Source organism: Triticum urartu, chromosome 4 (assembly GCF_003073215.2).
Source record: "Triticum urartu cultivar G1812 chromosome 4, Tu2.1, whole genome shotgun sequence".
NCBI lineage: Eukaryota > Viridiplantae > Streptophyta > Magnoliopsida > Poales > Poaceae > Triticum > Triticum urartu.
The window spans coordinates 20,293,178-20,364,697 of NC_053025.1; the positions used below are offsets into that span (position 1 = coordinate 20,293,178).

General features: G+C 44.2%; 5 protein-coding genes across 7 annotated transcripts in view; 1 reads left to right on the plus strand and 4 right to left on the minus strand.

Annotated features, from left to right (window-relative positions):
* LOC125550346 (serine/threonine-protein kinase MPS1-like) overlaps positions 1-751 on the minus strand; it is a 5,836-nt gene extending 5,085 nt beyond the window's left edge. For 2 of the 3 annotated variants that reach the window (XM_048713325.1, XM_048713324.1), the window contains exon 1: positions 300-750. In XM_048713325.1, coding sequence (XP_048569282.1) covers positions 300-507 — 208 coding nt within the window. In that variant the 5' untranslated portion in view covers positions 508-750. Of the gene's footprint in view, positions 1-299 lie in introns of all 3 variants that reach the window. The other variant, XM_048713323.1, reaches the window with a different exon arrangement.
* A 212-nt stretch (positions 752-963) lies between these two features.
* LOC125550347 (histone-lysine N-methyltransferase ASHR1-like) lies at positions 964-7,240 on the plus strand. The gene is made up of 14 exons (XM_048713326.1): positions 964-1,155; positions 1,360-1,505; positions 1,643-1,777; positions 1,892-1,946; positions 2,031-2,149; positions 3,940-4,028; positions 4,126-4,207; positions 4,330-4,428; positions 4,661-4,739; positions 4,849-4,968; positions 5,063-5,169; positions 5,312-5,381; positions 6,188-6,251; positions 6,765-7,240. Exons 1-14 carry the CDS (start codon positions 990-992, stop codon positions 6,934-6,936), a joined length of 1,503 nt encoding a protein of 500 aa, XP_048569283.1. The 5' UTR covers positions 964-989; the 3' UTR covers positions 6,937-7,240.
* A 31,057-nt stretch (positions 7,241-38,297) lies between these two features.
* LOC125550348 (probable plastid-lipid-associated protein 4, chloroplastic) lies at positions 38,298-40,911 on the minus strand. The gene is made up of 6 exons (XM_048713327.1): positions 40,482-40,911; positions 40,282-40,395; positions 39,822-39,920; positions 39,166-39,240; positions 39,005-39,072; positions 38,298-38,575 (listed from the first exon to the last, which is right to left on the minus strand). The coding sequence occupies exons 1-6, from the start codon at positions 40,836-40,838 to the stop codon at positions 38,503-38,505; spliced, it is 786 nt and encodes a 261-aa protein (XP_048569284.1). The 5' UTR covers positions 40,839-40,911; the 3' UTR covers positions 38,298-38,502.
* A 526-nt stretch (positions 40,912-41,437) lies between these two features.
* Positions 41,438-43,010, minus strand: LOC125550349 (30S ribosomal protein S13, chloroplastic). Its single transcript, XM_048713328.1, has 3 exons — positions 42,820-43,010; positions 42,159-42,398; positions 41,438-41,785 (listed from the first exon to the last, which is right to left on the minus strand). Exons 1-3 carry the CDS (start codon positions 42,916-42,918, stop codon positions 41,609-41,611), a joined length of 516 nt encoding a protein of 171 aa, XP_048569285.1. The 5' UTR covers positions 42,919-43,010; the 3' UTR covers positions 41,438-41,608.
* A 788-nt stretch (positions 43,011-43,798) lies between these two features.
* On the minus strand, positions 43,799-47,360 carry LOC125550350 (uncharacterized membrane protein At4g09580-like). The gene is made up of 4 exons (XM_048713329.1): positions 46,889-47,360; positions 45,905-46,175; positions 45,599-45,769; positions 43,799-44,116 (listed from the first exon to the last, which is right to left on the minus strand). Exons 1-4 carry the CDS (start codon positions 47,155-47,157, stop codon positions 43,985-43,987), a joined length of 843 nt encoding a protein of 280 aa, XP_048569286.1. The 5' UTR covers positions 47,158-47,360; the 3' UTR covers positions 43,799-43,984.
* Positions 47,361-71,520: the final 24,160 nt, after the last annotated feature.

Sequence of the window (71,520 nt, forward strand, 5' to 3'; positions counted from 1 at the left end):
ATTACAACCCTCGGATAACAAACAATATCTCGCTTCAATCTAATTTGCCACACCGATTGATAGACTTTCTAGAACGTCTTTTTGACATAGCCTTACAAAATAAGCACATCACAGCTCACCATCCGCAAACAAAAGTAGAGCTAGCACTAACAGTCAGGATCTACTTGCAGGTTCATTTCCCGTGTCCTGAAGCTACTGCGTGTTAACTTGGTTCGATTTGCAGGTGACAAACGTTGAACTAGATGCATAACCCTAGATGGAAGCAGCAACGCTTAGGCCTAGGGTGTGGCTGAGCTCACCGAGAGGCCTCTGGCGCTTGCAGGCCGCATGGATCTGGCCCAGGAAGTCGAGAGGGTCGCCCGTGACGGTGGAGGAGGAGGAGGAGCCCGAGGAGGAGGTGAGGTTGGTGTGGCCCGTGTCCCCGGCGGCGGGGAACGTGTTGCTCCTGCCGGCGGCCGCGGCGTCGTCGGGGGCCGGGGGGCGGAGGAAGTTACCCCTCCTCTCCATCGGCTGCGTCGGGGCAGGCGGTGGGGCCCAGCGGCATCTCGCCGGAGAGGCGGACCGGGTGGGGGAGAGGCCCTAGGGTTCCGGAGCTCGAGGCGGCCGCTCCGGGGGTCGCGGAGGGGGACGCTCGGAGCCGGCGGATTCCCGGCGCTGTACGCGCGCGGTGGTGCGGCGCGGGCGCGGCGGCGGCCGTGGGACGGGGAGCCGGAGCGAATCGGAGGGGTGGGGGGTGGGGTTGGGGCAGGAGGGAATGGCGACGGAGCCCCCAAATTTTGAAATGGAAGCCGAGCGAGCAGGACGACGGAGCAAAACCTTTTTTTTTTGCCACAAATGCCGCCGCCGTGCTGGTTGGGCTAGCAGGGCCTCCTGGCCGAAGCCCAGTTTTAGTACTCGGTATGGGCTTTAATCAGTCAGGTAGCCCGTCTGGCCCGGTTAAGTCGGCCTCACTACTTCCAGCGCGGTGGGGCTCAACTGTTTCTGCTCTGATGATTTCTCAAGCGTCCGGTGAAGCAAGCGGCGGAGCGTCCCCGCGGCAAGGGATGGCGGCGTGGGCGGAGCAGCTGCAGCGCGAGCTCGCCGGCCGCGGCCTCGCCGTCGCCTCCGTTCCAGGGAAGGGCCGCGGCCTCGTCGCCTCCCGCAGCTTCTTCCCCGGTAACCCCGCCCTCCCTTCCCTCGGTCGCAGCCGTTCTTTGCCCCTATACGCTGACCTGCCCGCGAACCGCTCGGTGAAATGCCCAGATGAATGGCACACGTAGTTGTTGCCGGGATGGACGATACTGGTCCTTGAGTCGAGCTTGGCCCGCTGGTTTATGTATAATCAAGCTCATGTGGTGGGATTCTCCGGCGGTTTTGCAGGGGAGGTCATTATTTGCCAAGAACCCTATGCTTCTACGCCCAACAGGATTTCGGTTGGATCGAGCTGCGACCACTGCTTCGCCTCCGGCAACCTGAGGAAGTGCTCGGTTTGTCGAGTAGCTTGGTACTGTGGGAGCGTGTGCCAGGTGCTGACTCTGCCCTTCAATTGTTTCACGTTGTTGATGGACAGATACATACTTCTGTGGCCATGCGTAAATATTCTTTGTACTGATTGTTATGCGTTCAGTGATGTCACTTCTTTCAGTGAAATTTTGTTACGCAGAAAGAAGAATGGAAGCTGCATCAACTTGAGTGTCAAGCCATCTCAGCGCTGACAGAGGAAAGGAAGAAGATGCTTACTCCTACAATCTGTTTGATGGTGAAGCTTATACTAAGAAGAAAACTGCAAAGCGAGAAGGTATTGGGCTGGTTTGGTCTATTCCTGACAAAAACTTTCTGTACAGTACCTCTGTATTTTCAGTGCATCAGTGTTAGCTGCATCCTGTTAGCTTGATACTACTTGTATTTCCAGGCCATTCCATCTTCAGCAACAGATAACTACGATCTAGTGGATGCGTTGGAGTCCCGTATCCTGCCCACTTGACACATTGATTCATGATAAATTATAAAGATTATGCTTTGTGAGTGTTGGATTGACTTCGCATGAATAGACATCTCGAAGGTTGATGATAATCAATTGGTCCTCTATGCTCAGATGGCCAATCTTGTGCAGCTGATTCTCCCTTCAATTGAACTTGATCTTAAGGAAATTGCACATACTTTTTCTAAGGTAATGCCCAATTGCCCATAATATGTTTTTGTCCTTAGGATCTTAAATGTTTTAACTGCTATGGTAGACAGAGATTCAAATTAATTATGCGATGCATTATGCTGATGAAAACAGCTGGTTTCAGGTGTTATTGTGAGTGTTTGATGCCTTTGTGTTTCTCTACTCTGATAGCTTTTTAATTTCTGAACGTTGAGATCGAGTGTTTGGTCTGAACCCCTCAGAGATGTCCTAGAACTTGCTAATCCTGACAGATCTCGAAAAGGGTGGTGGCACTAGAACCAAATCTACATGCACATCAAAACTTTCTATCTTAGCCAAGCTAGCACCTCTGCCCCGCCTTTTCCTCCCTTGTTAAGTCCTAATTTCCTGATATCTCAAGTAACCAAGGACTCATATGGTCTTGTTTGAGTAGAGTAAAATCAGGTCTATATACTTCCTGTGTAGATAAACCAGCATGCTACTGGAGAAAAGACGTGTGTTCTCCAAATATTGTGAAATGAGCCCTTTTTGTAAATCGAAAAGCACACTTTACAGTTAAAAAAAATGTAGTTCTTTATGCAAGTACATATACATTCTTACTAACCTGTAAAATTTGATAATATGTTTATTTAAGGGCTACACAAAAAAAGAAATGTATGTGGATCTATAATAGACGCTGTTCGGTATTATAGATCCACATATTTGTTGTTTCTGCACCCCACAAATGAAAACAGTTATTATCGTTTTTTTACATCATGTAGAACACATCTATAGGTACACGTGGAATTGTTTTCAATTTTTTATGAAACTTTGAAATATGATTTTTTTTAAAAAAAAATTGGACACAGGGGACCTGGGAGCTAAAACACCTCTCTCATGTTGTCGTAATACTTATTCTACCCCAGTTATACAATTTGCTGTGTTCTTCGGTCATTGCTATCAATAGTTTGGATCATTTTCCAATGAAGAGTATAGAAACACAAGGGCATCAAACACTCAATATTTTGAACTTGATCTGAAGGAAATTGCACATACTTTTTCTAAGGTAATGCCCAATGTTCTGATAGCAAAGCACTAAATTAAAGTGTGTCTCCGCCTAGACCATGGCCATGTTGAGATCGAGTGAATGCTCGGATGGTAGCTATGCCTCACAAGGTGTGGACTCCGACCTTTCGTTGTCGCATTTCTAGGTGCCTGACTCTTCTTTATTATAAGGACACCGAGGGGCATCTTCCCCTTGAATGATTGGAGTTTGTTTTAGAGCATAGTCATTTTCTGTAATTCTAGTCCTTTGTGTAAACAGAAGTTGGCATTGTGTATTGTCACGTGCTTGAGATCTTAGCTGTAATTGGAAGCCTTAGACCCAACCCCCTGGGCTTGGGCAGTGCCGTGATTGCAGTGCAGCCGACCCAAGTACAGGTGTGCAACTGTGGGAAGGGCTGGGTTCGGAGACAAATCTCCCTTTTCTTGTTAATTATTTCTTGCTTGATAATAAAACTGTGCCCAAGTCCTTTTAAAGACTGGCCCTAACAAAGTGATATAATCAAACCTCAAATGTAACTGGAAGTAAATATATTAACTTGGAAGGAAGCAAATAAAAGATAGCTCTATGTCGGCCTGCAACATCCACCTGGCTTTCCCATCACCTGCAGTTTTGTTTCCTGTCCCTACCGACAGTAACTGATCAACTTACTGTCGGAGCTCTAGCCTTGTCGTGCCGGTGGTAGTGGTAGCACCACATGACACCTTATGATACATAACTTATTTATGAAATAAGTGTGATTGGTTTATTGTCTTCTACATGTGTGCAGTTCGCCTGCAATGCTCATACCATATGTGATCCTGAACTGAGGCCCCTTGGGACTGGACTGTTTCCTGCTATATCAATTATTAACCACAGGTAGTATCTGAGCTTTTGTTCACCTGTTTAGCATTTCTCTCAGATTTGATCATTTGTTAAATCATTGTATTTGTATTTACCCTTTTTTGGTATAAAGTTGTGTACCAAATGCAGTTTTGCTTTTTGAGGGTCGGACTGCATATGTACGCGCGTTGCAACCCTTGAGTAGCTATACTGAGGTAAGGAATCTATTTTTTGGTCTTCTGCCTTCGTCATTCATTTGTTAATATGCATGCTATGCTTTCTTTTTCTTTACATTTCCTCTCATTCTGGAGAATGTTGGATGAATATGCTTTGTCAGGTATCAATAAGTTACATCGAAACTGCAGCAACCACTTTGAAGAGACACAATGATCTCAAGCAGTACTTCTTCACCTGCACATGTACCCGATGTATTAAGGTTTTCCATTCTGGTTCCCCGCTTTTTTATTTTCCCCAGGAAATTAACATCTGACGGGGGCATATAATATGCACTAGCACCTTTGAGGTTCTGCTAGTGTACTAGGCCACTAACAAGCACATTTATAACATGTGAAAAATACAGAAAAAAATCATGACATATATATGATATATATGTACCTTGCTACAAAATTTCAAGTCAGAGCTCTGTTACATTTTCGTCAATGTTACAGGATTCTGAGGAAGATGCTCTCCTGGAGGGATACAGATGCAAGGACCAAAAGTGTGATGGCTTTCTGCTGCCTGACTCGGGTTGGTTGGAAATTAGGAAAATAATAAATGAAGAGATGCAACAAAGAAAATACTAAACCATAAGCAATTGTTCTTTATCTTACATTCTATCTCTATTCAACATCTCCAGGAAAGAAGGCTTATGCATGCCAGAAATGTAGCATTTCTAGAGATGAAGAAGAGGTAAAGAAGGTGTCAAGTGAAATATTACTGTTGTCTGACAAAGCTTCTTCGTTTCTTTCATCTGGAAGTATCCTTCGCTATCATTTTTTTCTGAAATAAATATATCTAATAAGCTTATGTTTTGTATTTCACAAAATTTGCTACCTTAATAAGCAATATAGATAATAGTGAAGCAGGTTCAGTGTACAAGATCATTGAGCAGTTAGAACAGCAGCATTACCATTCTTTCTCGATCACTTTGCTTCACACACGTGAAACACTCCTGAAGGTATATTTCTAGCTTGTGTAGGAAAAACAACTATTTAAGGATGCACAACACATTTACTAGAATGACTGTATGAGTAACTACTGCCACTCACCCATGCAACTTCACTAGGTCTACTATCTCACCAGGCATACCATTGCTGCAGATATATATGGAGTTGCAAGATTGGCAGACTGCATTGATGTATTGCAGAATGACTATTCCAGTTTATGAAAGTAAGTCAACCTTGATCCTATTGTATTTAACTGGGAATATCTTATGCTATACAATTATATAATATATATTTTACACCATCGTGGTTCTGAATTAAAGGGTTTGAATTCTATCAAATCATATTCTAACGTCCGAGGTTAACTTCAGGAAAAACTTTGCATGTTTGTGAGAAAATTGTCTCAGTCTCATGCCAGGAAGTGCATTCCATCTGTTATCCCTATTCCTGTTTGATCTTGTTTTTTGGGCCACTCTTTTTTTGTCTTAAAGTTTGATAGGCAGCAACCTGTAGGGTTAACCCACAAAGAAAGATACAGTGAAGAGTGAACTTAGGATGATCTGTTTTTGTCTCGTAAAGAAACAATTCATAGGTTGAAACCTGCTATTATGCTTCTTTTCATTGAAATCCCAAAACTACACTTATTGATAGCACTTGCTAAAAATATCATCTTGAATAGTGCGCGATAAAGTTATCAGTGAACAAAAAGTGAGAACCCTGCAGTGATCATGATCAGTACAATAAGTATCTATAATGCCAGGACTGCTGCAGCATGATAACATTGATATTTTTTGCCACAACCCACAGGCCACATAGTAGCTGGTAGAACATTATATCAGCAAGGAAGGGCAAGGGCAAAAGTTTATATATGATCTTAACAGTTTGAAAGGACATTTGCAAGCGATACAATAAAAGCTGCTGTTTCTTTTCATTGAAAAGAATGTTTTCTCAATTTTTCATTGCTCTTCCTTATGTTAGCTCACTGTTTATGGCAAAACTTGATGTTCGCTAATGTTGTTGCACTTTCATCAGGAGTTTACCCACCTTTTCATCCAATGGTCGGACTGCAATTCTATACTTGCGGAAAGCTCGAATGGTACGGATACTTTTACCTATCCACACACTTCCATGCATGTGTCATCTATGATTTGATAGCTTTCCCTGCCAGGATATGCCTTGTCTGTTAATCATTTATGCGATTATCTGTAGCTAACTTTGGCACTGTTAGGATATGGACATGCCCTTCCATAGCACATCTTGACACAAGGTTTTAAGTTGTGATTGTCTTTCATATACTCCCCCCACTTCTAAATATAAGCCTTTTTTTTTGCTGCTATATAAGCCTTTTTAGAGATTTCAATACGGACTACATACGGATGTATATAGACGTATTTTAGAGTGTAGATTCACTCATTTTGCTACATATGTAGTCCATATTGGAATCTCTAAAAGGGCTTATATTTAGGAACGGAGGGAGTAGTAATTAAAATTCGCAAGTAGTCCCTATGTTTGTCTTCTGTCTAACACTGGCTCTCTGTTTTCTTCTTTCCTGACTGTTCCTTCTTTGCACCGCTGAACAGTGCTAACTAAAAGCTCCCCCATGCCATAGGTTGCTTGAGTACACGGAGGACGCTCTGAAATCATTAACTAGGGCAGCAGATGTACTTCGGATAACACACGGCACACAATCCCAGTTCATGAAAGAGCTATTTGGTAAGCTGGAGGAGGCGAGGGCTGAAGTTTCATTTAGGCTATCGTCTGGAGACGAGCAAATTTTATGAGAAGACGCAACTCACCGTGATGACAAATAGGGATTGTCGATCATGCCTGAAGATAATACAGAGGATGCTGTGGTCACGATGAGATTGAAATCTGAGGTTTCGTCGAGGGAGGGTGATGGGGACAAGGGTGGTTAAACGGATCGCATAGACACGCTCTACAAACAGCATGCCTTTGTCTGATGTAACGTTGATGATGTGTTGAGTTCAATGATGTAGCATTATTAGTTCCGTGGTTTCTTCTTTGGGCATTTCTCCTATCCAGAAGCTTGACTTTTTGTCCATAAGACCATAACTAAATCCGTCACATGGAGATTGCCTCATCAATCATCTTGCTAAAACAAGGTGGAGTAGTATGGGGGGAAAGACTCTAGGAGTTGCAATCGAAATGCATTTACTGAACTTCAACAGCGAAGAAGAATTATGACCAAGCGGCAAATGAATATACGTTTCGTCGTCGTCTACACATGTGATTTTTGTCGGTTCAAACGCGCTATCTGCTATAGGGGCTAAGCTCAAACATTACTATTTACACGTCCTGTGTTGCCTCAGGATGGGAAAAAGGAACATTTTGGATAGTTGGCACCTGATTCTTCGTAGCGGTAGAGACTAGCATTTAGCTAGTATTATTACAACGGAACTCGGACCATCTTCAGCACAAACAAATTCGGAATTACCTTACATACGATCTTTTCTCATCCGATTTTGTACGACAAGAGAGAAGCCTGGTTCAATCTGATGTGGCCCATGAGCCCAGATCAGTCTTATCGTACACAACTTCGGATGAATGTCATCGTACGTGTAGCAACACTAAATTTTTTTTTCCCTTGTAGCCTCTTGAAACCCTACAAATCCAGCAAGAAGATTTTTCGCAGCATCAGTGAATGTTACACCTGATAAAACAATCCCCCCCCCCCCCCCCCCGCGCCCGCCCCGCAAACACTTGATTATATTTATTATCATTCTGAAGTGATTAAGTTTGATCGTCTCACAGTCTATAAATCAGTACAAGTTGCTTTTACTTAGCTAATAGATGTCTACTATCTGGATATCAGGGCTCTTAATTAACTTACTGTACTAGTAACAAATATATTATGTACATCAAATGTGTATAGCAGGTAAATATCAGCTCTGAAGTTTATTTATTTTTTATGCAAATATTAAATCTTCTAACAGAAATAACAAGAACCAAAACAATCTACCTGTTTTTTCATATGGCATGAATCAGGTAGGAGCATTGCGTATATAAAATTAGGGCTTTCTCTGTACCTCTATTCAGTGACGGAGACAGGAGGTTACTGGTTATTTGCTGCTAAAAGATCATTTTCCTAAGGTTTGGCCCTCCCCAATATGTTTTACCATCACTCGGCCCCCCTGATCATACTTTCCTGGCTCCACCACTGCCTGGATTAATTGGTGCCAAAGGTCGTCCCATTGGTTGGCATGCTTGATTTCCTCCTGAAAACGACCCTTGAAAAAGGAGAGTAGATTTAACATTGACTATGCATCCACTCCTATTCACCAGCGTTTCAAATTAAATTAAGAATCAAAGTAATGTTGTTAAGCTCATTTTCAGCAAAATAGAGTGGAAATTATTGTACTTTTTTCTTTATGGCAGCGAAACCAATTTGGCTAATTTATAGGAAACATGGAAGAAATGATTACGTGATAGATGTATTCCTTTAGATCTGGAATGCTGCTGCGATGGCATGTCCGGTGCACCACACAAAGCACCACACTATGCTGTAAATGAAAACAAACTTGAAATATCGACGTTGATAACTGGATTCCTGTGTAGCCACCATAGCATTTGTGATTAAAACACGATCAAGAAAAAGAGTAATCCCCCTCCGTGAGCAAATTGTAACAGAGGGCAAGGGTGTAGTGTAAGGGGCTATAGCCCCCCCCCCCCTCCCCCTCCACGCGCAAATTGTAAATTTTCAATAATTGTTTATTTACCGAAAAAGGCTTTCGCCCCGCTTTATATATAAAGCAAACCAGCAGAGCAACAAGGTTCGACAAATGTTCACACCGCACACAAGTAGCCATGGTTCTGCCAAGGGCACAGCTATAACAAACCCTAAAACAACGACGAAAAGACAAGAGCAGCGGCAGCACATGTATCCTATAATTGTTTATTTAGGGGTACATATATCCTATAATCATTATTTTTATCTATAATCACATATATGTTGTACTAATTCCTTATTTTTTTGATGAAAATGATCTTTTCGATGTTTGTATCTTATGACTAGCCAAGAAATGTACCAGAGGGTTGATCAGCTAATTCTCATAGTGCAGATAAAAAAACACCAATATTCTTATGACTAGGCAAGAAATGTACCAGAGGATTGATCACTTAATTATATTTTTTGTCATTCTGAAGTGATTAAGTTTGATCATCACACGGTCTATAAATTAGTACAAGTTCATTTTACTTAGCTAATAGATGTCTCTACTATCTAGATATCAGGGCTCAGGGCTCTTAATTAACTTACTGTACTACTAACAAATAAATGTAGATCAAATGTGTATATAGCAGATAAATATCAGCTCTGAAGTTTATTTACATTGTATGCAAATATTAAATCTTCTACCAGAAATTACAAGAACCTAAAACTATTTGTATATGGAGTCAATCCATAAGGCAATAACATCAATCTACCTCTTTTTTTCATATGGCATGAGTAAGGTAGGAGCATTACGTATATAAATTTAGGGTTTTCTGTGTACCTAGATTAATTGGTGCCGAAGGTTGTCCCATTGATTGGCATGCTTGATTTCCTCCTGAAAACGACCATTGAAAAAAGAGAGTAGATTTAACATTGACTATGCATCCATTCAGCAGCGTTTCAAGGGCAAAAGTTCTCATCATATTCAAAAGCTTTCCCTGCTAGTACATGCCTTGTTTATTAATCATTTGTGCAATTGGTTGATACTAACTTTGGCATTGCTAGGATATGGACATGCCTTTTCAGAAACTGTAGCACATTTTTACACAAGGTTTTATGTTGTGATGGTCCTTCATATATTAATTAAAATTCTCTTTGTCTTCTGTCTAACAATGGCTCTCTATTTTCATCTTTCCTGACTGATCCTTCTTTGTACCGCTGAACAGAGCTAACTAAAAGCTCCTCCATGCCATAGGTTGCTTGAGTACACATATGACGCTCTGAAATCGTTAACTAGGGCAGCAGATGTACTTCGGATAGCACATGGCACGCAATCCCAGTTCATGAAAGAGCTACTCCTTCCATCCGGAATTAACTGTCGTTGAGATGTGTAGATACACTCATTTCAACGACAGTTAATACCGGACGGTGATTGTATTTGGTAAGCTGGAGAAAGCAAAGGCTGAAGTATCGTTTTATGTTGAGCAAATTTCATGAGAAGATGCAACTCACCGTGATGGCATACAGGGATCGTCAATCTCAGGACAGCGGTATAGGGCACCAAGGATAGCCCATTAGCACCCTGCAAACGATGCCTGAAGATAATATATAGGGAACCGTGGTCACGATGAGGTTGAAATCGAGATTTCGTCGAGGGAGGGCAATGGGGACAGGGGTGGTTAAACTGACCGCATAAACACGCTCTACAAACAGCATGCCTCTGTCTGATGTAACATGGGTAAGGTGTTGAGTTTAATGATGTAGCATTATTAGTATCGTGGTTTCTCCTTTGGGCATTTCTCCTATCCAGTGGCTTGACTTTTTGCCTGTAACTGAATCCGTCACATAGAGATTGCCTCATCAATCATCTTGCTGAAACAATGTAATATGTGGGGAAAGACTCTAGGAGTTGCAATCCAAACGCATTTACTGAGCTTCAACAGCGAAGAAGAATAGGAGTTTAGTACCAAACAGACACACACACACACACACACACACACACACACACACACATACCCATTTGTCGTGGACACATCTGAGTTCTGTCAGTTCAAATGTGCTATCTGATGTATAGACTAAGCTTAAACATCAATATTTACACATCCTGTATTGCTTGGGCCGGCTCAACGCGGGTACTCGTTGGCTCGCACGTTGCTCGTTCGCTGTTGGTTGCTTAGTCACCGGTCGTGGTTTGACCGGTCACTGTTGACTTTTGAAGAAATAGAAAAATGAAAAATCTGAAAAAAAAATCATGAATTCAAAAATATTCATGGATTTGAAAAAAGTTCACAAACTTCATGGAAAATAGTTCATCGTATTTGAAAAAAGTTCATCAAATTTGAAAAAAACTTCATCGAATTTGAAGAAGGTTCATCAAAACTGAAATAAGTTCATCGATTTTGAACAAAAGTTCATTGAAATTAAAAAAAGTTCAAAAAAGTTCATCGAAAAATGAAAAACGTTCATTGTTTTGAAAAAAAGTTCACGATTTTTTTCATCGAGTAAGGAAGAAGAAAAAGGAAATGAAAAAAGAAAAAAATAAAATGGAAAAGGGAAATAAGAAATAAGAAATAAGAAATAAGAAAGGATAAAACTTAATTGGGTTGGGTGGCGCGGTGATCAGTGCAGTGTCCCTCGAAGTGGGAGGTCGATGGTTCGATTCTCTCCTCGAGTGCACTTTTTTGCGTTAAAAAACAAATAACAGAGGGGAGATGGACCGGCCCAGCACGGAGGGGCTGTGTGCGCCCGTTTGCAAAATGTATACTAACGGGCGCCTGAAGCGTCAAATAGGAAACACAGCACGCTATCTGCATGAGGATGCGCCAAGTGGGCTGGGTGCTGGGCGGAAAGCATAGGTAAAAGAATCGTCAAATTCCTGGGCAGGCCATGGCCTAGTTCGACCCCTACAGAGCTCCGCCCCTACCTCTCTGTGAGCTAAAATGTAATAAAGGGCAAGGGTGTGCTATAGCACATTTTATTTTCGCGTCATTTTCTTATTTGTCTTTTTTCTTCAGGCGACAAAAACAATATCGATGCAGTGCGCCGTACAGGATTAGAGCATCTCCAGCCGCGCCCTCAGGAAGGTCCCCCAGGCGATTTTCTCGCGCTGGCGCCGAAAAAACGGCCCAGTCCCCTCCCCCCCAGGAGCCCGATTTTCGCCGGCCTGGGCCGAAAACAGCGTCGGCGGACTCAGGCCGAACACGGCGCGCTGGGGGACGCCTGGGGGCGCCGGGGCGAGCTGTTTTGGCGCGACAAAGCCGAGGGCCAGCCGCGTCAGCGACACGGTGCCTCGTCTTTCCCCAACGGCCTCGGTTCCCGCGGGGAATCAATGGCAAGGCTACCGCCAGTCAGCCTTGCCATTGATTCCTCACGGGCGGCGCGCCGGCGCCTCCCCTCTCTCGCACGCGTTCACACGGGCTCGCCCTCACTTGCCTGTGCCCACACCAGCCCCGCCCCTCCCTCTACCTCTCCCGAGCGTTGCCGCCCAGCCCCTCCCTCTCCCTCTCTACCTCTCACGAGCCCGTCGCCATGACAGAGCGTTTCCCCGAAGACGAGGCGGCGGCCAATGGCTTCGGCCGCCGTTCGCTGCGCGAACAGGAGTCCTGGCTCCTGTTCCAGGCGAACATCCTGGCGCCGCCGGACATGCGCGCCGGGCCGACGGGGTGGAGGCTCAGCGACGGGGGAGTGCCTGTTCCCCCGTTCTACCAGGGACGGCCGCGTCAAGGAGGAGAAGTCCGACAACGGCAGCGACGATGGCGGCGACGACGGCGACTACTCGGCGTTCAGCCAGTTTCTCTTTTAGTTTATTAGTTATCTATTTTCTTATATAATGAAAACCGGCGAACATGTCTAATATATGCCCAAGTTTACCAAAATTTATCGTGTTTCGTCGAACTGTGCCGAACTTTGCTAAACAAATTTTATTTTCAAACGCGCCTGGGGGCGGCCCTGGGGCCGGCGGCTGGGGACCAACTCGCCCCAGGCCCAATTTTTGCGCCGGCTCACCCCCAGGCGGTGATTTTAGGCGCCCCCTGGGAGGCCAACGGCTGGAGATGCTCTTAGAGCTCACGATGACACGCTAGTCTGCGCATGCTCGTGCCACTTCAACCAATAGTTGTTATTGATATTTGGGACAAGGGGGGGGGGGGTATAAGAGCATAGCAGAGCGTCGAAATTAGAAGACAATCTTGAAATTTGTTGAAACCTTTTTTTGCAAATTATGAATAATTTTATAATGTCGAATGTTTTCTAAAACACGAACAATTTGAAAATTTTGAACAGCCTTTTTAGAATGTGAATAAACTTTGTAGTTCCGAACATTCTTTTAAAGAACAAAATTTGGTATTCCGAACAATTTCTTCATGAACAAATTTTGAAAAACATGAACAATTTTGAAAATCCCTGAAAAGTTTTAAAGTGTAGACACTTTAAAAAATTCCAAGCATTTTCAAAAAATACAAATACATTGAGTGTATTAATATTGTAATCATAAATTTTCCATAAAAGTGTGTTTGCAACATTTTTTTTGAAATTTACAAAATATTCATGCATTTCAAAATAATGTTTGTCATGTTTCAAAAAATGTATTATACAATGAAGAAAAGTTTCCTAACATCCAAAGAAATGTTCATGGCAATTTTCTAAAGAAACTTCATGCATTTCAAAAAAATCATGACATTTTCTAGAAAAAATGTTTGTGCAATGTAAAAAAATGTTCACATAAGTTTTTTTTTTAAGTTTCATACCATTTAGACAAATGATGAGAAGGAATTTAAAAAATGTTTACCGTGTATTCTAAAAATTGCTCGTGCCTATATTTGAAAAACAATACTCATCATGTATTTGCAAAAAATGTTCAACGCGTGTTAAAAATAATGTTCCCCGTATATACAGAAAAATATACAATGCATATTACAGAAGTTCACATGTATTTGCAAACAATAAATACAACTATATAGGGTACTGGGTTGGGGAACAAGTTGCGTGCGGAGAGTGGATATGCAACTCTGTCAGACATGAGTTGCATGTTTGGGTTGGACATGCAGCTGGGTCGGATGGGTTTGCGTGTTCGATTTGGACATGGAACAAGATTGGGGCCGGGGCAAGTTGCATGTTGGGGTTAGACATGCAACTGTATCGCGTGACTTGCAACTTGCAAGTAGTTTGGACATGCAACTAGCTAGGAGCCGGGGCAAGTTTGCATGTTGAGGATGGACATACAACTAGGTCGGCGAGTTGTGTGTTCTGCTGAACTTTCACCTTCTTGTTCTCAATAAAATTGCATTCACAGTGGAATCAAACTGTTGTAGGGGAAAGGAAATGATAATGTTGCTCTCCAGAAAATGTGTATAGTGGCCTTCGTCGATGGGACAAACGCTCCAGTGTATGCATTACAGCGCTTGTTTGTCTATTTATTTGTTTTGGTTGATATTAGTCCAGCCCATCACAATGCGTTTCACACGGGTGCACTGTAGGCTGGATCCGTTCAACGCACGTACAAATGGACATAGTACTACTACACGGGAACTTTGTCCTAGAAAAACTACTAGGCGACAGCTCGTGTCCCTTCTCCTCTTGCACACACTTGAAAATTTGTTAAAGAAAAACAAAAGAATGACCCAAAGCACATGGACAGAAACCACATGCAAAATGGCCATGCAAAATGGCCAGGCCACATGTAGATCGAGAAAGTCATATAGGACCAGACTAAGAAAAAGCTAAAAACACACATCTTAAAATTCCCTTTAAGAAGTTGTTCAAGCATTTCAAAAATATGTTTGTGATATTTTAAGAAAATGTTTACATAATGTGAAAAAAAAGGTTAGTCCCAGTTGCAAGTTGAGGTGGGCTTGGAAGTGGGACAGTTGAGACAGAAAAAACATCAGGCCAAGCAGTAGCAGTATTTAAAATTTTTGGACTTTTTTCAAACCAGTGAATAAAATATAAAAATTCTGGAACATTTTTTAGTTTGTAAACAAAACTTGAAAATGATAATATCTTTTGAAATTCTAAAACAAAATTGAAGCAAATATTTTTTTGAATTGGTGAACACAATTTTTTTAAGGCAAATATTTTTTGAATTGGTGAATAAACTAGCCTTATATACAAAAGGATATGACTCAAAAGGATGTGTCTCATTTTTACACATTCATGAAATTGACGAATGTTCATAAGATTTGTTAGGCTGAAGTTGCGAGTCGAGGGTGGACTTGCGATTGCGACTAAGAAAGACCAGACCCCAGTTGCACGTAGAGGATGGAGTTGCAAGTGGGACAAAAAAGGTTGGCCCCGGTTGTGGGTCAGGGGTGGAGGTGCAATCGGGACAAAAAAAGGTCAGGCTTCAATTGTGAGTTGAGTGGACTTGGAATTGGGACAAAAAAGGTCGGGCCTAGTTACGAGTCAAGGGTGGACTTGCAACTATCGGGGCCCAGTTGCAAGTTGAGGGTGGGATTGCAACTGGGACAAAAAAAGATCGGGCCCTAGTTACGAGTTGAGGGTAGACTTGCAACCGAGAAAAAAGGTCATACCTCGATTGCGACTCAAGGGTGGACTTGCAACTAGGATAAAAAAGGTCGGGCCCCGATTGCAAGTTGAGGGTGGGATTACAACTATGGCAAAAAAGGTCGGGCTCTAGTTGTGATTAGAGTGTGGACTTGAAACTAAATAAAATGTGGGCCCCAATTGCGAGTCGAGAGTGGACTTGCAACTAGGACAAAAAGGTTGGGCCCTAGTTGCGATTCAAGGGTGGACTTGTGACTTGGACAAAAAAAGGTCGAGCCCAAGTTGCGAGTCGAATGTGGACTTGCAATTAGGACAAAAAAATGTTGGCCCCAATTGCAAGTCGAGGGTGTGCTTGCATCTACGACAAAAAAGATCCGACCCTAGTTGCGAGTCAAGTGTAGACTTGCGACTGTGAAAATAGGTTAGGCCCAATTGCGAGTCGATGATGGATTGGCAACTGGGACAGAAAAGATTGGCCCCAGTTGTTAGTTAAGGTTGGATTATCAACTAGGACAAAAAAAGGCCGCCTCAGTTGCGAGTCGATGATGGACTTGCAATTGGGACAAAAAAAGGTTAGACCTCAGTTGCAAGTTGAGGATGGACTTGCAATTGGGACTCAGAAGACTAGACCTCAGTTGCGAGTCAAGGGTGAACTTCGAATTGGGACAAAAAAGTTTGGGCCCCAGTTGCGAGTTGATGGTGGACTTGTAATTAGGACAAAGAAAGTTCCAGACCCAATTGCGAGTCAATGATGAACTTGCAACCGAGACACAAAAAATATTGGGGCCTAGTTACGAGTCGAGGGTGGGACTGCAATTGGGACAAAAAAAGTCTGATCCATTTACGAGTTAAGGGTGGACTTGCAACTAGGATAAAATAGACCAGGCCCGTCAAGGATGGACTTGCAACCACAAAAAAAAAATTAGAGAAAATTTGGTCGGACCATCATAGGTAGACTTACACCGGGGCCCCGACCACAATATAACTTATTTATTCTTGTCTCTTCAAATTCTACGTCGCAGTCTAGAAACAACATAGGGAACAGATTGCCTGTGGGCTAGGGCTATGATAATGGACCGGCAAAAGCGAAGCCAAACAGTTCTAGGCCAACAACATGATACGCAACAAACAAACAACGACAAGTGAGGCAGAAGATAAAGCGCTTGTATGAAAATTATGAAAAATTAATCAAACAACGGCAAACTTAGATGAGACATCATTTTAAAAAGTTATGAATTTAAAATATACTTATGACACTTAAAAAATCATGGATTTTATTACCAAAAAAGAAAAGAAAAGAAAAGAAAAGAAATATAAAACCCAATTCTTTTTTGGAAAAAACAAACAAGAGTGAGTATAGAGAGTGGCGAACAGGAAATACTTGAAAAAAAATGCCCGCACTGACTCTTCCAATTCTCCGCCGGAGCCTGCTTGAAACAAACACATAAAGAGGACCACTATCCAGATGGACATAGACAAAAAAGAGCAGCCAATCCAGACCCAGACACAAGCAGAAAGGCTAGTCCCACATGCACACTTAACACAACCAATAAGTCGCACACGCACACAAACATTGAAAGGAAGTCACCCGCAGCGAACGATCCCAAAATTTTACATGAAAATTGCAGTTTTAAACCGCGTGGTGAGAAACTCAAATGTGATATAAATATATCTCATCTAGATGTGACTTAGTAAATCTGAAAAAAAATCCATGAATTTTAAACAAAAAATGAGAAAGACAAAATAAAAACAATAAACAAAAAAGGAAACGGAAAAGGAAAAACTAAAGGTAAAAAAAGAAACAGAAAAAAGAATAGAAACTGAAGAAGTGCCAACAGTGTTAGACCCCTCTTTTATGAGTCCAACACCAGATTAATCCAGCCGCTTTCTTCTTTGTACTAATAGACAAATGAGAAGTAGAAAATACACAAGAAACAGACCCAAACATATGTAGGGACCATGGGCCAAATAAAAAACAAAGATGAACGCGGCACACATACGGTACAAAGCAAACAAAACAAGGACGACGCGGGACGCAGCCAGCGATGTAAATCAAGCCTCGCACGAAAAAAAGTAGTAATAAATCAGACGGTCCTAGATTTAGACGTGAGATAACATATTAAATCTAGATGTGAAATAGCAAAACTGATTTTTTTTTTGCGGATAAACTTATAATACTCAAGCATCAAACGTACAATCCTGCTTACATAAATCGATGACCTCTTGGGTCCTGATCCTAACCAGACAACAGTTCTACTCTCAGTTCTAGCAAAACTAGCTAAAAAATCACTAACTAAATTTTGACTACACTTGATATGAACAATACTAGTCGTTCGAAGAGACTTCAAGTACTTTATCTCTGCCACCAAAGACGCTAGATTGACCTGTCAATGTCCTTGTCCCTCAACATGTTCACCGCTATAAGTGAATCCATTTCGATACAAACTGGAAGTTCCGTCCGTTGAATAGCAATGGATAAACCCTCCATGCATGCGCATAATTCTGCTTCAAGGGCATCTCGGCATGAAAATAACTCCCTGCAAGATGAGTAAATAATGTTGCCTAGATTATCGCGAAGCACCATACCAGCACCAGCCCTTCCATCATTAGTCCAGGAACCATCCGTATTGAGTTTCACCCAACCCTCAAGAGGAGGAAGCCACTTAACAGGAGGCACAATTCTTGATATTTCATGTGGCCTATTTACCGTTGGATCATAAGATATCACCGCTTTACCTTTCACCGAATCATAATTAGAATTTTGAGCTATAGCAATTAACGCATAAATACTAGCGCGAAGCATCCATTGGTGCTGGAATTTTCTTATGTACCAACTCATTCCGATTATGCCAACATCTCCATAAAGTGAATAATAACATAGCTCGCTCAATATCTCCCAAAGGATACAAAACCTCCAGCAGCCATTCTACACCCGTGTTAGACACCTCCTTTAATTTCGGCAGGCGCCAGACCTCACTCATGCATTCCCAGAGTTGCACTGCAAGTGGGCATCGACACAGGGCATGAAAACTGTCTTCAGGCTCAGTTGCACACACCGGACATAAACTTGTTACCTCTAATCCACGCTTGTTTTTATTCTGCCATGTAGGAAGTGAATCAACAGCAACTCTCCATGCAAAATTCTTAACTGTGGGCGGTACATTTGTTCCCCATATTAGCTTCCAGCAAGCTCATCGTCCATTCGACGCATAACTCGATGCTTGGGCAGTCGCCCTGCATGACTCCTCAAAAGCCATGTCATATGCAGACTTAACTGAAAATGTACCAAGTTTGCCTGGGCCTCAAGCCAACACATCATCTCCCTGCCTCGGCGATGCACGTATTTTCAAAATTTCCACGACATCACATGGCAAGAATATCGTCTGTAGAAGTTCAACATTCCATGAACCATTTAGATATATTATAATTGGGCACTTTTCCTGCCCTCTCAGGCCATCAGCGTTCTCAGCCATCCGATCGTCAGTTTTGAGCATTCTGGGACGCTAGATTCTTTGTGAATCGCATCTGATCAGGTTTTTTGCGCTATTAACGCGACCGCAAACTATGTTGGGCCGCTGCTCTGGCCACTTTTTTGGGCGTCTCGGGTTAATTTGGGCCTAATGGGCCTATAGCAGCCAAAAAACAGGCCGCTCCTCTCCGACCTTTGGCGTGGCGGCTCTTCCCATGGCTCCCGACGCCCCGACCCGTGTCCGACCGCTGCCAGAGCGACGGATCCCCTGGCGGCTGCTCTGGGTTCGCCTGGCGATGGCATGAGATCTGCTCGACTACTTCGATCCGTTCGGTTTCAAGGCGCGGAAGGATGGTGTGTGGCCCCGAACAACCAATTGAGTTCTATCATCAACGATCATTGATTGAAAGATTAATCACCCATTAACAGCAGTCGATGGTCCGGCCATTCATTACTGCACGTCAGTTACATATGGTGACTCATATTCTACATTCAACTAACGCACGCCATATAACCCAGACTGGCCGCTGCTCCTTTCCCACTCTCCCCACTCTTGCAAACCAATCTCCAGCAGCGATGGGTGATGTTCAGGTCTCCAATTCGTTCCAATTGTCTCTCCTTCATGCACCTCCTCTTCCCCCAATTCTTCCTTCATTTTTAGAATTTGTTTTGTTTATTGATACAGTTCTTTGTGCTCACAAAAAATGCAGGTGTTCTGTTGGATTAGAAAGTTTAGGCATTAACCATTTGGAAGGTGATCCACCGGTTTCTATGTTTCAAATCTATACAGTAACGCTTGCTGCTCCCCTGCACAATTATTTGACCATGCAACAATATTATACTACATATTTTGTAATCCGGTCCAATGTTATTCGAATGCTTGCAAGTTCTATACAAGGTAGAATTCAAGCTACGTCACTAGTAGAAAAAGGCCCATTTGCCCCGGTTCCAGAGGACCTTTAGTCCTGGTTCCGGAACCGGGACTAAAGGGTCGGTACTAAAGCCCCCCCCCCCCCCTTTAGTCTCGGTTCTTATACGAACCGGGACTAAAGGCCCTCCACGTGGCCGCCGTCTGGAGCTCCACCTTTTGTCCCGGTTGGTAACACCAACCGGGACTAAAGAAAATTTTATGATTTTTTTATTTTTTTTAAAAAATAATTTTTTCCGATTTTCAAATTTCTGAATTATTTTACAATTCAATCTCTAATCACCCCTCATCATTGCTCAATTTAACCTCTAGTCTCTAATCACCCATCATCATTGCAAATCATCTAACTTGCCGGCCGGTCACCCATCCTCTCACTACTCCAGCCTGAGCACGCTTAACTTCCGGATTCTATTCCACCTCGTTTCCAAGTTTGCATTTGTTGTTTTCCTGACAATAGTAAGATGTCAATCCTATTAACCTTTAGGAGTTTAGCTTGAGCATGAAGTCACACGTTTCACTATTTGAGTTTGACCATAATTGTGAACGTTTCACTGTTTAAAATGTCAATCCTACTTATTCAAGAAATTTACTAAATAATTATTGTTTGACCAGATTTAACCAAAATTCAAAAAAAACTGAAATTTGAGCATGACTTTTTTTCCTTTTAGAATTTGAGGATTCTAAAAATTTGCAACCAGGGCTATGGCGGTCAAAATCGGATGCGGATTTTGGTGCTGAACATTTTGATATATTATACGTTTTTTTTCCGACATATGCAAAAGTTATAGCCGTTTTACTTTTTCATAACATTTTTTTGCAAAACATGTCCAAATTTAAGTTTTTTAATTTTTCTGACTAGTAGATGTAGTAATATAACTACATCTTGCAGGAATTTAATTTTTGAAGTTTTTATCATTTTCTTTTGTTTTTTTCAAAACTGAAATGGCGATACACTGGGGGGGGTAGAGTTTGAGTTTGAGACATGAACTCTTTAGTACCGCTTTGAGACACGAACCGGGACTAAAAGGCATCGCACCCTTTAGTCCCGGTTCGTGTCTCAAACTGGGACTAAAGGTCTCATTTGAACCGGGACTAATGCCTTTAGCCGCTCAAATCGGGACTATGTGTATATTGAGCTGTGACCAAAGCCCTGTTTTCTACTAGTGCGTACTGCTGGTTTTCTTTCTTTCCTCCACGGCGACCTGATACGGGTGTAAGGAGGCTCCAGAGTTACCACCACCATTGCTCCTCCCTGCCCTTTGCTGAATTATGCTTCATCGCATATCATTTTCCATGGCAGAATTTGTTGTTGATGTTCCATAATCGATCAATCCACTTCTCAGTGCTTAGATAATCTTCGTACGGGTAGGAACTAGGAATTTGGATATACAAATCAGTACTACTCCCTCCGTAAACTAATATAAGAGTGTTTAGATTACTACTTTAGTGATCTAAATGCTCTTATATTAGTTTATAGAGAGGGAGTACTAATTTAGCGTGGACAACATCGTGCTTTGTTTATTCACTTTTACAAGTTAAACTTAAACTGGCAAAGTGGTTACTGATTTATCTTATCCCTGTTAGTCAAAGCTTATGAAATGTGACTTGCCAAGTTTTTGCTGAATGTATTGTTAAAAAAAAGATCCAAAGAAATGATTATTTGGCATCTAATTAAGTACGTACTGTCCTGCATGAACTTTGTTGTGTTTACCCTCTTCTGTAATTTTTATATGCTTTATCAACTATATCTCCCGATGTTATAAGTATTACCTTGCAGGCTGATACTATTACACTGAGTAAGACATACATGTTTAAGTGAAGAGAAAGCATCCTACCAGCGATTATCTCCCATTCTTTTGGTTGACCAATTTCATACAAGAATCCTTTGTACTTATCATCTTATTTATGAGTATTATGACACTTCGATGACATGATTTTTTAGTGTAATATTCAGATTGTTCGGAAAGAAACAGCTAACATCCAGCTGACAGCATCATAAGCATTGTTTCCCCTTACGAATAACGGTGCCATGTAAAGGGACTAGCTACACCTACTGATTAATAATACAAAGATTATGATTCCCTGGAAGTTGGGATTGCATCTCTATTTTGCGGCCACTTCAGTTCTTTGTTTTAATATTGCAGGATTGGTCATCTGATAACCCTAAAAGGTGCTCTTTATTATCAAAACAAATCATACTACAATAGACAAAAATTGACCAGCTGATAGATAACTAGGTTTTATTTTTCTGAATGTTGTATTCATCGACTCTAGCATGGAAGAACAGAGTATGACCAGTGTGTTTGGAATTTCAGTGAGGGCCTTGTTCTATTCTTTTTGGTTAGTTTGATTTATTTAGGTTCTGCTCTGGTTTATATAATCTGAATTTTCACTCGGTGACAATGTTAATTGTAAGTAAACTGAACCATTTGAATCTACTTTATGTTGCTACCAATTATATTCAATTAATTTCTTTATTATTTACTCAAGATGGGCATAATCAAACTAGGTAGGCTTCTCATAGTATTACTCTGTAGTACGATAAAATGGGAATCTTGCAAACATAAAACCATCTTAACATCCATGTTTGTGTCTATATCTTTATGAGCTATCATATAACCCAACCATCAAAATAGATGGGCGCAGCAACGCGCGCTATCAAGACATACCTCATACGACATCTACCTTGAGCTGAAATTGGCTTGAAGGAAAAGGGCCTTGGAATTCAATTGTCACGCCATATACGGACACTCTGTCCATTACCAATCCTCTATATCAACCCTTTCTTAAGCAGGTCTAGGCCATGAGATATTGCTGTCCAAAAGGAGGATGCATTCCCAGAAAAAACAGTATCCTCCAATTTCCCATGTGGGTAATAGCGTGCTTTCAGTAGTTTAGCACACAAGCAAAACTGATTTAACATTGACTATGCATCCATTCCTATTCAACATCGTTTCAAGGGCAAAAGTTTTTGGACCGGTCTAGCGAGCGGCCGGCCTAAAACGGGAAGTTTTGGTCCTCTAATAATTTATAAATAGTAATTATTTGTCTTCAGGTAGAGCTTTAGAACGGCCGATGGATAAGGAAATTACATGGTCCCTTATACACAAAAGGAAGTTGACAATCTAGTTTGCTTTTTAATTTTTGTTTCTTAAAAAAGTCATAACTTTTGAACCAAACATTAAAATTAAGATCCGCTTTCACCATTGAAATCCTCGCGATGTGCTCTTCGAAACAAGATCCTGCATGGATATGTTTTCACAAATTTTTTTTTGTGCAATTTTATCCCCGTTTTGTGCAACTGGCTAGCTGTTGATGTGCAACTACCTAATAGTCCATGTGTAACTTTTTCTCTATCCATGGATGTGCAGTTTTCAATGACGACACCCCGCTTCAAACTACCTAATATCAAGTGAGATGTGCAACTTCGTCTGTTGCCCCATCCAACTGCTTAGGGCATCTCCAGCCGCGCCCCTTGGAAGGCCTCCCCAGGCGTTTTTTTTGTGCCGGCGCCGAAAAATCGGCCCAGTCGCGCCCCCAGGAGCCCGATTTTCGCCGGCTTGGGCCGAAAACAGCGCCGACGGACTCAGGCCGAACCCGGCGCGCTGGGGGATGCCCGGGGGCGCCTGGGCGAACTGTTTTGGCGCGAAACAGCCGCAGGCCCACCGCGTCAGTGACTCTACCCTCTTCTCGGCCCTTCGTCGTCCTCATCGCCTCGTTTCCCGCGGCGAATCAATGCCAAAGCTGCCGCGCCGGTCAGTCTGCGTCATTGATGCCTCACGGGCCGCACAATGAAGACCGGATGATGCGTGTCCCTCGCCCTCCCTCGCCCGCGACGCGTACTCATGGCGGCTCGCGCATGGGCGGCGCCTCGGCCTATATAAGACGCGCCCCAGAGCACTCGGCGACTCGTACTCTCTCGCCGTCGTCGTTCCTCCCTCGCCTCTCTCCCGCCGTCGTCGTTCCTCCTTCCCCTCTCTCTTGCCGTCTCCAGCACCCATGGCCGAGCGCTTCCCAGGCAACGGCGCGGCGGCGAACGGCTTCGGCCGCCGCCATCTTCACGAGAGCGAGGCTCGCCTCCTTTTCGAGGCCGAGTACCCGGTCCCGCCGGACATGCGGGTACCCGGGGCGTGGAGGATCAGCGCCGGCGGCGTGCCGGTGCCCCCGGTACCCACAGCGCGGCGCGGCGTGCGGAGATCGCACGCATCCGCTCGTCCCTGCCGCGTGCGGCGAGGGAGGGGCCACGATACGTCCCCGACAGCCCGCTCTGGGAGCCCTACTTCCGCCGCCGTCATGCCGAGCAGCTCGAGGCCACCAACGGCGTCGAGCCCTCCGGCAGGCTCAACGCCGTCGGCCGGCGTCGGTGGTGGGGCGTGCCCAGGCGCACGTTGGAGGCCGTCCTCGAGTACATCGAGGGCGGCAACACGCCGCGCCTCGAGTACCCCGCTCCCCCGTCCTTCACGCGCCGCCGGGGAAGCTCCTGGTGTTGGGTTTCGTAGTAATTTCAAAAAATTTCCTACGCACAAGCAAGATCATGTGATGCATAGCAACGAGGGGAGAGTATTGTCTACGTACCCAACGCAGACCGGCTGCGAAAGCGATGACACGACGTAGAGGAAGTAGTCGTACGTCTTAACGATCCAACTGATCAAGCACCGAAACTACGGCACCTCCGAGTTCGAGCACACGTTCAGCTCGATGACGATCCCCGGACTCCGATCCAGCAAAGTGTCGGGGAAGAGTTTCGTCAGCACGACGGCGTGATGACGATCTTGATGAACTACAGCAGCAGGGATTCGCCTAAACTCCGCTACAGTATTATCGAGGTATATGGTGGCAGGGGGCACCGCACACGGCTAAGGAATAGATCACGTGGATCAACTTGTGTCTTTCTGGGGTGCCTCTGCCTCAGTATATAAAGGAGCCAAGGGGGGAGGGGGCGCCGGCCAGGAGGAGGGCGTAGGAGGAGTCCTACTCCTTCCGGGAGTAGGACTCCCCCCCAATCCTATTCCAACTAGGATTCCCCAAGGGGGAAAGAGGGAGAGGGGTGGCCGGCCACTTCTCCTAGTCCTAATAGGACTAGGGGAAGGGGGGAGGCGCGCAGCCCTTATGGGCAGTCCTTTCACCTTTCCACTAAGGCCCATGAAGGCCCATATGGCTCCTGGGGGGTTCCGGTAACCTCCCGGTAACCCGGTAAAATCACGATTTCACCCGGAACACTTTCGATGTCCAAACATAGGCTTCCAATATATCAATCTTTACGTCTCGACCATTTCGAGACTCCTCGTCATGTCCGTGATCACATCCGGGACTCCGAACAACCTTCGGTACATCAAAATGCATAAACTCATAATATAACTGTCATCGTAACCTTAAGCGTGCGGACCCTACGGGTTCGAGAACAATGTAGACATGACCGAGACACGTCTCCGGTCAATAACCAATAGCGGGACCTGGATGCCCATATTGGCTCCTACATATTCTACGAAGATCTTTATCGGTCAGACCGCATAACAACATACGTTGTTCCCTTTGTCATCGGTATGTTACTTGCCCGAGATTCGATCGTCGGTATCCAATACCTAGTTCAATCTCGTTACCGGCAAGTCTCTTTACTCGTTCCGTAATACATCATCTCGCAACTAACTCATTAGTTATAATGCTTGCAAGGCTTATGTGATGTGCATTACCGAGAGGGCCCAGAGATACCTCTCCGACATTCGGAGTGACAAATCCTAATCTCGAAATACGCCAACCCAACATCTACCATTGGAGACACCTGTAGAGCTCCTTTATAATCACCCATTTACGTTGTGACGTTTGGTAGCACACAAAGTGTTCCTCCGGCAAACGGGAGTTGCATAATCTCATAGTCATAGGAACATGTATAAGTCATGAAGAAAGCAATAGCAACATACTAAACGATCGGGTGCTAAGCTAATGGAATGGGTCATGTCAATCAGATCATTCAACTAATGATGTGACCTCGTTAATCAAATAACAACTCTTTGTTCATGGTTAGGAAACATAACCATCTTTGATTAACGAGCTAGTCAAGTAGAGGCATACTAGTGACACTCTGTTTGTCTATGTATTCACACATGTATTATGTTTCCGGTTAATACAATTCTAGCATGAATAATAAACATTTATCATGATATAAGGAAATAAATAATAACTTTATTATTGCCTCTAGGGCATATTTCCTTCAGTCTCCCACTTGCACTAGAGTCAATAATCTAGATCACATCACCATGTGATTAACATCGATAGTTCACATCATCATGTGATTAACACCCATAGTTCACATCGCTATGTGATTAACACCCAAGGAGTATTAAGGCGTGATCATGTTTTGCTTGTGAGAGAATCTTAGTCAACGGGTCTGCCACATTCAGATCCGCATGTATTTTGCAAATTTCTATGTCAACAATGCTCTGCATGGAGCTACTCTAGCTAATTGCTCCCACTTTCAATATGTATCTAGACCGAGACTTAGAGTCATCTAGATTAGTGTAAAAACTTGCATCGGCGTAACCCTTTACGACGAACCCTTTTTTTTCACTTCCATAATTGAGAAACATATCCTTATTCCACTAAGGACAATTTTGACCGCTGTCCAGTGATCTACTCCTAGATCACTATTGTACTCCCTTGCCAAACTCAGTGGTAGGGCATACAATAGATCTGGTATACAGCATGGCATACTTTATAGAACCTCTGACTGAGGCATAGGGAATGACTTTTCATTCTCTTTCTATTTTCTACCGTGGTCGGGCTTTGAGTCTTACTCAAGTTCACACCTTGTAACACAGGCAAGAACTCTTTCTTTGACTGTTCTATTTTGAACAACTTCAAAATCTTGTCAAGGTATGTACTCACTGAAAAAACTTATCAAGCGTCTTGATCTATCTCTATAGATCTTGAAGCTCCATATGTAAGCAGCTTCACCGAAGTCTTTCTTTGAAAAACTCCTTTCAAACACTCCTTTTATGCTTTATAGAATAATCTACATTATTTCTGATCAACAATATGTCATTCACATATGCTTATCAAAAATGCTGTAGTGCTCCCACTCACTTTCTCGTAAATACAGGCTTCACCGCAAGTCTGTATAAAACTATATGCTTTGATCAACTCATCAAAGCGTATATTCCAACTCCGAGATGCTTGCACCAGTCCACAGATGGATTGCTGGAGTTTGCACATTTTGTTAGCACCTTTCGGATTGACAAAACCTTCTGGTTGCATCGTATACAGCTCTTCTTTAGTAAATCCATTAAGGAATGTAGTTTTGTTTATCCATTTGCCAGATTTCATAAAACGCGGCAATTGCTAACATGATTCGGACAGACTTAAGCTTAGATACGAGTGAGAAACTCTCATCGTAGTCAACACCTTGAACTTGTCGAAAACCTTTTGCGACAATTCTAGCTTTGTAGATAGTTACACTACTATCAGCGTCCATCTTCCTCTTGAAGATCCATTTATTCTCAATTGCTTGCCGATCATCGGGCAAGTCAACCAAAGTCCATACTTTGTTCTCATACATGGATCCCATCTCAGATTTCATGGCTTCAAGCCACTTTGCGGAATCTGGGCTCACCATCGCTTCTTCATAGTTCGTAGGTTCATCATGATCTAGTAGCATGACTTCCAGAACAGGATTACCTTACCACTCTGGTGCGGATCTTGGTTGATCTACGAGGTTCAGCAGTATCTTGATCTGAAGTTTCATGATCATTATCATTATCTTCCTCACTAACCGGTGTAGGTGTCACTGAAACAGTTTTCTGTGATGTACTACTTTCCAGTAAGGGAGCAGGTACAGTTACCTCATCAAGTTCTACTTTCCTCCCACTCACTTCTTTCGAGAGAAACTCCTTCTCCAGAAAGTTTCCGAATTTAGCAACAAAAATCTTGCCTTCGGATCTGTGATAGAAGGTGTATCCAATAGTTTCCTTTGGATATCCTATGAAGACGCACTTCTCCGATTTGAGTTTGAGCTTATCAGAATGAAACCTTTTCATATAAGCATCGCAACCCCAAACTTTAAGAAACGACAGCTTAGGTTTCTTGCCAAACCATAGTTCATACGGTGTCGCCTCAACGGATTTAGATGGTGCCCTATTTAACGTGAATGCAGCTGTCTCTAATGCATAAACCCAAAACGATAGTGGTAGATCGGTAAGAGACATCATAGATCGCACCATATCTAATAAAGTACGGTTATGACGTTCGGACACACCATTACATTGTGGTGTTCCAGGTGGCATGAGTAGTGAAACTATTTCACATTGTTTTTAACTGAAGGCCAAACTCGTAACTCAAATATTCTTCTCTACGATTAGATCGTAGAAACTTTTATTTTCTTGTTACGATGATTTTTCACTTCACTCTGAAATTCTTTGAACTTTTCAAATGTTTCAGACTTATGTTTCATCAAGTAGATATACTTATATATGCTCAAATCATCTATGAAGATCAGAAAATAATGATACCTGTCGCGAGCCTCAATATTCATCGGACCACATACATCAGTATGTATGATTTTCAACAAATCTGTTGCTCGTTCCATTGTTCCGAAGAACAGAGTCTTAGTCATCTTGCCCATGAGGCATGATTCGCAAGCATCAACTGATTCATAATCAAGTGATTCCAAAATCCCATCAGCATGGAGTTTCTTCATGCGCTTTACACCAATATGACCTAAACGGCAGTGCTACAAATAAGTTGCATTATCATTATTAACTTTGCATCTTTTGGTTTCAATATTATGATTATGTGTATCACTACGATCGAGATCCAACGAACTATTTTCATTGGGTGTGTAACCATACAAGGTTTTATTCATGTAAACAGAACAACAATTTATTCTCTTACTTAAATGAATAACCGTATTACAATAAACATGATCAAATCATATTCATGCTCAACGCAAACACCAAATAACACTTATTTAGGTTCAACACTAATCCCGAAATTATAGGGAGTGTGCGATGATGATCATATCAATCTTGGAACCACTTCCAACACACATCGTCACTTCACCCTTAACTAGTCTCTGTTTATTCTGCAACTCCCGTTTCGAGTTACTACTCTTAGCAACTGAACTAGTATCAAATACTGAGGGGTTGCTATAAACACTAGTAAAGTACACATCAATAACATGTATATCAAATATACTTATGTTCACTTTGCCATCCTTCTTTTCTGCCAATCACTTGGGGTAGTTCTGCTTCCAGTGACCAGTCCCTTTGCAGTAGAAACACTTAGTCTCAGGCTTAGGATCAGACTTAGGCTTCTTCACTTGAGCAGCAACTAGCTTGCCGTTCTTCTTGAAGTTCCCCTTCTTCCCTCTGCCCTTTTCTTGAAACTAGTGGTCTTGTCTACCATCAACACTTGATGTTTTTCTCGATTTCTACCTTCGTCAATTTCTGCATTACGAAGAGCTTGGGAATCGTTTCCGTTATCCCTTGCATATCATAGTTCATCACGAAGTTCTACTAACTTGGTGATGGTGACTAGAGAATTTTGTCAATCACTATCTTATCTGGAAGATTAACTCCCACTTGATTCAAGCGATTGTTGTACTCAGACAATCTGGGCACATGCTCACTAGTTGAGCGATTCTCCTCCATCTTTTAGCTATAGAACTTGTTGGAGATTTCATATCTCTCAACTCGGGTATTTGCTTGAAATATTAACTTCAAATCCTGGAACATCACATATGCTCCATGACGTTCAAAACGTCTTTGAAGTCCCGATTCTTAAGTCATTAAGCATGGTGCACTAAACTATCAAGTAGTCATCATATTGAGCTAGTCAAACGTTCATAACGTCTGCATCTGCTCCTGCAATAGGTCCGTCACCTAGCGGTGCATCAAGGACATAATTCTTCTGTGCAGCAATGAGGATAAACCTCAGATCACGGATCCAATCCGCATTATTGCTACTAACATCTTTCAACACAATTTTTCTCTAGGAACATATCAAAATAAACATATGAAAGCAACAACGCAAGCTATTGATCTACAACATAATTTGCAAAATACTACCAGGACTAAGCTCATGATAAATTTAAGTTCAATTAATCATATTACTTAAGAACTCCCACTTAGATAGATATCCCTCTAATCCTCTAAGTGATCACGTGATCCAAATCAACTAAACCATAACCGATCATCACGTGAGATGGAGTAGCTTTCAATGGTGAACATCGTTATGTTGATCATATCTACTATATGATTCACGCTCGACCTTTCGGTCTCCGTGTTCCGAGGCCATATCTGCATATGCTAGGCTCGTCAAGTTTAACCTGAGTATTCTGCGTGTGCAAAAACTGGCTTGCACCCGTTGTAGATGGACGTAGAGCTTATCACACCCGATCATCACGTGGTGTCTGGGCACGACGAACTTTGGCAACGGTGCATACTCAGGGAGAACACTTCTTGATAATTTAGTGAGAGATCATCTTATAATGCTACCGTCAATCAAAGCAAGATAAGATGCATAAAAGATAAACATCACATGCAATCAATATAAGTGATATGATATGGCCATCATCATCTTGTGCTTGTGATCTCCATCTCCGAAGCACCGTCATGATCACCATCGTCACCGGCGCGACACCTTGATCTCCATCGTAGCATCGTTGTCGTCTCGCCAATCTTATGCTTCCACGACTATCACTACCGTTTAGTAATAAAGTAAAGCATTACATCGCGATTGCATTGCATACAATAAAGCGACAACCATATGGCTCCTGCCAGTTGCCGATAACTCGGTTACAAAACATGATCATCTCATACAATAAAATTCAGCATCATGCCTTGACCATATCACATCACAACATGCCCTGCAAAAACAAGTTAGACGTCCTCTACTTTGTTGTTGCAAGTTTTACGTGGCTGCTACGGGCTTAAGTAAGAACCAATCTCACCTACGCATCAAAACCACAATGATAGTTTGTCAAATAGACTCCGTTTTAACCTTCGCAAGGACCGGGCGTAGCCATACTTGGTTCAACTAAAGTTGGAGAGACAGTCGCCCGCAAGCCATCTATGTGCAAAGCACGTCGAGGGAACCGGTCTCGCGTAAGCGTACGCGTAAGGTTGGTCCGGGTCGTCTCGTCCAACAATACCGCCGAACCAAAGTATGACATGCTGGTAGGCAGTATGACTTGTATCGTCCACAACTCACTTGTGTTCTACTCGTGCATATAACATCAACATAAATAACCTAGGCTCTGATACCACTGTTGGGTTTCGTAGTAATTTTAAAAAATTTCCTACGCACACGCAAGATCATGTGATGCATAGCAACAAGGGGAGAGTGTTGTCTACGTACCCAACGCAGACCGGCTGCGGAAGCGATGACACGACGTAGAGTAAGTAGTCGTACGTCTTAACGATCCAACCGATCAAGCACCGAAACTACGGCACCTCCGAGTTCGAGCACACGTTCAGCTCGATGACGATCCCCGGACTCCGATCCAGCAAAGTGTCGGGGAAGAGTTTCGTCAGCACGACGGCGTGGTGACGATCTTGATGAACTATAGCAGCAGGGATTCGCCTAAACTCCGCTACAGTATTATCGAGGTATATGGTGGCAGGGGGCACCGCACACGGCTAAGGAATAGATCACGTGGATCAACTTGTGTCTTTCTGGGGTGCCTCTGCCTCAGTATATAAAGGAGCCAAGGGGGGAGGGGGCGCCGGCCAGGAGGAGGGCGCAGGAGGAGTCCTACTCCTTCCGGGAGTAGGACTCCCCCCAATCCTATTCCAACTAGGATTCCCCAAGGGGGAAAGAGGGAGAGGGGTGGCCGGCCACTTCTCCTAGTCCTAATAGGACTAGGGGAAGGGGGGACGCGCGCAGCCCTTATGAACAGTCCTTTCACCTTTCCACTAAGGCCCATGAAGGCCCATATGGCTCCCGGGGGGTTCCGGTAACCTCCCGGTAACCCGGTAAAATCCCGATTTCACCCGGAACACTTCCGATGTCCAAACATAGGCTTCCAATATATCAATCTTTACGTCTCGACCATTTCGAGACTCCTCGTCATGTCCGTGATCACATCCGGGACTCCGAACAACCTTCGGTACATCAAAATGCATAAACTCATAATATAACTGTCATCGTAACCTTAAGCGTGCGGACCCTACGGGTTCGAGAACAATGTAGACATGACCGAGACACGTCTCCGGTCAATAACCAATAGCGGGACCTGGATGCTCATATTGGCTCCTACATATTCTATGAAGATCTTTATCGGTCAGACCGCATAACAACATACGTTGTTCCCTTTGTCATCGGTATGTTACTTGCCCGAGATTCGATCGTCGGTATCCAATACCTAGTTCAATCTCGTTACCGACAAGTCTCTTTACTCGTTCCGTAATACATCATCTCGCAACTAACTCATTAGTTATAATGCTTGCAAGGCTTATGTGATGTGCATTACCGAGAGGGCCCAGAGATACCTCTCCGACATTCGGAGTGACAAATCCTAATCTCGAAATACGCCAACCCAACATCTACCATTGGAGACACCTGTAGAGCTCCTTTATAATCACCCATTTACGTTGTGACGTTTGGTAGCACACAAAGTGTTCCTCCGGCAAACGGGAGTTGCATAATTTCATAGTCATAGGAACATGTATAAGTCATGAAGAAAGCAATAGCAACATACTAAACGATCGGGTGCTAAGCTAATGGAATGGGTCATGTCAATCAGATCATTCAACTAATGATGTGACCTCGTTAATCAAATAACAACTTTTTGTTCATGGTTATGAAACATAACCATCTTTGATTAACGAGCTAGTCAAGTAGAGGCATACTAGTGACACTCTGTTTGTCTATGTATTCACACATGTATTATGTTTCCGGTTAATACAATTCTAGCATGAATAATAAACATTTATCATGATATAAGGAAATAAATAATAACTTTATTATTGCCTCTAGGGCATATTTCCTTCACATGGACCCCGAGGCGCATGGAGACCGGGGGGTCCTCCTCCTCGTCCGGCGGCTCCCCCTGCCTCCACCTCCGCCCCGTCAAGCCGGAGCCCCAGGGCGCGCCTGTCAGCGTGCGCACCCACAGCTCCGGCGTCCGCATCGGCGACAACGCCTCCCCCACCGGCCGCTTCATCCTCGTCGAGCCCAAGCCGGAGCCCGGTCTCCCCGTGGAGTACGAGGAGATAGCCCGGCGTGGCTTCTCCGACGAGGACGTCCTGCGGTGGGTGCGGGACGACTACCTCCGCGACGAGATTGTCCGGCAGCGCCGGGCCCTGGAGGAGATCGCCGCCCGCAAGCGTGGGCGCGAGGACGAGCACGGCGTCGTGGTCCTCAACGACGACGACGACGCCGCCGTCCCCGGACCGTCCAACCTGCCGCGCCAACCGGGGGAGGGATGCAGCAGGGACGGCGGAGGCGTCGGCGGGGGCGACGACGACGATGACGGCGGTGACTACACGCGGTTCTACCGCCTCCTCGGCATGTAGAACCGCGTGGGCGGGCGGCGAGGGAGACGGCGGGGGTAGCCCGCGGTAGTTTTTCCCTTTTTTGTAAAGTATGTTTAAATTTGAACAAACTCGCCGAAGTTTGCGTTAAATTTGAGTCGTGTTTGCGCCGTATTTGACTTTTTTTAAATCCCGTGGGGGCCGCGACTGGGGGGCATCACGCCCCCAGTGCGTGGTTTAGCGCCGGTGCGCCCCCAGGGGGCGATTTTTTGCCCCTCCTGGGGGGCCAACGGCTGGAGATGCCCTTAGTAGTCGATGTGTAACTTTTCTTCACTAGTTGGAAGTGCAATTTTTACTATTTACTACCTCGGTCAACTACCAAGCAGTGGATGTGCAACTTTGGAAACGGTCCCAGCCAACTACCTAACAGTTGATGTGCATGTGTAACTTTCCCCCGTATCCGTGTATGTGTAGTTTTCATTGCTAGTACTCCTTCCCTCCCACCCCAACTAGTGAGATGTGCATCTTGAGGGTCTCACCTGTAGACAACTTTTCTGCACCCTCATGGTCTATGGAGGTGCTTTTTTTCACCATTCAACGAATCCATGTCAGTGAGATGTGCAACTTTATCTGTTGCCCAGGCCAACTGCCTAGCAGATTCTGTGCAACTACTTCTATTGCTCCTGCCAACTACTTCCAATGACCGTGTCCAACTGAAAACAACTATGTGTGCAACTAAAACTACTATAGATGCCAATAAAAAATGATCGCCGTGTGTGCAACTTTCCAATGACCGTGTCCAACTGAAAACAACTATGTGTACAACTAGAACTACTATTGATGGCAACCAAAAATGAACCCCATGTGTGCAACTTTCCAATGACCGTGTCCAACTGAAAACAACTATGTGTGCAACTAGAACTACTATTGATGTCAACCAAAAATGAACCCCGTGTGTGCAACTTTCCAATGACCGTGTCCAACTGAAAACAACTATGTGTGCAACTAGAACTACTATAGATGCCAATAAAAAATGATCACCGTGTGTGTAACTGCGAACAATTATGTGTGTAATATCTAAAAGTACTATAGATGCCAACAAAAAATGATCGTTGTGTGTGCAACTTCCCAATAATCGTATCCAACTGAGAACAAATATGTGTAATTAAAACTACTATAGATGCCAACAAAAATGATCACCATGTATGTAACTTCCCAATAATCGTGTCCAACCAAAAACAACTACGTGTGCAAAAATGTTTGTAGCTGATTATAACTTCTGAATTGTGACCTCTATGATCATTTTCAACAAAATATGCATACTTCATGCTATCTGAATCATCCAACGACTAGCGATGTTGAGCGGATTAGCTTATTATATGCTAATCAGGTATTAAAGATCCACGTACTGTAGATGGGCTTCTCCGCATCCTTGTATTGAAGGTAGAGAAACTGGTGAGCATGTGCTTCATCACCGCGACTGCACGAGGCACATCCCAGGTACACAAACCTGTTCCTGTAAGAAAGGAACGAGGCCAAATCCGGCAGCGGCTGCTCAAACTCTGTTTACATCAGGAACGGGATAACCTGCCAAGCAAGAAGACGCAGTAAATTTACCCAGCCGGATAAGCCATGTGCAGATTCGGCCAGGGAGCAGCAGTCCAAGTGTAGCTCCTCGTTCCATCGCGACGACATCCCTGGCGCTGCAGCCACCAGCTGGGTCCGGGTGGGGGGTCAGGAAGCGCTGCTTGGGGGTGGCCAGGACGAAGGCGGGGGAGGCGGCGAGCACGCGCGGGCGGGCGGCAAGGTGGAGGCGCGAGTATGGCATGGATGGAAGGGCGGTTGGAGGGGAGAAGAGGGCGCGGGCGTCGAGGGCGGCCACCGCCTCGACGAACTCCAGCGATTGAGAACGCCCCGACCAGGTAGCACCTGGCGCATGCTCTGGCGAGATCGTGCGGTCAGTGATCGGCCGCTCGCGAGCGCTAGCGCGTGCACTTTGAAGAATTTAGGAAAGTTTTTATATGATCGTAACAGTTTGAAAGGACATTTACAGGCGATAAAATAAGAAGTGCTGTCTGTTTTCATTGAAAATAAAGTTTTCTCAGTTTCTCGTTGCTCCTCCGTATGTTACCTCTCTGTTTATGGTAAAACTCGATGTTCACTAATGTTATTGCACTTTCATCAGGAATTTACCCACTTTTTCATCCAATGAACGGACTGCAATTCTATAATTGCAGAAAGCTCCAATGGTAAGGGTACTTTAACCTATCTACACACTTTCCTTGTTCATGTGTCTCTATGATAGCTTTCCCTGCCCGTATATGCCTTTGTTATGACTGGTTTAGCTTACGGTCGTAGAAGGTCCATTGGACAATCTTAGCCCATAAGTTATTTTAAATTAATTCGTATGCAAATTATCTAGATTATAAATATATGTTGTAAGACTCTTTTTGAGATTAAGCAATAAAAAAATTAATATCCCTATTGCCCGGCTCCTAGAGGAGCCAGAACCCTAGCCGCCGCCATCTTCCTCTTACGCGATGGCGCCCAACCGCCGACGCGCCCGCTCATCGCCTCGCCCCGCTCTATCCTTCCCCTACAATCTACAGAGCAGGTCCGGTAGGATCCCTGGTTCTACCAATTTGGTATCCAGAGACTCGGTTGCGATCATGTCATCATCATCATCCACGCCCACGCTGCCCGGCGGCACCATCGCCCCGATGACCACTGTCGGGTCCCCAATGCCGCCAGCCCCGATCACCTCCGCGCCGCCGGCCCCCGTCACTTCCGCGCCGCCGACAACCTCCGTCTTCACGCTGGAGGAGATGACCAGCATCCTGCGGGACCTCGTGACGGTCGTCCAGGGCATCTCCCTGTACCTGGCCAGCCCGTACACCACCCCGCCGGCTGCGCCCCTGCCTACAGCCACCCGGCGACGCACTGGTCGATCCAGGCCGCGTCTAGCCCGAGCAGACCGCCCTGCTGCCGTTCCAGGCGGGCTACACAGCGGGCCTCCGCCGCTGCTGCACCTCCAGGAGTCCCCAGCCACGGGCCGGCTCTAGCCGCCGTGGCCGCCGACTTCTACACCGGTTTCCGCCGCGTTTGGCCGCTACCCACAGCAGACGCAACAGCCGCTGCAACTCCAGGTGCCACCTCTGCCCAGCGCCGGACAGTTGTCCGCCGCTCCGACCGGCCTGCCAATACACCAGGTCCGGTTTCCGCCCTCTCCGTCGCCATTACCGACATGGGCGGCTGGGTCTTCGCCATCACCGACATGGGCGGCTGGGTCTTCGCCATCACCGGTCTACACCACGGCTCCAGAACAGCCGACACGTTCCCGCAGTTCGGCGGGCCATCCGGCTCCGCGGTCCCTACCCGGAGTACTCCAACCAGGTGCCACTCGCCTCGCTGCTCCGCCCCTTAGAGCCCTCTCGACACGGCGCTCCGACGCAGACACCGCCACGGTTCGCCAAGATCGACTTCGCCACCTATGACGGCACGGAGGACCCCCTCAACTGGCTCAACCAGTGCGACCGGTTTTTTCGCGGGCAGCGCACCCTCGCATCGGAGCATACCTGGCTCGCCTCTTATCACCTTCGCGGCGCGGCCCAGACGTGGTATTACGCTCTCGAGCAGGACGAGGGCGCCATGCCCCCTTGGGAGCGCTTCCGCGAGCTCTGCCTCCTTCGCTTTGGGCTTCCGGTTCGCGGGAGCTGCCTGGCGGAGCTCGGCCGCCTTCCCTTCACCTCCATGGTGCAGGACTTCGCCGATCATCTCCAGGCCCTAGCATGCCATGCGTCGGGCGTGACGGCGCAATAGCGGGCCGACCTCTTTGTCGGTGGACTTCCGGATCACATCCGCGTGGATGTGGAGCTTCGGGGACCCCAGGATCTCCAGTCGGCCATGTATTATGCCCGCGCGTTCGAGCGCCGCGCGGTGGCCATCCAGCAGGAATCACCGTCCCCGCTGGGTCGCTACTCGGGACGGATTCCGTGCAGGGTCGGCCTGCGCAGGCTTCCGCGGCACCCCTCGCCGCGACCGCGGCGCACCCATTCCGCCGGCTCACCTCAGCCGAGCTGCTCGAGCGTCGCCGCGAAGGGTTGTGCTTCAACTGCGACGAGCCCTACACGCCTGGCCATGCTTGCCCGCGACTCTTCTACCTGGAGGTTACATACCACATTCCGGAGGACGCCGTCGCCGCCGACCTGGCCGCCCCAGCTGTCGAGAAGGTGTTTGACGCTGGTTGATCACCACGAGGAGTTCAGCAAGCTCTTCCCCACCTTACAGCTCGAGGACGAGCTGTTTGTGCAGGCAGGGAGAAGTGTTATGACCGGTTTAGCTTATGGTCGTAGAAGGCCCACCAGGCAATCTTAACCCCCAAGTTATCTTAGGTTAATTCGTATGCAAGTTATCTAGGTTATAAATATATACTGTAAGACTCTTTTTGAGATTAAGCAATAAGAATATTATTATCCCTATTGCCCGGCTCTCAGAGGAGCCGGAACCCTAGCCGCCCCCATCTTCCTCCTACGCGACGGCGCCCAGCCGCCGGCTTGCCCGCTCATCGCCTCGCCCCGCTTCATCCTTCCCCTACAACCTACGGAGCAGGTCCGGTAGGATCCCTGGTTCTACCAGCCTTGTTTATTAATTATTTTTGCAATTGGCTGATGCTAACTTTGGCATTGCTAGGATATGGGCATGCCTTTTCAGAAACCGTAGCACATTTTTACACAAGGTTTTATGTTGTGATGGTCTTTCATATATTAATTAAAATTCGCAAGTAGCCCGCATAAACACGCTCTACAAACAGCATGCCTCTGTCTGATGTAACATGGATAAGGTGTTGAGTTTAATGATGTAGCATTATTGGTGCTGTGGTTTCTCCTTTGGGCATTTCTCCTATCCAGAGGCTTCTGTAACTGAATCTGCCCCATGGAGATTGCCTCATCAATCATCTTGCTAAACAAGGTAGTATGGGGGGTAAAATCTCTAGGAGTTGCAATCCAAACGCATTTACTGAGCTTCAACAGCGAAGAAGAATAGGAGTTTAGGACCAAACACACACACACACACACACACACACAGACACACACACACACATATACCCATTTCGTCATGGACACATCTGAGTTATGTCAGTTCAAATGTGCTATCTGCTGTATAGACTAAGCTCAAACATCAATATTTACACATCCTGTATCGCCTCAGGACGGGAAAAAGAACATTCTGGATAGTTGACACCTGATTCTCGTAGACACTAGCATTTAGCTAGATAGTTGACACCTGATTCTTGTAGGCATTTAGCTACTATTATTACAACGGAACTCGGTATAATGGGTCGACCATCTTCAGCACGAACAAGTTCCCCTTGTCGCCTCTCGAAACCCTGCAAATCCAGCAAGAAGATTTCAAGCAGCATCAGTACACCACAACATAAATTCTCTTCCCCAAAAAGCCAAACACTGCATACAGACATCCATCAGGATTTCAGGAGGGCAATTATTTCACAAAACTATTCTACTTTGAGTACTGGGAGGGTACAAATTACATGGAAAAAATGAGGTGTAGCAGTGACATTTGATGTCTATTTTAAGGGTATACATTTCCAATGCTAAAACATTTATGTATGTGCCATGCTCAAATTTGCAGATAACTGATTTATTTATTTTTAATTATCTTTTAGGGAGTGGGAGTTTTATTTTAAAATAGTCCAGTATTGTAACGATGGAGAATAATGTGGGGGAATGAATCCATTTTGGGGCACAGTCGCGGGTGCTCCACATAAGAAGCCATTGGGAGGGGCAGATAAGCTGACCTGAGGTCTTCATCAAGATATGTGATCTCTAGTTCACCTTTGCCACTTCCAGGTGCTTTGATTTGGATCTAACCATGAAACAATATTAAAATTTTACTCAGTATCAATCGTCTGGTGTAAAAAGCAGACTATTGACTACAGTAGGAGATAAAATGCCTCACCAGGCTAAATATTTTGAAGTAATCAAACCTAACTGCCACTTTTCTAGAGTTGAGAGGCACCAAGTTGGCAGTAACCTGCAGAAGCAAATGCCATCACATCACCACGGTACACACACAGAAGCAGTACTTGCAAGCTGTAACCACTATTATGGTTAAAAACACTAAAATTTTACCAACAACGTCGTGTATGCGATTTGCTGTTCTGATTTCAGAATGTGTCAACAAAATTCAGATAAACGAATTCACGGTGGGATAACGCTACATGAATGTGCGTACCGACACCGTCTATATCAGTTACGTGCTAACTCAAGTCGTCGACAGATAATAAGGCTGCCAAGGAGGAAATGGACATTTGTGTTCTAAATCAAGTAAGGCTTCACCAGATGTCCAAAGAGAAGTAAAGCCTTCACCAGCTCAATCATCCTTCAACTAACGCATCTCCTTATCCTAACTTTTCGGAGGTGCTTATCCATTACCCACAAGAGTAAGACCATAACACATGCTAAAACTGATCTCTACCATGCCAAATATAATTGGTAAAGCATATCGTTCCTGAGTGACAAGTCTTTGCTTCTTAATGAAGAAAAACAAAGAAAGGAATTTTGTCTTCAGGGAGAAGGCATGCTGGAACTAGTTTTTGGTGGAAATTAAACTACCTGATTAAAGTAAGGCAGTGTCTCCATGTTTTGAGCTCGTAACGTGTCGGTGTTGATCGCTTGGTAAATCGTCCCGTATGGCCTCAGAAACTTTGGCCTCTGCATATATCAGTAAATGAACACAATGTGAAATTCCAACAGGATAATACATGCCTAAGCAAGCAAGCTCTTGTCTATTTGGGGAGGAGTCCAGCTGCCTTCAACAAGAGGCTAGCCTTTTTGGAGTGGAAAAGAAATGAATGCAGCTGCATATCTTGTTTTTTTGGGGTTTTTTTTTGTGTGTGAGGAATGCAGCTGCCCAGCTTAGGTGATGATTATTGCCATAAGAGAGAGAGAGAGATAACAATGAACAGCTGCATCAATAAGATGCTAATAATTTTTGGCCTTTGATGCAATGCATCACATCACAGAAACATAATTAAATACTTAAATTGTGGAGACAAGAAGGAGGAGGAGGGACCTGTGGCTGGAGAATGGATGTGGAGGTGGTGTAGAGGAGCTCCCACTTGCCGTTGAGGAGCTCGGACTTGAGCGGCTCCTTGGTCGGGTTCACCTCCTCCAGCTGCTGCGCGATCTGGACCAACCAACCGGACGGAGGCGTGAGTCATCATGGAGATCAGCACCGGCGTGGAAGGTGGAGCCGAAAGAAGGTCACCTCACCTGGTCGACGCGGTCCTTGTCCTCGGGCGTGGCCTCGGCGCCGCGGTCGAGCGGCGCGATGGCCGCCAGCAGCTCCTCCTTGAGCGTCGCCGCCTTCTTGGCGTCCTCCTCCTCCTTCTTCTTGCTCCCCGTGAAGAAGGACGGCAGGAAGGAGGAGAAGGACGACACCGGCGCCCTCCACTCCCGACCCCGACGCCCGGCCGGCAGCGTCAGAGCGAGGCCGGCGTTGCCCCGTGGCCCTCCCCTCCTGATGCTACCGCTGCCGCCGGCGAGCGACGGCGGCGTGAGGAGGTGGCTGGAAGACGAGGAGGCGGCGGGCGCGCACGGGGGCGAGAGCGAGAGCGAGACCAGCGCCATGGCCACGGGGCACGGGAGGGATTTTTTGTGTGTGCGTTGCAGCCGCAGCCGTGTCCGTCTTTTCTCGACGGAAGGAGCCGCGGGGTTTTTGAGTGGTCGGTATAGCGCGTGGGGTGGTGGCAGCCGGACGTCGAGCTCGCATTGACGGTCAAATTCAGAAGTAGATGTCTGAACTTTGCACAAAATTACTACTGCTACACCCCAAATTCATCCCAAAATCAGAGGTTTTCGGTGCCTTGGATTTTTGCATGATTTGTGTGACATACTTAACTTTGTATCTGGTACAGTAGGAATCTAGCAATCAAACCTGACAGTGTCACATTACTGAGCTACCACTGGAGCTCCTCTGTCTAGCTTGCAAACAAAATGACTGCACAGCATAATCTTGCAATGGCAATCGGAAAATTCTACAACCACTGGTGTCTAAGCTAATCCAGTCATCGGTAGCCGGTTGACCTGTCTTTGCATCAAGCAGACATGCGACAAAAGAAAAAAATATGTGTTCAGAAAACATTTGTGCTTGGAACGAAACGCGCATGTAACCTTGATGATTTACCCTTTATCGGAAAAAAACCTTGATGATTTACCATCAATGCATATAAGAGAAGAGATGTCATGACTATAAACTCTGCAGCAGCATCCGACCATATCCCCGTAATATAATTCATCTACGACGGCATGGAAACTTGAGCCGGAGCAACAAACGGTAGTAGCGTCGTGATGTAGCTCACAAAAACCAAACAAGAGGTAAATACACATGGCAATGTCACTTATTCGTCGGAGGACGAAGCCGACTTCTTCTTGGCGACGGAAGCCCTCTTCCCCTTGAGCGTCCTGCAGTTGTTCTTTGTCCTCTGGCCACGGACCGGGAGGCCGAGCTTGTGCCGGATGCCCTTGTAGCACCGGATCTCCTTCATCCTCTCGATCGCCACACGGTTGAACCGTTTCTGTAAAAGCATTGGGGGGCAATGTTCAGTTCATTTTCGAAGAATCATGGAGAGAACTAAACATGTCCTAGCAAGTAGCAAATTAATTCTAAGCCTCTAATAGAATATCCTGATGGCATAGTTATCATAACAACATGGGATAAATTCTAAACATGACACTATTCAGTATTTTCATATCTTTTGAAGATGCTACTTTTATACCTTTTGTAGATGTTACCATTATAACAGTGAAATGCGTGTTTTAAATAAATGTCGGAAGAACTAAACAGGTCCTATATAAGCCTCTAATAGAATATCATGACGGCGTTGTTATTGTAACAACATGGAATGGAATAAATCATACTCCTATTAGCAAAGGGATGAGAGCAATTACAAGGTCTCCTTCAATCATGTACTTGGTGACCTCCTTACGGAGCGTGATGACCTCCTCCTCGGAGAGGTCCTTGGTGACCTTGTTATCAAAACTGAGGTCCAAAAGGATCTGGCGGGAGCGATTCCGTCCGATGCCATGGATGTACTGCAGCGAGTACTCCACCCTCTTGTGGTTTGGGATCTCAACACCACCGATACGGATGCACTCGATCCGCAGGCCACCATGGCCAATGCCGCCCTTCTGTCAAGTTCCAAAAAAACAGAAGAATCAATCAAAACCATAAAACAGTCACCTACACACATCTACATATCAAAGAATATCTTCTCTGTAAACACATATAAAGGGACATATAGCGAAGAAAAATAACAAAGAACCATCCCTATAACATTCACATTGATGTGCAAAGAAAAATTGTACATTATCAGTCAAAATGTGCTAGGACATTCATGGTTCCCAAGCAAGCACCCACACAGACACCAGCTCACCCCCATTCTTCCAGCATCCCGGGCATATCAATGGAACTACACATACAGAGAGAAAGACAACGCAAGCGGTGTGTGCCGAGACCTAGTAGCGTACTCGACTGGCACTAGCTCCTTCCCAAGGGGTCGTGCACGAAAGGGGAGGGGAGGAAGGGGAGGAAGAGGGCGGCGGTGCTCACCTTGGGGGCGGGGAAGGAGACGGAGGAGGCGCGGCGGCGGGTGGAAAGGGGGAGGGACGAGGTGGCGACGGGGCCGGAGACCATGGAGAGGGTCGCCATTTCTGCTGCGCTCGCCCGACGAGGAGGTGCGTGTGTTTCCCACCGGAATCTTCTGCCTTGGATAGAACCCGAGGGGGGAGACGATAAGGTGGCTGGAGGCTGCTCCGATGTTGGACTTGGGCTTGATTTTGGGCCTTTCGAGGCCGAATTGTAATTGAGCCTACAAAAAGCCACTCAGTGTAGGCTCAATAATAAGTGTTTCCACTCGGCTCGATTTTGATTGTCTCAAAAAATAAATCGGCTAAATTATGAAAATGTTCTTCTAATTCCGAGCTCAAATGCTTGTTCTATGAACACTGAAATCCAAAAAAAATAGTAAAAGCATTTAAAATTCTGATTTTTTTTAAACAGAAGTTACTTGGTTTTGTTTGCCTGCATGCAACTTTTAATGATGAAATCACATTTGGATGTCTAGAAAATAATAACAATGCTTTAAAAAAAATTCCTTTTGGAGCATCGAATTTGTTTTTGTTGCCCAGAGCATTATGAATGTTTTTTCTTAGGGAAATTTACACGAATGTAGAAAATTCAACAATGTTTGTTGCCAAAAAAAAGAATTTGAAAAACATATTTTTTTACTGTTCACAAGCTCAAGTTTAGAGACTACATGTCCCTTAATTATGGCCATTCTGTAGAGCTAAAAAAAACCCCTAAAAATGTAGAGCTTTCAAATAAAATAAAATTATAGCCATTCTGTACATTCTGCTAAAAAAAGAGCACACCACATCTCTAAACAAAAATTTAGCCAATTCAGATTCGATTTTTTCGAACGAGGATGTAATGACAGCATGGCCAGGCTGCTAGTAGAAAATCCTTAATACTCACGCTTGGAAGTCGGATAGCAACGGTAACTGCAATTTCAGAACAACAGGGAAGCAGATACAGCAAATAGCGCCTTTTTTTATTGTGTAATACCGACTTTGAAGGGAGCCATTCCGTTTCTTACATCTTTACAGCTAAATTAAATAGGTATACATATATAGCAAAGGAAAAGAGAAGGCCTGAAAAAAGGCTAGTACACGCTGGGGCATCGGGGACTGTATATATATCAATGTCGCCTGAGGCATCATTCGTATGTTCTCTTCCTTTTCAAGATGGTTGGGACAACGGCGACAGATCCAATGAGGAACAGAACAACTAATGTCTTGAAGTCGTACAATTCCCTAACTGATCTTAGATCGCCTAGAGCTCTCCCAGCCTGCAATACAATGGTAAAAGCAATTAGTTAGCAGGTATAAACTCATCATCTGGAAACTAAGCTATCACTCAGAGATGTTTCCGAAAGCAAACAAGTTGGTTCCCTGATGCACAGCCAGATCGGGGATAATGACTTTAAGTAGCGTTTGTTATGAAAAATTAAAATACTTCAGCACAAGATAAAAACTGGATACTCGCCGCGTTTGAATATTGACAAAGTCAACACCTGCGTCTTGCTATTGGTTGGTATCGTCTACCACTGAAAAATATTCTGCCATGGTGACACACAAAGGGAGCCAAACCTGAGGTTTGATCCTTGTGGGCAAAGGGCTATCAAATATGCTTCCACTAACCATCCAGGCACTAACTTGGGTATCTGAAATTGCTGCTAGTAAAGCTCAGGAGGTTTCCTCGTAGGGGGCAAAGGTATCCTTTTAGCACTAACAAACTAAGTTAACTAAGCATTGATTCTGACTGACACTAATTATGTACTAGGTAAGAGCTTGTATAGACAGTCGAACAATATTCTGCCATATTCCTTGCACTTATCTTGCTGTTTCTTATTCTGAGCAAAACCACCTTGCTGATGCCATTCTTCGTGCAGCTTCTACTGAAGCTACGAAGCCAGCAAACATCAACAATGGAAAAAAAATACTTTAAGATAAATTACCGACCAATCAGAGAAGTTGTTTTATGTGGACATGACGCACTTGAAATGTGGCGCCTTCCTAAAAATAGGTACTATAACCCCGGAAGCGGATTAGGAGCACTCGGGTGCTCCACCCCCCTATATTCAAAAATAATTTAATAATTCAAAAATAAGTCAAAAAAATCCTGGATATATTTTTGAACCAAATATGACTAGGTATTGTACTCATATAAAAAGTTTGGCCAAGGAATAATTCTCGTTGACTTCAGGGAAAAAAAACAAATTTATGACGACAATATAGCATGAATAGTACTTGTATCTAGCATTTTTTGGGAAACCTTTGACCCAGGATACAATAAAAGTCATTTCCTATTTAATTTTTTTATACGAGTGCAATACTTGGTCATGTTTGATTCCATAAAAAGTTCCGGGATTTTTTGATTTTTTTTGAATTACTAAATTATTTTTTAATACAGGGGGGCGTAGCACCCGAGAGCTCCTATGCATTTTCGCTATAACCCCGGTGTACTTTGGACAGCATATATGATGCACCCGCAACCAACTAGCCATTCTCGATTATTTACCCAACATTTTAGCAAAAGAAAAATGCAAGAGCATCCAGACCCCAAACCATGTTATATTTCAGCAAAAGAACAATGAAAATTGTTTATAATGCAAAACAAGTTATGATACTCAAGACATAAACAGTTAAGCGATTCTAGTCCATTTTCATGTGACCTTTGAACATATAACATGGATCCTGGTTCAGGTAATTGCTTTGTTCCGGACAAAACTGAGCCAAAATATAAGATTACTGCACGCGCTGATATTTACCTTTACAGTAATATAAGATGCTGGGATGAGTCCAATTAGTGTTGCAGCAAAGAAAATATGGAAAGGTATGTCGACAATAGGTGACGCCATATTTATGAAAGTATTGGGCAGGGTTGGTGTTATTCTCAGAAAAAGCATGTAGTTCAACAGCTTGTCTTTCCTCTTTGCAATCTGCAAGATAATCAAAAGTATTAGTTATATGAAATAAAGAACAGGAAAGCTCTCATCATTTGGGGGAAAGATCTAAAAAAAAAGATTGCCAGTGGAGATACAGTAAGCAGTTTGTTATTAAAAGCAGAAGATTACCTCTGACTGGAAATATCTTAGTCTTTCAGGCCACAACCAGCAAACCAAAGGTCTGCCAATCAACTTGGAGAGAAAATAGCAAGATGATGCCCCAGCTGTGGCAGTGAAGACGACCAAAACACCCCCTTTAATCACCCCAAAAAGCGCTCCAGCAAGTAAAGACATAAATATTGTTCCGGGGATCATAAATGTTTGCATGAAGATGTATATGGAGCAATACCCCAACACGAAATTCGCCTGATGCTCGCTTGCATACACAGCAAGATTGTCCCTGCAAGTTTCAGAAAGGAATATCAGTATTCTAAAATGTATTCACTGCTGTCATAACACATAAATAACGCATATATAAATAGTTACTAAATCATAAAAGGAAGAGATCACGTATTTAGCACTGCCTATATAAAACCATCATGAAATGTATCTTAATGATTCGATCCTGATAATGCTATGAGTAAAGAAAACCCTTCATATGCATTTGGCTTGTTTGCAGAAGAATACTACAAGCAGTAGTAGTTTGAAACATAACTGAATGCACTAGAGTATGGTGAGTAAGTACAATGGAGATCCATCAGCGCATTCTAGTGTCTGGATACAGGCAAACGAACAATAGGTGAAGTTCAGAATATAGTTTCGCACGGAACTTGACAGCAACCAGGAAAATAATATTCTCTTGTCGTCTTTGGATGAACTAGGATTCCCTCTGTTCTACTGCGGAACTAGTATCCACCTTGCTGTTTATTTCCTAAATATGCATCGAGTAGAGCATGGCTTCAGTCTGTTGTGATTAGAATGTGTGCACGAGCACAGCTTGCCTACCTCGACGCATCTAAAACCCCCCAATCGAATCCGAAACTCACTAGATCAAATCGACGCCTCACTTCGCTTGTAGTGCGATTCAAACTACATTCCGCAGCGACGAAAATATCCGCGATCCGGAAGACACAGTGGGGCCGGCAAGCGTGGGAGGGGAAGAGCAAGCCCTACTTGAGGAGGCGCACGTCGGCGAGGCTGCGCGGGAGGCGGAGGATCTGGCCGAACTCGCGGCGGGGCGCGGCGAGGAAGATGCAGAAGATCCCGGCGACGAAGAGCGCGAGCACGGCGGCGGCCGCGAGCGCCTCGGTCCGCGTCAGCGTGGGGCGCGCCACGGCTGCGGCCGCGGCGGCCGACTCCGGCTTGCCCTTCTTGGTGGCCGGCGAGCCGTCCTGGCCGGCGCCGGCGCCCGCGGCCTCGATGTCGCGGCGCGCGAACAGCATGGCGGCGGCCGGCTGGGGGCGCGCGCGGGCGGGGCGGATCGTCGGCTGCTAGTGCTGCTGGGGCGAGGAGGAGGCGGAGGCGGGGTGCCTCGGGGCCGGCCTCATGGGGGAGGAGGTTGGACGGCGACAAGCGGTGACGGTGCCGTGCGTTGTGTTCTGCGCCCTTTTTTTCCCCGCTTGGTTTTTCGCCGTCCTTGTGGCGGCCTGGGTTTGACTCGGGTAACCCACAAGTTACCAGGGCCGGGCCGGTGTCCGTGGCAGTAGGGTATACTGTTGCCACCGAAGGCACCAACCGTGTCTGCCACGGGTGAGATATCACTTGCCTAGGGTTGTTGGGTTACCGCAAAGGCAAGCCGTGAGCAAGCAGAGCATGGTGCTCATTTCCTCCTTGACATTATCAGACACGTCAGTATTTCGATTTTCTTGGTGAAGACAATGAAAACCTAAGATCTAGAATCGGGCGATGACGGTGCTTGTGCACTGCTTCGTTCTTGGAGGCGTCACTTTTAGACAGTTTGGACTTCAGATGTTGTCTAGGTGGCGGTTTGTGCTACAGCTACAAGGAATTGATCATTATAGCAGGATCTTTCTTTTCTTCTTCTTCTTCTTCTTCTTCTTCTTCTTCTTCTTCTTCTCTTCTTCTTCTTCTTCTTCGTTTTTTCTGGCCCTGTGCATCCGTAATGTCTTTACGACATTGCGTTGTTGCAGCCTTCATCGTTTACATACTTGTGGCATGGAAAATGTCAGTACTTACTTCCTAAGAGACCGATATGCTTTTACGGCTAGTTTCACACACCAAGATCATCAAATAGATAGGACTCTTCGCCAGACGAGTGTATTTAGAGGGTAGAAACCATGTGTTGTTGTTGTTGTTGTTGTTGTTGTTGTTGTTGTTGTTGTTGTTGTTGTTGTTTGTCAAGCTGAGGACATTCATCATTTCCGTATGGTGGTGGTGTTGCTAAATAAGTTTGCAAAGAGATTTCTAACTAATACTCTAGGGTTACCAATCTCCTTAGATTATGTATATGTAGTCAGATGGTGGGATAATGATGGCAGGAAAAACTTTGATCATCAATCTGACGAGTGATACATTAGTTTCATAAGAAATTATACCACCAAAATATTTTTGAAATATGAATTGAATGATATACAATATATATATATATATGTACGTATGTATGTATGTATAACCCACATTTGTTGATCAAAATGGTGATCAAAGTTGGACTATGGTATAGTATCAATGGAGATGGAGGGGACAATATGTTACAGACAATCGCTATTGTTAATCGGGGCATCTGAAAACTGCACAATGACCTTTGATTCCACAATATTCACCGGTATGAATTGCTCTGAAAAACATGCACAACTAACACCGGTATTGCTTAAAGAGGAACCACCATTGCTTGGAAGCTAGAGCATGTGATTCGTGAGGTCAGATTTTCAACATAACTTATCTTAGACGAATCAAAGATTTTTTGCAGTGGAAATTGTATGATGAGGGAACTTTATCTTAGACATCATTCTTCAAAACTATTAGTGATAATGTACTTGGTTAAAAGGCGCATATGATATGTTTTCTCCTCTAGCACTGTTTAAGAACTGATTGAGATTAGGTTTTCATGTATTTTAGAAAGTGTCTAATGGTACCCAAACGTGGAACTGGAGAGGGTATGCACTCACAAGTCGCAATGAAACCATCCGAATCAAATGTGTCCTAAATGGATTCGATCAAAAGAGTTCAACATTACTATAGTATATTAGTATTGAAACTAGCAAGATCATGTATTGCTATAGCATGTGCAGAAGCACAAGCTGATAACTAGTGTTTTGCTAATTTGATATAAGACATCTGAGTGTCATGGTTAATCACAACTCTGATTTACTTTTTGGACCAACTAGTATTCTTTTCTAATTTGTACTATCGTTCTGTTCTTTGTTTGAGTTTTCACCTTGCGTCCATCTCAACATATGAGAATGTATTCAGACATCAACTATACATGAGTGAGGAACTTATCTGCTACACTAACACATCCAATCTATTAATCCAACATTTGGTTTTATGTATCGTTGTATATGGACAACTTAAGAAGCAAATTCATTTACATCTACTTTGTGAACTTGTCCTCATGGGGACCAACCCATGTTTGCTTCTTTCAAGTATGTGGCGAGCACGTGAACTTAATTTATACACTATCTGCCTACTCGGGATAGTCCTCATATATAACACCATATACCTCTAGTGAGTTTCCTTCCAACTTTTCTGTCTAGATTGCACATTGGCATGCTACAAGATATTCGCTCGCCCAAATATACATTTGAGCAATAGTATCTGTAACACACCGGTAGTTAAGCTTCAGCAACCTCACCCTAATGTGCCATGTCATCATGTCTTACTAATACATTTTGCCACTTTGTGAGAACCGGGGTCAAATTCAAATTAAAAAAAGTCAAATGTCTTCAAGCTGTTGAATAAAAATGTTTGATGGGTTGCAAATATTCACTAAATAATTAACATGTAGAACCAACATTAATTGTATTTTTCATTTGCCCTTAGGAAAATTTTAGTGGATCAGCAGGTTTAAATAAACACATTTAAATTCAAATATAAATTTGAATTGCTCCACTTGTATCCAAACCTTTTGTGCAACACCACAGTATTGTGCGTGATTTATGTGGCAAGTTTTATTTATAAAAAAAATCATTTGGTAGCCCAAATTAATCCAAGGCAGAAAAGAATAAAAAAAGCAGAGAAAGGTAAAAAAAAAGATAGAGGGAAAACCCCCTGTTCACCCAGCCCAGAACATACACTGTACCAGGCCTAGCCCACCTGGCTGGCCTTTTCCTCTACCTCGGGCTACAGGGCAGAGGACATGGCGTGGAGGCCATCCCACGGCGCCATGGCCGGATGACCACCACGCAGGACCGGGCCGGCAAAATCCGGGGCCCTGTACGAAACTAAAAAAATGGGGCCCTATCACACTAAACAAATTAACAAACGAGCAATAATAATATATATGATACAATGTCTTACACAATAAAAAATCATACCTATTCAACTCATGGTTGCATAATATTTATTTAACATCATTCTTTTAGTACTTTAAGAATTGAAATCTTCAATGATATCCTCGTAATAAATCTTCTTCCCATGATGACTCGAATTAAGGACAGTAAAATTGAGCCTAATCCCTGCCCTCTCACGAATTTGGCATTTCTGGCCGTTCGATTTCATTTGTTAAACGTCCTGGCCTTCCGATCTGAAGTTAACACCATGTTGACTGCGAACTGGGCCTATCGTCGCAAGGGCAGCTACTCCCGTATCTATTTTGGCGCCCTGTTGTTAATTGGGCCATTTTTTCCTGCTCGGCCCAACGCAGCGAAGGCCCTCTCCTACAAGCGCTCCCCTTTCCGTAAAAGAAAAAAAAACGCGCTCCACACAAGAACGAATCAAGGGCGGTTGAGAGGATGCGACGGGCGGTCGAACGAGAGCGGATGCGGCGGCCGCTCGATTCAGGCGAAGCAGGCGACCTACGGTGGGATCGTGCCGACGCGCGAGCGAATCCAGACTAGGATTCACTCACGAGCGAATCTAGCATGAGGGAATCGAGCAGAAACGCCTGATGCGGGTGAACCGAGGACCGGTCGATCCAGCCGTCGGCCGATCCGCCTGCAAGGTATGGAGGTGTGGGGGACTCGGGCGATTATGGCGCATTATCTCCTGGAAACTGCTCCACCCAGCCTTAATTAACACAATCATACTTCAGTTTTGAATCAGGCATTCATGTCTCGGGGCAACCTCTCGTTTGCACATTTCAGTTTCCAACTTATGCGTGTATATATGCTTCCTCCCCGGCCACTCTTCGCTCACCCTCTCTACTCCAGCAGCACAAAATATTCAAGATCATGTTCGGGTAGATCTCCCTGTGTTCTTCCTGATGCATATGTGTCGTGGAGATTTCTGCCCCATGGTGAGCAGATCAAATCTTATTTTGTAGTATCTGGTCAGTTCTTATATATGATAAATATGGCGAATACCAATTCTTCGGTTTTGATCAAGAACTGAGAATGGCATATTTTCCAGCCTCCATGTGAAAATTTGTTTAACTTTCAATTTATTCAGTTTGGTACTTTTGTCTGTTCAAAGTTTATGTGTTAATCTGGGTAAGTAACTGTTTACTTGTACTACAACCAATGCTAATTAAGCTAAAGGTTTTATGAGTTGGTAGCACGTCGAATTGTTTTGTGAAAAGCAGTAGCAGGTACATATGAACTTGAAAACAGAAACTAATATAATGGTCATGGTTTCATCCTCTCCGATGACGAATGAATCTTCAGATATTTTGAGTCATAAGAGGAGCTAACCGTAGCTTCCATTTTAGTGTTATATACAAGTATGCTTCAGGACATTGTGAACTAAATAACTAACATATCTATTTTGAAAGAATGTAGGATCAATTTCCATTTTTTCCTGATGGTGCATTTTTTTACTGTCCTAAATTTTGTCAGAGTTTCTTTCATGAAATTTAGGCCTGACATATTTCTACTTAACATTACCGATTGTTCATTTCAATGCAATGCAGTTGTTTTGACTATTTGTATGCTTTATTTTTTTTGCGGGGTGACTATTTGTATGATTTACATGTACACAAAAAAAATCAACGGACGATCCTATCGGAACTTGATGATTTTCAGAACCTAATTAAACCGGACTTGTACAAGAACAACACTTGGGAACCTGGAAGGCCGGTTGTAAGCTCGCCAACCTGCGTTCGATCCACATGGCTCCAATCACCTGAAATTTTCTGAAACTTTTGTTGCTTCCAGGTAAACGAGTGGCGATTTGTTGGCTCGATCGCATGGTTGTAAGCTCGTTTACGCATGTTTGATCCACAAGGGTGCATCATTTGTACCTAACAACGTATCCATAAGGAAGGGAACTTTCCTCTTCAACCACGTATTTGTGTGTGTTTCCAGTCACTTGCATGAATGAAGTTTGCATGGTGAAAATATGGTACAGTTTGTGTGTGTGTGTGTGTGTGATGTGTTTTGTTGCTTATGAAGGGGAGCTACATGGGTTCTGAAAGGCTGACAATTATACAACTACATTTATGCAGTTTTAACCCTGTTACCAAGGTTCACATGGATTTAAGTGTTTTTTCCTCTCTTTGAACAAGCTGAAAACATCAAGTTCACCTTCGAGCAGAAGATGATGTGTTTTGGCTTGAGAAAAAAATGACGTGCCAGACGATATAACTCCAATCAAGACTGAACCTCAAATGATCTGCTTAAGAACAGATGTAGGAGCATTTGACATTTATTCACCTTGGAGCAGAAGATGGTGTTTTTGGCTTGAGAAAAAAATTGAAGTGGCTGACGATATAACTCCAATCAAGGCTGAACTTAAATGATCTCCTTAAGAACAGATAGAGCAGCATTTGACATTTGTTAAAGCTTAACCTTTTACTGGTGGTGTGGCAGGGGGCTAGATCAAAATTTTGTTGACGTATAGTTGTTACTTTTTAAAGGTCTCTTGTATTTGTGTGCTTGATTTGGCAGTACGGCCTGTAAGAAAGACATGTGCAATGTTTGATAATGTGTTTTGGAGCCTCTCACTTCATAAGCAAACTAATTGCAGGTCTTCATTTTTCATAAAGGCTGGAGTGAGCTTTGTGTTTATGAGATTGCATGATACATATTTGGCATGGAAAATTTGTAGCATTAATTCATCCCAAGGAGTCTATTATTACTATATATAGTTACTAATTTTCAATTAGTATCTTGCGCTCTGAATTTTGATATTCAGTTTCTGGTAAATGTAACTTCAATGTTTTGCAATTCCTCCAAGTATAGTCCCAAAGCTTACCATTCTTGTTAATAATACATTGAGCGATTTGGTAATACTAACTATCATTATATTGTAACATGGATGGGCGCGGCAACGCGCGCCTTCGATGATCTAGTATGTATTATTGAAGATTACGCGTCAATGTCCGTCTAACTCACCTCGTTTCGTGTCCTGCTATACAAGTATGTCCACCGAAAACCCTAGCTCGCCCTCAACCAGTGCCCCCTCGATCCCCATTCGTCCCTCTCTTCTTCGGCTCGATTTCAAGCTCGGATTCGGTGCGGTGACCGCTGTCTCACCGTTGTTACCACGGCCACCGTCGTCGCCGTCGCTCGTGAGCACGTCTAGGAGGTCCACCACGGTCGCCTTCGTCCGTCCTGGGCTGAGTTAATTGCAGGGAAGTACCACACTTGGGGCAGCTGTAACGAGTCAGTACCACTATTCAGATTTTTTGCAAGTCAGTACCACGTTTGAGGCTAGTCGTTGCAATACGGGCTAAGCCGCGTATAACTCTGTATTGACGCTGTATCTGACAACCCGACCCCACCAGTCAGTTGACCAGCCGCCGAACCGGCTCGGTCGGTCTACCTGGTCGAACCCAACTCACTCACTCCCCACGAACCCTAGCCCTCGCCCCACTCGAGCTCTCACCCGCCGACCACCGCGCATTCCCCCGCCGCCACCGCGCCATGGTCCACGAGGATGAGAGCAGCGACGACTACTCCAGCCTGCAGTATATGAACTCCTCCGACGACGACAGCATGTTGTACCGGGTTAGTGGTTTAGCTAGGGTTAGGGTTAGTGTTCCTGCTTTGGGGATTTGATCTTTGATTTGGGGGGTTTTGGTTCATTTTGCTACTACATATCCTTGCCAGCATTGAAGACCAAGACTACATGGGCATTGAGACTGAAACCATTGTTCCCTGCCAGCACCATGGGCTGCCATGTGAGAGGCGTGTAGCCTTTGAGGGATTTGACACGGGCAGGAGGTTCTTAGCCTATCCTCTGATAGTAAGATTCTGCACTTTCTATGTTCTGTTTATTAAAATGAGTTGGTAGTAGCCCCACAGTATTTTTAATTAGTAGTAGTTTGGTCCAAGTTAGATTATCTTCTTGTGATTGCCATTCTTTATCCAATTACTAGTACTGATGCACTGATGCTGGTCATTGGAGTAGGCATATGTTAATTTAATATGTGGCCAAGAGCTTAGTTTCGAGTGCACATCATTGTTTAAGCTTTATGAGTGCTTTATAGTTGATGTACTTTTTGTGATGATTAAATAATGTGGCTATGTGATTTGGTTGCCGTGCACATGCTGTGTTGTTCTTCAGTTAGTTAGTTCTGTTGTTCTTTACTTAAGATCATATTCTTTAATTGTAATATTTAGTATAGTTGTGATGTTCTTTACAATCAAATCTTTTAACAAATATAGGTGCTGAATATATTGCAGGAAGGTCAGAACTGTGGCTCTGTTGAATGGGTTGACCCAGAGTGGCCTCCTACAATGCAGAATGCATTGTTGAAGCTATGGGAAATGTATCAAGATAGTAGGAGTGATAGGAGGAAGGATAACCTGGAGAGTTCACTCACTATTCACAATTTGACAGAAGAAAAAAATAAACTGGAGGTCAACTATGACAAATTAGTTGAAGATGTTCATCAACTTTTGAATGCCCAAGAGGATAGGGTGCTGGATTTCAGATATTTGTAGTCTAAGATGGAGAGTGCAGAGGAGAGGAAAGCTAAGGTGACCAACTCAGTTGTCTCAGATATGAAGACTGAGATGGAGAAGAAAGATGCAGAGATATTCAAGCTGCAAGGGAAGTATGAAGTCCTGATGAACTTGACAAAAGCCCAAGGCACTGTCATCAGGAACATGAAGTTCAACCATTTGAAAGAGAAGGAAGTGCATAGTGCAGCCATGAGGAACTTGCAGTTCCAGGTTGAAGAACTAACTAAGTCTATGGAGAAGCTCAAGCAAGAGAATCTGAAGATGATGCAGGTTGATGAAGTCACTAAGTCTCAGGAAGAGCTCACCCAAGAGAATCTGAAGCTGAAGGATCACATTGGTGATCTGAAAAAGGGACATGACAAGCTCACTAAAGACAGGGCTCAGCTCAAGCTTCAGATTGCTGATATGTTGAAGGCAGAGGAGAAGAACAAGCAGAAGATGAAGGGGATCCAGGCCATCTTGGATGAATGAACAAGATGAAGAGGCTGCTTAGCTGAACTTTTGTGAATTAGTATCAATGGATCTGTTCTGTATGTGTGTATGGTTCTGTAAGAATCTATTAAGTATGTTGAACTCCAGTTTGAATTATGGGTCTGTTAGAAGTTATGAACTATGTTGAACTCCAGTATGTTGCTGTAAGAATCTATTATGGTTATGTTCTGTGTGGATCTATTAGTTGGAATTATCTTGCTTTCATATATGCTTCATAGAATGGTGAAGTTAAGAAGTTTTGTCATCTTTGTTTCATGGATGTAGATAGATAGATAGAATGGAAAAGCTATATTGGGTTCCGTCGATGTTGACAACCCCTACAGTCTAAATTTTGGCTATGTTGGGTTCCGTCGACGTCGACAATCCCTAAAGACTACACTTTGGCTATTTTGGGTTCCGTCGACGTCGACAACCCCTAAGGACTAAAACTTTGGCTATGTTGGGTTCCGTCGACGTCGACAACCCCTAAAGACTACACTTTGGCTATACTGGGTTCCGTCGACGTCGACAACCCCTAAAGACTAAAACTTTGGCTATGTTGGGTTCCGTCGACGTCGACAACCCCTAAAGACTAAAACTTTGGCTATGTTGGGTTATGTCGACGTCGACAACCCCTAAAGACTAAAACTTTGGCTATGTTGGGTTCCGTCGACGTCGACAACCCCTAAAGACTAAAATTTTGGCTATGTTGGGTTCCGTCGACGTCGACAACCCCTAAAGACTAAAATTTTGGCTATGTTGGGTTCCGTCGACATTGACAACCCCTAAAGACTAAATTTTGGCTATGTTGGGTTCCGTCGACGTCAACAACCCCTAAAGACTAAAACTTTGGCTATTTTAGGTTCCATCGACGTCGACAACCCCTAAAGACTAAAACTTTGGCTATATTGGGGCATAACTGACATAGTTTAGATTCATGAATAATAACAGATAGAGTACTCTAACAGATAGCATACATAACTTGCCCCTCATCTCTTGGGGCATCACTGATATAGTTTAGAAACATGACTCATACATAATAGAAAGAGTACTCCTCCAGAAAGCATGTCAACCCAAAATGATAACTATTTTGAAACATAAATAACTTGCCCCCTCATATCTTGGTCATAACTGACATAGTTTAGAAACACGAGACATGACAGTTAGGTATTTCCACTTGCAGTAAAAAAGGCCATCCATCCAGTATGACTTGTAGGGCCAGCAGAAGTGGAAGCACCAGAAGTGGAAGCCCCAGCAGCAGCTCTTGGTGCAGAGAATGGCCTTGAATGCCTTGCAGCACCATGCCTTGCATAAGGATGTGCTCTTCCTGGTGCAGCCTGTGCTCTTGCTGGTGCTCTTCCTGGTGCAGCCTGTGCTCTTGCTGGTGCAGCCTGTGCTCTTGCTGGTGCAGCCTCTGCTCTTGCTGGTGCTGCCTGTGCTTCATCAACATTCCTTGATATTCTAGATGCCTTGCAAAAATGAAGGAAACATGAAGAGAAGGAAACATACAATAAATACAAAACATATATAGTACTAGTTAACAAGGTGCTTACCACATGCTTATTTTTTCTCAAAGCCAACTCTGGTTCCAATTGTTTGTTGCAGCTGGTATATCTATGGCCTTGGAGCCCACAGTTGCTGCATGTTATAGTGACCATTCTTGAACTCTCTTTTGGCTTTGGAACCTCAAATCTGCCCTTTATCCTCTTCTCTTTCCTTCTTCCCTTCTTCACATGAAATTTAGGTGGCTCTATGTCTGGTCCTGTTGTCTTTGTCCAATCATGTTCACCAGGAACAGGATATATCATTGGTTCATATGCTGCTAGGTAAAATGGTTTTTTGAAGAATTTGCACACATAGTCCTCTGGAAACCTTTTTGCCTTGTTAATTGCTGATATTGCATGGTGTGCCACTCAGGTCCCACTTTCTTCAACCACATGTATGAAGTTCCAAGTTGACAGCATGTGTTTGCTGCCCACTGGTTACTTGCCATAGATTAACACCAGCTTGAATGGGTTTACAGAATCTGGCCCTAGTCTGTCTTACAGTTTGTATCAAAAGCATGCCTAGCCCAGAATCTTGCAGGTATTCCACTCAGCCACTTCCAAGCTTCCTCACTCTAATTTTTTAGATCATTCATTGCAATGTCAAACTTGTGTTGGTTATAAGCATAACTAGCATTATCCATGCATTTCTTAAGATCTTCTCCCCTAAACCCAACATTCTGGAAGTTTGCATACAAGTGCCTAAGGCAAAATCTTTGGTCGCAGTTTGGAAATACTTGATTAATTGCATTTAGTAGGCCCTGTTGACATAGCATATCATACTAAGCTACTGACATCATAGTATAAGGACCAAATTTGCATAAAGATAAACAAGGGGATGCATTCATACCTTCTGTCTATCAGACATGATAGTATAAGTTCCAAATTGTCCAACTTCTCCTCCTAGACATATCTTAAGTTGGTGCAGAAACCAACACCAATTTGCTGTATCCTCTTGTCCAACAATACCAAATGCTACTGGGAAAATGTTGTTGTTACCATCTCTACCAATGGCAGCAAGTATTTGAGCTCCAGTGGTGAGCTTAATAAAGCAGCCATCAACACCTATATTGCATTTGTAAGATTAAATTCGGTAACTATATGAAACTATCAAACTATTCTATAAATGTCATCTACAAGAATGCATACACAATTCTATATATGTCATATAAAAGCAATGAGCAAGTTCATTCACTATATAACACTACTAAACATACTTAAGCTGTACATGTCACTAACCTACTAAATAAAGCACTAAAATAAAGCATATAAAACATGTCACTAACCTATGAATGGTCTGCATCCACTAAGAAAGCCCTCCCTTGCTCCATTGATGCAGAAGAACATAGCATGAAACCTTGGTCCTAGATGTGGTATTTTTGTAGTAGGTTTTGGAGTTACAGTTGTAACTATAACTCTACTCCCAGGGTTTGTATCCATGATTGTTTGAGCATAGTCCCTCAGCCTGGGATACTGTTTCTTGTGCTCTCCTAAAACAGCCTCTATAGCAAGGTTTTTGGCCCTATAGGCCATGTGCTTGGGCACATCAACACCATACTTCTCATTGCAGTTGTCAATCAGAGTCAAAATACTTGTGTTTGGATCAGACCTGAACAGTGACTCATATGTCTGTGCAAGCCACTTTGCACTAACCCTTGATGTCTCTGTACTGCTAGGGCAAGTGTGCTGCAGCCTCATTTTTTTTATTGAAAATGTCTTCTACCCTTTGATAACTGCTGCAACTATGAAGAACTGACAATGCTCTTGTTTGCAGCAAACAATTATCCTTTTGTCTGAGTTTCTATGATAACTGAAATTTCTGGCCTGTGTAATGTGCAAGCTCAATAGAGCATCTCTGAATTGTTGCTGATTTTTGAAACACATGTGCATACATAACTGTTGATGTGGTTGCTCCAGTTTTTCATTATACCATATCCTTGCTGGCCTTTTCAATGCCCTACTCTTCCTTCCTTTTGGTAGGACAAATGCTAGTGGCTCAAATTGATCATCTTCACTATCCAATAGAAACCCAGTATCTTCTTCATCTGATGATGGTCTGAAATCTGGTTTCAATTCCTCTAACACATTAGAATGTGTCCTACTAGTGGGCCCTCTCCTAACTGGCAGCTTTTGCCTCTTTTTCCAGCTGCTTTCATGGGTGGTTCCTTCTCCTTCTCAGAATCTTCCTCCTCATCCTCCTCAATCTCAAACAACTCCTCAACCTCAGTGTCACCCTCATAGTGTAGTTCTTCCTTATCTGAATGTTCATCTGTTTCTTCATCTGAATCTTCATCCTCTTCTAGTTCTTCATCTGCTAGCCTCTTTCCCTCTATTATCTCTGTGTCTTCAGCAATCCTATACTTCTTCATGCAGAAAGGGTTGTTGTCACCGTCATATGCCCCTTAAGAGTCATCACTACTCTTATATCCCTCCTCTTCCTCTTCTTCCATCGCAGATTTGAGCTTTCTTAGGCTGACATTTCTGCTCTCTTGTGTGCACATACCAGTAGGTTGTACTAGTGCACTACTGTTGCTTCTTTGACTCTCATAAACAACACCATTATCATTAACAGCAAGCACAGGAGGATCTCTCAGATCATACACAACAGGTTCTTGATATAAAACTGTGGCTAATTTTTCCTCACTAACATGAGATGCAGTACTGACAAATGATGTGGCCCTGACTAACAAGTTCATAATTAAACTGTCCTCATTCTGCTTCTTAATTTCCTGCAACTTGATGTTTGTGTCTATCAAATCTAGGCCATGCCCTCTCTGCACTCCTATGCCTGTATTACCCATGTGGTACAATTCATCACTGAAGTTAAATCCTTGTGTTCACATCAGTGCATACAAATTCAAATATGTGACATCTGAGTTGCATATCTTCCTATCCAAATTATGCTGAGCATCGAAATGAATCCTAACATCCCAAACAGCATCATCCAAACTACAATGGACAACAAAATTGCACATTTTCAGTTCAGTAAACCTAACCCTAGCCCGAATCATGTCAGAGAGTAGAGAGGGAGAGGAGAGAGCACTTACAACAGGCCACCCAATCCATGGCTCCAGTGATGGCTCGTGGTAGGGTTGGCCACCCAGATCTCAGCCAGCCACAGCCGCTGCTCCATGGACAGCGGCGCCTCCATGCCCTCGTCGTCGTCGCTGTAGTAACCTGACGAACTGGACTCCCCACCCTCGACTTCGATTCCTCTGTGCGCATCGCTCCCGAGTTCGGGGAGGTCTCCATACCCGCCCACAACGCCACCGCTGCTCCGGCCACCGCCACCGCTGCCCAGACTAGCCATCGCGAGGAGAGGGAGAGGGAGAGGGAGAGGAGAGAACTACTAGGGTTCGACCGAGCCAAGACCGACCAAGCCGGGTCCGTCCTAGCCAGCCGAGCGACGCACCGGTTCGGCGGCTGGTCAACTGACTGGTGGGGTCGGGTTGTCAGATACAGCGTCAATATAGAGTTATACGCGGCTTAGCCTGTATTGCAACAACTAGCCTCAAACGTGGTACTGACTTGCAAAAAATCTGAATAGTGGTACTGACTCGTTACAACTGCCCCAAGTGTGGTACTTCCCTGCAATTAACACTCCTGGGCTCTAGCTCGAGCCAGGGCGTCGCGTAGCCGACGCCGTCACCGTCTTCCCCGCTCGGCCGCCACCACCTCGCCGTCGATGCTGTCGCAACGGTCCACCTCCGGCCTTCCCGACCTCGCCGTCGAACACGCGGTGAGCATCTCTCCCGACCCCCCTTCTTCCCTGTCTTGATTTGACGCTGTAGATGCCCCCGCGCGCCGCTGCCCGCCATGGCCGAAGCTTGCGCTCGTCCTGCGCCCGTCGCTCCCCACGCCCAGCCCGCGCGTCGGCCGCGCCCTGTGCGTGCGCGCGCCCGCGTGCCTGCCGCTGCTTTGCTCTGTTACTTGCAGCCGCACTACTCTGCTTCTTGTTGTTGCCTTGGCGCTGCTGCTTGCTACTCCTGCTACTGCTGCTCTCTGCTGCCGCGTACTGCTGCTGCTGCTCTTGCCGCTGCCGCCGCACTGCTGCTCCTCCTTGCGTAGTTGTGTGCTGCTGTGCTGCCCCTGCCTCTGCTCTGTTTGCTGTCGCTGCTGGCCACGGCAAAGGCCATGGCCGTGGTGTGTGAGAGCGCAACGTGTGTGTGTGAGTTGGTTGTGTGAGTGCGTGGGTGAGTACATGGGATAGTTCGTCTTAGAATAGATTAGTGCTAAGTTAGATGATACGTAGGATTTATTTATTTGTTTAGGTATAGCCTATGACATGTGGGCCACACCACCTCCTATTGACCTGTTAAGTTGACTGAGTCAACCCAGCCTCTGGTCCCACCTGTAAGCCACTGTGCATTTGGGTACACATAGCAGTTTTGCTATTAATTTTGAATTATTAATAAACCCTAAAAAATTATTAAAACTAAAAAAATAGAAAATAAACCGTAAGTCAGATGAAAAAGTTTTATATATGAAAGTTGCTCAGAAAAATCCAACGAATGCGAATACGTGGTTTGTTCATCTGTCACATGCCCCTAGTTTGCTGAACATGGAACCGTCCCCTCTCTTTCGTTTGTCCGAAAAAAGCCTGACCGTTGTTGATCCAGTGATCGACTACTTCACCTTCGAGGGTCCGTATCTGTCTGCAGAGCTTCTAGGCAAGCAAACCCCCCTTGGTCATCCCGATATCGCCTATTCCTTCTCTCTACTGCTTGCATTAGAGTAGTGTAGCATGTTACTGCTTTCCGTTAATCTTATCCTGATGCATAGCCTGTCTTTGCTACTACTGTTGTTACCTTTACCTGCAATCATAAATGCTTAGTATAGGATGCTAGTATTCCATCAGTGGCCCTACATTCTTGTTCGTCTGCCATGCTATACTATCGGGTCGTGATCACTCGGGAGGTGATCACGGGTATATATTTATATACATAATATGTGATACTTGGTGACTAAAGTCGGGTCGGCTCGTAGAGTACCCGCGAGTGATTCCGGTGTGGGGGCTGAAAGGACAGTTGGTTCCATCCCGGTAGTGGTCGGCCTGGGTTCCCGGCGGCCCCTGACTGTTACTTTGTGGTGGAGCGACTGTTGGGGAACGTAGTAATTTCAAAAAATTACCTACGCACACGCAAGATCATGGTGATGTATAGCAACGAGAGGGGATAGTGTTGTCTACGTACCCTCGTAGACCGGCAACGGAAGTGTTGACACAACGTAGAGGAAGTAGTCGTACGTCTTCCCGATCCGATCGATCCAAGTACCGAACGTACGGCACCTCCGAGTTCTGCACACGTTCAACTCGGTGACGTCCCTCGAGTTCCGATCCAGCAAATCGTTGAGGGAGAGTTTCGTCAGCATGACGGCGTGATGACGGTGATGATGTTCTATCGACGCAGGGCTTCGCCTAAGCACCACTACGATATGACCGAGGTGGAATATGGTGGAAGGGGGCACCGCACACGGTTAAGGAACGATCACGAGGATCAACTTGTGTGTCATGGGGTGCCCCCTTGCCTCAATATATAAAGGAGGGAGAGGGGGAGGTGCGGCCGGACCTATGGGTGCGCCTGGAGGAGTCCTACTCCAACCGGGAGTAGGACTCCCCCCTCTTGCCTTGTTGGAAAAGGAAGGAGGAAGGGAGAAAGAGGAAAGGGGGGCGCCCCCCCTTTCTTGTCCTATTCAGACTAGGGGGGGAGGCGGCGCGCGGCCTGCCCTGGCCGGCCCTCCTCTTCTCCCTTATGGCCCATGTAGGCCCAATAACCCCCCCCCCCCCCGGGGGGGGGGTCCGGTAACCCCCCGGTACTCCGGTAAAATCCCGATTTCACCCGGAACATTTCCGATATCCAAATATAGGCTTCCAATATATCAATCTTTATGTCTCGACCATTTCGAGACTCCTCGTCATGTCCGTGATCATATCCGGGACTCCGAACAACCTTCGGTACATCAAAACACAAAAACCCTAATTACGATCGTCACCGAACTTTAAGCGTGCGGACCCTACGGGTTCGAGAACTATGTAGACATGACCGAGACATGTCTCCGGTCAATAACCAATAGCGGAACCTGGATGCTCATATTGGCTCCTACATATTCTACGAAGATCTTTATCGGTCAGACCGCATAACAACATACGTTGTTCCCTTTGTCATCGGTATGTTACTTGCCCGAGATTCGATCGTCGATATCTCAATACCTAGTTCAATCTCGTTACCGGCAAGTCTCTTTACTCGTTCCGTAATACATCATCCTGCAACTAACTTATTAGTTGCAATGCTTGCAAGGCTTGAGTGATGTGCATTACCGAGAGGGCCCAGAGATACCTCTCCGACAATCGGAGTGACAAATCCTAATCTCGAAATACGCCAACCCAACAAGTACCTTCGGAGACACCTGTAGAGCATCTTTATAATCACCCAGTTACGTTGTGACGTTTGGTAGCACACAAAGTGTTCCTCCGGTAAACGGGAGTTGCATAATCTCATAGTCAACGGAACATGTATAAGTTATGAAGAAAGCAATAGCAACAAACTAAACGATCAAGTGCTAAGCTAACGGAATGGGGTCAAGTCAATCACATCATTCTCCTAATGATGTGATCCCGTTAATCAAATGACAACTCATGTCTATGGTTAGGAAACATAACCATCTTTGATTAATGAGCTAGTCAAGTAGAGGCATACTAGTGACTCTCTGTTTTTGTCTATGTATTCACACATGTATTATGTTTCCGGTTAATACAATTCTAGCATGAATAATAAACATTTATCATGATATAAGGAAATAAATAATAACTTTATTATTGCATCTAGGGCATATTTCCTTCAGCGACAGGGCAGGTTGAGACCAACTAGGAGAGAGGTGGGCCTAGCCCTGGTCGGCATCCGTGGTTACATCAAAATAACACGCTTAACGAGATCTTGGTATTTGATCTGAGTCTGGCCACTGGCCTATACACACTAACCAACTACGCGGGAACATTTATGGGCACTCGACGTCGTGGTATCAGCCGAAGCCATCTTGACGTCAGCGGCTGAGCGGCGCACGCCGGATTGGACTGGAACACCTGCTCTTGTATTAGGGATGCTAGGTCTGTTTCCGACCGCGTTCGCAACATGCAGGTGTGCAATGGGTGATGGGCCCAGACCCCTACGCCATAGGATTTATACCGGCGTGCTGACCTCTCTGTTGTGCCTAGGTAGGGCTGCGACGTGTTGATCTTCCAAGGCCGGACATGCCCCTGAAAAGTGTGTCTGGCCAAATGGGATCGAGCGTGTTGGGAAATGTGGTGCACCCATGCAGGGAAGTTTATCTATTCGAATAGCCGTGTCCCTCGGTAAAAGGACGACCCGGAGTTGTATCTTGACCTTATGGCAACTAGAACCGGATACTTAATAAAACACAACCTTTCAAGTGTCAGATACAACCCGGTGATCGCTCTCTCACGGGGCGACAAGGAGAGGATCGCCGAGTAGGATTATGCTATGCGATGATACTTGGTTAACTTACCATCTACTATCTTCTACTGCTTCAAGATGGAGGCTGCCAGAAGCATAGTCTTTGATAGGACTAGCTATCCCCTTTTATTCTGGCATTCTGCAGTTCAGTCCACATACACTACCCCTTTCATTGATACCAATGCATATGTACTGTAGATCCTTGCTTGCGAGTTCTTTGGATGAGTACTCACGGTCGCTTTGCTCTCCCTCCCCCCCTTTCCTCTTCTTCTCGGATGTTGCAACCAGATGATGGAGCCCAGGAGCCAGATGCCACCGTCGACAGTGACCCCTACTACACCGGAGGTGCCTACTACTACGTTCATGCCGCCGACGACCAGGAGTAGTTAGCAGGATCCCGGGCAGCAGGCCTACACCTCTTTCGATCTGTATCCCAGTTTGTGCTAGCCATCTTATGGCAACTTGTTTAACTTATGTCTGTACTCAGATATTGTTGCTTCCGCTGACTCATCTATGATCGAGCACTTGTATTCGAGCCCTCGAGGCCCATGGCTTGTATTATGATGCTTGGATGACTTATTTATTTTTAGAGTTGTGTTGTGATATCTTCCTGTGAGTCCCTGATCTTGATCGTACATATTTGCGTGTATGATTAGTGTACGGTCAAATCGGGGGCGTCACAGTATCGTACGGGCAAACTTGAATATAATGAAAAACATTGCACATTAGGTGCAATGGGCACATTTACTTACTTGGAATTGGTGGCATCGGGAAAATTGTACTAGAAGAATTCATGTTTTTCTTCATTGATGTTTGCCTTGATCCTCCATCTTCCTTGTATTGTGGGTTGAGTTGCTTCTTTCACCCATTATCTAGATAAGATAGAACAACTTGGGCTTGAGAATCTTGGGATGATACCTCCTAGACTTTCATGCCCTTAAGAAGTGTATGCAAATGCCCTAAACAACCTAGGTCTAATGGAGTATGTGTATGAGTAACTCCTTGTTGGGGTATCCTTGAATTTGCTGAGAAGGTGGGTATGTTTATGATGCTTGTGGGATATGCTTTGTTGGAGTATGTGTATGAGTAACTCCTTGTTGGAGTATGTGTATGTGTAACTCCTTGTTGGAGTATGTGTAACTCCTTGATGCATCCTTGAATTTAGTTTTAACTAGCAAGATGCCTGGTGCATTGCACGGAACATCAAGATGCATTTTTTTTACAAAACATCTGTTGTGATTGACCCATGCGGGAGTAATCCCATGTGTAAAAACTAATGATATCTCGAGAAAGAGGAGAGATAAGGTGAGAAGGAGTGGGAAGTGGTGGTGATTGATGGTCGGACTGAACGGAGGCATGGGGATGGACGACGCCGGCAGCGACCACCATGCCAGATTGTTCCGGAGGCTTCCTTTTTTAATTGCTCAACAATGAGGTTGTGGGAGATAAGGATGAACAAGGGAAGGCCTTATCTGCAAATGTGGAGAGAGGTGCGGGTATCTTTTTACAAAATTACCATAGTCTTCTTTCTATCCGTCAGATATAGATCGGACGGTCTATATTGCAAGATGGAAGGCACACCATCATCACCAACTCGGCTTTTTATAAGAGTAGAGATTACTCCAAGTTTCTGAATTTAGTTTTAATTAACTGATTTTTGAATTATGACGGTGCCGTGCATTGTGTTTTGTGCCCTCCCCCCTTGGTTTTTTGTCGTCCTTGTGGTATGGGTTTGACTCGGGTAACCCACAATTTACCAGGGCCGCGCCGGCACAGGACAAGCGATGTCTATCGTAGGATATACTATTGCCACCAAGGCACCGACCATGTCTGCCTCGGGTGAGACATCACTCGCGTAGGGTTGGGTTACCGCGAAGGGCAACCGGTGAGCAGAGCATGGTGCTCATTTCCTACTCAAAATTTTAGCACTTCCCTTCACACAATTGCACTATCATGGTATAATCTTCTCCTTCGGAAAAGAAAGAAAAAATAGCGCACAATCTTCTTATGTCGTATTAATTCTAGGGGTGTTCTTACCATTTACTACATTTTCCCCCGTTGAGTGGAGTAGAGTATATTACGCAACATCGTTCACCGTTTGCATACTAGTCACATGGAAATTACTGGTACTTACGAAAGGTGCTGGTATGTTATTATCGCTAGCTTCACACAACAAGATCGTCCATAGATAGAACTGCTCGCAGTAAGACGCAGTTCACAGGGCATAACTCGTGTGTTACTGCTATCAAACCGGGGCTATTCGTCACCTTGTGTACGATCGTGATGGTGTGATACGTCTCCGTCGTATCTACTTTTCCAAACACTTTTGCCCTTGTTTTGGACTCTAACTTGCATGATTTGAATGGAACTAACCCGGACTGACGCTGTTTTCAGCAGAATTGCCATGGTGTTATTTATGTGCAGAAACACAAGTTCTCGGAATGACCTGAAATTTCACGGAATGTCTTTTTGGAAATAATAAAAAATCCTTGCAAAAGATGAAGACCAGGGGGCCCACACCCTAGCCACGAGGGTGGGGGGCGCGCCTGCCCCCTAGGCGCGCCCCCTACCTCGTGAGCTCCCTGGAGCTCCTCTGACCTCAACTCCAACTCTATATGTTTGCTTTCGGGGAGAGAAAAATCAGAGAGAAAGATTCATCACGTTTTACGATATGGAGCCGCCGCCAAGTCCTAAAACCTCTCGGGAGGGCTGATCTGGAGTCTGTTCGGGGCTCCGGAGAGGGGAATCCGTCGCCATCGTCATCATCAACCTTCCTCCATCACCAATTTCATGATGCTCACCGCCGTGCGTGAGTAATTCCATCGTAGGCTTGCTGGACGGTGATGGGTTAGATGAGATTTATCATGTAATCGAGTTAGTTTTGTTAGGGTTCGATCCCTAGTATCCACTATGTTCTGAGATTGATGTTGCTATGACTTTACTATGCTTAATGCTTGTCACTAGGGCCCGAGTGCCATGATTTCAGATCTAAACCTATTATGTTTTCATCAATATATGAGAGTTCTTGATCCTATTTTGCAAGTCTATAGTCACCTACTATGTGTTATGATCCGGCAACCCCAAAGTGACAATAATCGGGACCACTCCTGGTGATGACCGTAGTTTGAGGAGTTCATGTATTCACTATGTGTTAATGCTTTGGTCCGGTACTCTATTAAAAGGAGGCCTTAATATCCCGTAGTTTCCATTAGGACCCCGCTGCCATGGGAGGGTAGGACAAAAGACGTCATGCAAGTTCTTTTCCAGAAGCACGTATGACTATATTCGGCATACATGCCTACATTACATTGATGAATTGGAGCTAGTTCTGTGTCACCCTAGGTTATGACTGTTACATGATGAACCGCATCCGGCATAATTCTCTATCACCAATCCATTGCCTACGAGCTTTCCATATATTGTTCCTCGCTTATTTACTTTTCCTTTGCTATTTTATCATCACTACAAAATACCAAAAACATTACTTTTGCTACCATTACCTTTTGCTACCGTTACCACTACTATCATATTACTTTGCTACTAAACACTTTGCTACAGATATTAAGTTTCCAGGTGTGGTTGAATTGACAACTCAACTGCTAATACTTGAGAATATTTAGGCTCCCCTTGTGTCGAATCAATAAATTTGGATTGAATACTCTACCCTCGAAAATTGTTACGATCCCCTATACTTGTGCGTTGTCATGGTGCCGAATAAGTTTGTAGAGAGATTTATAATACTCCAGGGTAACCAGTCTCCTCATATTATGTATCTATGGCTAGATGGTGTACTAATGATGACATGGAAAACTTTGACCATCAATCCGACGGGTGATACATTAGCGTCATAGCAAATTATACCACCGAACTATTTTGAAATATGAATTGAATGATATACAATATATATATATATATGTACGTATGTATGTATGTATAACCCACATTTGTTGATCAAAATGGTGATCAAAGTTGGACTATGGTATAGTATCAATGGAGATGGAGGGGACAATATGTTACAGACAATCGCTATTGTTAATCGGGGCATCTGAAAACTGCACAATGACCTTTGATTCCACAATATTCACCGGTATGAATTGCTCTGAAAAACATGCACAACTAACACTACTATATTGCTTAAATATGAACCACCATTGCTAGGAGGATGGAGCATGTGGTCTGTGAGGTCAAATTGTCAACAAAACTTAGCTTAGACGAATCTAAGATTGTTTTGTAGTGAAAACTGTTTGATACGAGAACTTTACCTTAGACAAGTATCTGCAGAACTAGGGGTGATAATGCACTTGGTTAAACGGTGTATATGATATTTTTTCCCTATGATGACACTATTTAAGAACAGATTGAGATTAGTTTTTTCATGTATTTAGATTAGTGCCTAACGGTACCCAAACGTGGAACTAAAGAGGGCACTCACAAAGTCACCACCAATATTGTTCTTGCAATGAAACAATTTGAATCAAATGTGTCCCAAATGGATTTTATGAAAAGAATTCAACATTACTATAGTATATTGGTATTGAAATTTAGCAGGATCATGTATTGCTATAGCATGTGCAAAAGCACAAGTTGATAACTAGTGTTTGCTAATTTGATATAAAACATCTGAATTTCATGGTTAGTCACAACTTTGATTTACTTTTTCTACCAGCAGTATCCTTTTCTAATTTGTACTATCATCCTGCCCTCTTTTTAGGTTTTCATCTTGTGTCCATCTCAATATATGAGAATGTATTCTAACATCAACGATAAATGAGCGATGAACTTTTCTACCACACTAACACAACCAATCTATCAATCCAACATCCGGTTTTATGTATCGTTGTATATGGACATCTGAAGAAAAGCAAATTCATTTCTAGCTACTTTGTGAACTTGTCCTCTTGGGGACCAACCCATGTTGCTTCTTTCAAGCCTGTGGCGAGCATGTGAACTAATATATACACTATATGCCTACCCACGACAATCCTCGTATATAAAACCATATACCTCCCGTGAGTTCCCTTCCAAATTTTCTATCTAAGTTACACATTCGCATGCTACAAGATATCGCTCCCCAAATATTCATTCAAGCTCTAATATCGTACGGGGAAAATTTGAATAGAATGAAAAGCCATTGCACGCTAGGTGCAATGGGCACATTTACTTGGAATCGGTGGCATCGGGAAAATTGTAGAAGAATTCATGATTTTCTTCACTACGTGTTGCCTTTATTTTCCATTTCCCTTGTACCGTGGATTGAGTTGCTTCTTTCGCCCATTAGCTAGCAAAGATAGAGCTTGTCGTAGAGGATAATGCAACATTGTACATGTATATGGTTGTCGTGCTTGAGTGTAACGTGCCTCTAAACCGTATTTGGGTCCAATTCCCTTTTATCATCCACACAAGTATATACACTCGCAGGTTCACAAAGAAAGAAATAAAGAAAAAGGAAACTAACTACTTCTTTCCAATATAGAAAGTACTTCTATGTCATAAGCAATTAGAAAGTACTTTTTTGTTTGACTCTCTATATATGCGGTGCAATTGATCATCATCCAGTTGCCCTTCGAGGCATTCGAAGACAACTCATCTTATTCTTGGTGAGCAACATTATTAGTGAAAAGGCAGATATCATAACACAAAGTAGGTCATGGCTTTGGCGCATGTAGTTGACAACGTCATGTGGTAGATTGCACGAAATGTGAATGTGTGTGAAGACTATGTGAGGTATTATGTGTGGATTACTCATGTTTCCTGTGGCTTGTGTTGTTTTCATATCGACTTTTGATGACTATGCAACATGCACATGTGAGGTATGTGCGTCGATAATGACTTAATGAGATGGCCGGTCTGCATGTAGTGGCAGTAATATGGTTCTGCTATGAACATCTAATCTTAGGGGAAGTCAAAATCAATAAGATAGGTGGCACCCCGGGTGTGGAAGAAAGTAATTAATAACCAACGACAGTAGCTTCATGGGGCAACACAACTGGATGAGGCAGGCAAGTGATGGGGTGCAAAGTTTATTTTCTCTGAATTAATAGGTCATTAAGCAAGAAAATTGTTCAGAGGGCCACATAACAAAGGGGGTCAAATGAATCTTTGTCGTTAGTTGTGACTTGTTATTAAGACTCACTTAACTGATGGATAGATGTTTTTACGGTATTTTCTAGGCATTTCTATATTTCTTCTGGTTAGCTGGCCTGTCATGCACATTTAATAATTATAATAATAGATATTAGTGCAAATTTTGGTTTGTATGTTATTTTTAAGTGATCGTAGATATGGATGGTTGTACGCTGATTCAAAGACTTTCTTCTGAACACAACATTGATCCAAAGACTTAAACTTGACCAAGACATAAAGAAAGTTTTAGACAATTGATAATTAGACAATATCTCTACTTTTTGGCACGTAAGCGAGCCCACGTCAAGATGCATCCTATGTACAACATTGTGTTTTTGCGTTGAGCTGATAAAACTAGAAGAACAAAAAAACATGGTGGGTCTTGGTCGGGATCGTATCTCAAAACTAAATAGTGAACACGGTACAAGTATGTCGTAGGTTTTACTCGTGAAGGATTCCATTGCCAATGGCACGTGTACAATTGGTTCTTTAATCCTCACGCCTACCACTCATGTTTTTTCACAGACTTCAGTTTCTCGTCTCTAAAAGAAAATCTAGTTTCCACTTTCTACCAACACCATCATTCTCTCATTCACCTCAATGCTCTAGCTATGCATACTTAAGGAAGTGCAGCTCCGTCTAGTTTTTGGTCCTTCACCCAGGCTACTTCTCTCATAAGCTCACATCACAATTTGTTTCATTGTTTTGTTTCCATGATTCTTCCTGCAGCACGAATTATGTAGTCTAGTATAATGATGTAATACTACACTTCACCACTTGGGAATGAGTGGGATCAGGAACACCAGTTCGACGGGATCTGTTAGGTTGGTTATAGTGAAGAGTAATTTATACTAGTGTCATGCATATGACACTAGTCTAAATTACCATTTGGGAATGAGTGGCATTAGGAAGACCAGTTCGACGGGGTCTGTTAACACACAAACTAGCACTTCCTATCCTTGGATTCTTGAAGTTCCTTGATCCCAACAAAGCTAGAGTGCCATCTCTTACTCATTTTTATGGCTTGGTTAGAGTCATGATCGGAATGTAAGGTGTAGTACATTTTCCGTAGCAACTTTACTACGTATTCCATGCATGTAAAAGCTGAAGAAAAGGAAACAAGGGAAGAAGCAGTAGTACTAGTGCGGTGGAGCAATGCTACATCTACGTAACTG

Coding starts and splice junctions, on each gene's coding strand:
- LOC125550347 (XM_048713326.1), top strand. CDS start 990: ATGATTTCTCAAGCGTCCGGTGAAGCAAGCGGCGGAGCGTCCCCGCGG. Junction 4,740..4,848: donor CTTTCTGCTGCCTGACTCGG/GTTGGTTGGAAA, acceptor CAACATCTCCAG/GAAAGAAGGCTTATGCATGC. Junction 4,969..5,062: donor TTCGTTTCTTTCATCTGGAA/GTATCCTTCGCT, acceptor TAAGCAATATAG/ATAATAGTGAAGCAGGTTCA.
- LOC125550348 (XM_048713327.1), bottom strand. CDS start 40,838: ATGGCGCTGGTCTCGCTCTCGCTCTCGCCCCCGTGCGCGCCCGCCGCC. Junction 39,241..39,821: donor CACTGCCTTACTTTAATCAG/GTAGTTTAATTT, acceptor TTGCTTCTGCAG/GTTACTGCCAACTTGGTGCC. Junction 38,576..39,004: donor TATCTTGATGAAGACCTCAG/GTCAGCTTATCT, acceptor CTGGATTTGCAG/GGTTTCGAGAGGCGACAAGG.
- LOC125550349 (XM_048713328.1), bottom strand. CDS start 42,918: ATGGCGACCCTCTCCATGGTCTCCGGCCCCGTCGCCACCTCGTCCCTC. Junction 42,399..42,819: donor TCTCCTTCCCCGCCCCCAAG/GTGAGCACCGCC, acceptor GGAACTTGACAG/AAGGGCGGCATTGGCCATGG. Junction 41,786..42,158: donor ACATGATTGAAGGAGACCTT/GTAATTGCTCTC, acceptor ATGCTTTTACAG/AAACGGTTCAACCGTGTGGC.
- LOC125550350 (XM_048713329.1), bottom strand. CDS start 47,157: ATGCTGTTCGCGCGCCGCGACATCGAGGCCGCGGGCGCCGGCGCCGGC. Junction 46,176..46,888: donor GCCGACGTGCGCCTCCTCAA/GTAGGGCTTGCT, acceptor TGAAACTTGCAG/GGACAATCTTGCTGTGTATG. Junction 44,117..45,598: donor CATCTTATATTACTGTAAAG/GTAAATATCAGC, acceptor ATTGTATTGCAG/GCTGGGAGAGCTCTAGGCGA.